We start from the raw sequence: 72,089 nt of genomic DNA, 5'->3' as shown, positions 1-72,089 counted from the left end.
GTGATTTGGACTTAAGCGTTAAAAGCTGCTGATCTGCTTGTTCCATAACTTGGGTATCTTGGATGTTCATCATTAAAGGTTTCTCAAAAGATTTGATCATGTAGCTATATGATTTGGTTTAGGTTAGGTTTCTTGGGTGCTTATATGTTATGATGAGTTTAGATGGTTTGGTGTCTCTTAGATATTGCTATTCTTGACTACCAAAATATGTAATTAGTATGACTATTGATGGTTGTCCTCCATGTAGCTCAAGTGAAGTTGATGAAATCAATCCTTCTTTCAAACTTTTAATATATTATGTGTTTTGAATGCATCTTTAAAGAAAAAAACAAAGTCCAAGTTAAAGTTCTCTTTGCTACACCAATTGGCTTGATTTGGCTTTGAGCATATTTTTGTGTCTCAAGCTATAAGGGATTTCTTGTGATTGTAAGTTAGATTTTAAATGCATTTTTAGTATGAAAGAATATGTGGACTAAGCCAATTTGCTGATATTATTTTACTGATAAAGATGAGGCATTGATTTGGGTCTAATCATTTTAGAAGCTCACTATTGGGAAATAATTCTATGGCTACTTATATGATTTATATGATTGCTATTTTAATGGAAGAATGCTGCTCCTTTTGAATATCATTAAAGCATCAAGCCAAATATTTAAGATCGCATGGCCAAGTCAAAGGAAAAAAAAAAAAGCAATCTTTGCTTTCATGAGTTTTATGTTTAAATGAATGATTCTTGAACATGAATCTCAGTTTTTAGAGTTTGTTGTGTGAGATTTTGAGAATCTTCACAGACATTTAAAATTATCTCATGCCGGATAAATTAATAAAATTTCACAAGTGTGAAAATCAATCTTGTTTATTAAATATGGGTTCCAATGACCCATTATTCAAATTAACAATTTTCTTTTAATCTTTTCCCAAATACAATTTAAATCAATTAAAAAATTTAAATGATATCATGAGAGATTTGAAGAATCTCCGTAGATATTTGGATTAATCACCTCATTGTGTGGGATAATAAGTCCTCTTAGATGTCGTGATTATTAAATAAAAAGATAAATGGATATTGTAAATAAAATATAATAAATGTTTTTTAAAAAATTAATTAAACTAATGTATTTAAATTATAATCATACTTAGATGGTTAGATCCTTTTGTCACGTGAGATTTTTAGAATCTTCACAAACATTTAGAATAATTGTATTACCATGTGAATCAATAAGACTGTGTAGGTATAAGGATTAAGACTCTTTATCATACCCTTTTGCCATGAGCGACAATAGTCTTGTAGGCACATTAAGTCATTTAAAAAAATATTTTAAAATTACTTTTTTATGTTGATAAAGTGAATCTCCAAAATAAGAGTAAATATATTAGTTCACATATATTTTTCAAAAAGAAAAAAAACAAAGAAAGTTTCTAAAATTAGTATTAAACAATGAAGACATTTTTCAAAATTTAAAATGGGAGTAAGAAAATGAAGCTAAATTATCTTTATAAATTAAAACATACCAACCCACATTTCAAAAAATTATGTTGTTTGCAATTGATAAATTATTTTCATTTAATTTTCTCTTTTCATGAAAATCATAAATTAAAAACCATTAACACTCATTTCTATCTTGAACTATGCAAACTTTGATCTCTATTGCAGGGTACGTAAGTCCTAAAGTTAGATTTTGGGTCAAGTTTGCCCTAGTCTACCCTTGTAAATAAATAACTATTTCTTTATTTTTTAAATGTCTTACACATGAATGAGAAAAGGGTAATTAAAATAATTTTAAAACTATATTAATTTAGCACAATTAACTTCAGATAATCGTTCTCACGAACAGGTGTTGTCAGATGCCTAATACCTTCTTCACACTCAATCAACTCTAGAACCCATCTTGTTTTCACAGACTATCCTTTCCATCTTCTTTTAGAGAAGTTTTTCAATTTTTTTTCTTAAAATTTTGGTAGCAGCTCGTTTAAATTAGTTTTCGTTCTGAAGGCCAAAACCTCTACCCTCGCACGCTATCCACATCACATTTTCAGGTGTGACAACATTCTTCTGAAATGAAAGAATGCATAGCCTAAGAGTCGAACAATGCTTCTATTTTACTACCACAGATAGAGATTATACCTTTCATTAGGTTCAAAGATGCTCTAGTCTTTTCTTATGTCACAACAAAGACTCATCCTAGAATGGTTAATCGCTGCTCTATCACATCTACTCTGCCCTCTGGATAATGTTTGGCAATGTCGCCTGGCTTACCATACTTGAAATAAGACTAGCATTTACCCATATGGAATCTACTGCATATATGGCACTAAGGCGATCTACTCATACTTAGAGTAAGAGCTGGTACATTAAAAGCTTGCCTTGAAGTTTGTGAAGGCCCAATTTTGACCCTAATATTCTGCCACACTGAACCCCTCTGAATTGACCGGGTTTAAGAACCTCTAGTAAAACTCCTCTTCCCTAAAGCTCCAGAACTGCTTGAACTATAAATGGGCTTCTTTGAAACGTCGCTCATCAGACCTAGAGAAGACATAAACCTTCCCATACTATCTCTCTTTCTTTTAGTCTCAACTTCCCTACCTCTTCTTGCTGTCATTCTCAACTTGTCACACATTTCTTCATAAGTAGTCACATCTAATAAAGCGATTTGCTACCAATATTCTAGACATATCTTTTCTAACAACCTTTTCACCTTCCACCTAGTATCATTATGATGCCGTAGATATGTAGACTAGGCCGACAGGTTATTGAACCTTCTAATAAACTATTGCTCATCTTGCCTAAACAAGTGAAACTCCTATTTCTCAATATGAAAGTAGATTGGAAAATAATAATCGAAGAACATTTTCTTAAAATCTTCCCATGACAATCTCACACTATCAGTTGGTCTTACAAAATACCACCATCTTTTTGCCACTCTGACCAACTATACTATAGCCAAAGTCACCTTCTATTTGGATGTACAGATCACCACCTTGAATATAGTCTCGAGGCACTTGATCCATTGTTTAGCCTCACCCTTCTTCATGTCCCCTTCAAATGTCGGTAGACTAAATCATATAAAAGTCTTCTAGGCTTAGTCTTCCAAACAAGAAATACTAACCTCTTCTAAATTAACTCCTAAACCAATCTCTTCAAAATCAACCACCCAAACAGCAACTCTAGAAATCATATGCCTTTCCCATTAAAACTATTCAAGCCTTAACATCATAAGGATTAATCCATCTACCTAAACAAACATGGGCGGATATTGCTGAGGAAGAAGATTTAGACTTGATAACCCTTTCATAACTCATTAAAACCTCAAAAATAAATAGGTCACTATTGCCAATCTGAGAAACAAACAGGTGGTCGAGTTACCTCAACTAGTTCAAAAAACTAAAACCAGTTAAATCTCATGGCTTGACAAAGCCATAGATATTGTCCAAATTGAATCTAAATGTTTCCCTAAAAACCCAAACCACGTAGCCTCACAAATCTTTCCTCTAGGGTTTCACTTCAAGCTGACAAGCTTGAATAAAACCTAACAATTTTATGAACTTATCTTAGTAGAAACCAAGTCTATAACGTTGAGACACAACCCTGAAGAAAAGGACAAGATAAAAGACTCATCCATTTGGACTCATTCTACACTTCAAATTAAAAAGGTCCTCACTCATGTAGGCTAAGGCCAAAACCTAGTAAACTAAAGAAATTCACTATTACTTTTAACCTAATGGGCTATAACTATTAGGATTATATTAATGCCTGGTACAATACATTTTTGTACCAAAACATAAACTAGCATCACACATGGTTCATTAAATGGTGGGATTACTATGGATTTATTGAAGAAATTTTACCTCCTACTATTAAACAAGGGTTTTCAACCTTCAAATCAAAAATTAACCTTGTAGATGCCCCCTTTCTAGTTCTTCAACCTTTTTATCAAAACTATCTCTATCTTGAATATTTTCCTAGCATTACAAATATACCAATCCACCCAGTGAATACCCTATTCTCCAAAGGATTCCATACATGAGGTGGTATGCAAACTTTGAAGACCAAAGAGCTAATGTCTCTTCTGTCCAATCATGGTTCAAAAGAGAACCCCTAATGGCTCTATCCTTATAAACCTATATGTCTCTCAACTAAAAAAGCTAGATCTATGCATGTTTGGCTTCAACCTCAGACAAACAAACTTTTATTAACTAATAAAAATTACACTCTTTTTACTGGAAAAAGAAGAATGGACCATTGCAACCTCTGCCTCTGCTTCTGCTTTAGAAACTCTAGAGGAAGAAGATTATGGACAAGAAAATGAAGATGAGTACTTTGAAATTAACCTTGCAGAAGATTAGTAAAAAAAATTAAAAAAAGTTTGACCATTGACCGTTGACAATTGATTGTTGACCATTGATCATTACTGACCATCAAATGCTGACTTGATGGCAAGGTACTAACTGTTGGATGAAGATAGATGAAATGTAAATCATTAGATTAAACAAATCTTAAGCGTTGGATATCTTTTCAAGGGCAAGGTTTGATAGAGAGAATGAGAAGTCTTGAGAGAGAGAGAGAGAGAGTCATCTTTATAAGCCTCCTTTTTCATCTTCTTCATTAAATTCTTCCATTAATCCTCCTTTACTTTCTTGTACTTTTACATTTTTTTCGCACTTTAATTTCTATCTTTGTCTAGATCATGTGGACTACCACTGTTTTGGCATTATTTTAAATTTTAGTTCTTTACTTTCTACATCTTTTGTCTAGATCATGCAAGTTATCATTGTTCTATCATTCTTTTAGTTCTTTATTTTCTGCCATTGTTGGTGTTGATGCTGCTTCAATCTAACCTAGCAGTTCATCTGCTTCCTACTTCTCTTCCCTATTCTTCTTTTCCCTCTCCCTGTTTCAAACACTCCTCCTATCAAAATCCGTCACTATTTATCTGTCACTAATTTCAATTTTTCTAGTAGTGTTCAACTACTTGGGGTTATTTTCCTTGGACAACAAAAAAAATTTTCTAATAAATTACCGTGATCAAGTTTATAATTATTCTAATTATAAAGAGGCATGGTATGATGTTTTATACTATAGAAATTATGACCATTCTTGATTTTTTTGGTTTGCTAGGTATTGTCCAAATAATTTTTCAAAATGGTTCCTTAAATGGTTCCAAAATTATTGGAAGAGAGGAGGATAAGTTTTCAGATACGTGTGTGTATCGTGTATGCATATATACACATTGCGTTTTTTGGATTTTGAGATTTGGTGTGACATGTCAGAAGTAAATTGTATTCATATTCCTCCCACATTAGTCAATAACAATGTTTACCTATTTAGCAACTTTTTTATATGGCTATCTAATTAGATCATATTTAAGCATTGTCTAACACAATTAGATTTAATTCTTCTAAAGAGTTATCCAAATTTATATAGACTCGCACATATGTTTTGATGATCTTTTTTGTTTTAATTTTTTTCCAGAAGTTGTATTTACTTCATTGGATGGAACCAAGGTATTAAGAGCTAAACAAGTTATTAAATTCATCAAGGCACTATTTTAAGGTTAATTGATGATCAAAATTATAGTTAAGTCGTGATCAAATTAGTCATAAACAAAGCATTAATTTTATTAAACTAATCAAGCTTTAAAGTTTACAGGTTCAACTTTAATTAACTCAGATTTTCATACTATGGATTGAACAAATATTCATGAATGGTTCTTTACATTGGCTTGTTTGTGGATGTTGCAATGGTCAACAACGTCGTAAATTTATACTATCATTTGACCTAGCTGGAGAGACATTCAGAGAATTAATGATGTTGCCACATTGTTTCAATGTTCTGGCTTCATGTCATAAGCTGTCTCTTTTAATGACAGGAGGCAATAATTCATCACTTCTTTGGTTCATGAAAAGGAAGTAAAGTTGTCCCAAAATATGTTTGATATTTGGGTGATGAAAGAGTATGGTAATGTGGATTCATGGAATCTGACATTCTCTTTCGACTCATCAAAGCTCTATAATGGAGAGATTTCAAGGGTAATAGCTATGAGGAGTAATGGAGAATTGGTGCTGCAAACCGATGGCAATCAGACAATTTTATTAGATCCAACGAAAGATTCAGTGAGGCGTTTGGGACTTGAAGAATATTTTGTTTTTGTTAAATGAAGAACATCGTACTCCTCTTATTGGCAGTGTTATAAGATCAGGATAATGGTGTGGGTGTGGGTTTTTTTTTTTTTTTTTAATTATAGGCACAGGGTAATGGTATATAGCCATTCCAAAATTAAACTTAATTGAATTGGTAAAGTATTATTATTATTTTATGAAAAACAACCCTTAGTTCACACACAACTCACAAGAAAAATTAGCATTCTTTGCAACGTTAATCCTTATTGTCACTGTCAAAATTAAATCTACTTATGTAAACATAATTATCTTAATTTTGTTCCTTAGTTGTATGATGAGTAGGACATTGCATGAGCAAAATCACTACTAACCTTTTGTCTTTTTGCCCTAGCCGCCATATGTTCTTCCTTTTAAAGCTTCGTCCATCAAGTGTGCTTGTTTCTTTTTGTCTTTTACTTTTTTTTTTTAACAAATTATCATAATTTTAACAAAACAGCACGAGAAGTAACAGACTTCCTGTGCTTGTTAAGAACTGTTAAATCTTTATAGTTATATTTAAAAATATAATAACTAACATTGCATATTGATGAAACTTAAAGAACGAGGCAAAATATAGAAAAAATGCACAAGGACTAATATATCAAAACACACTAAAAATATGTGGACCAAAAATTGTATTTTTTTCCCCATTTATGAAATTAAGAATATATTAATTTAAAAATAAAATTACAAATAAGTCCCATGCAAGAAACTTAATTATAACTAAGTCATTGAATTTGTGAAAATACTCTCAAGTCTCATGTATAACATCCTGAATTTTGGGCCTAACAGCTCAAAAATATGCAATAATTTAGTAAGCTACTAAGTCCAAATAATTAAGAGTCCCTAAAGTGCCCTAAAAAGATAAAATGATTCTTAGAGATCAAATCATAATTTTAAAGTTTTTTTGGGCAAAAGCGTAATATTTTTAGAGACTTAAAGAGACTATCTGGAACTAAGAAATGAGCAAGTTAAAGTTCAAAAATGTCCAAGATAAGATAAAAAGGGAATAAATAAGGTCTAAAAGGGTAACGAAGGTATCTAAGATCAATCTTAAGAATAATCAATAAAATTGCTTAATTAAATAGAGGCAAAGTTATTTAACAACTTTATCCTTATGTCCTAAGTCTTCTAGAGAAGATCGCAATTAGATCTTAAGGATCATAGTAGATCCAAAAATAACTTAGTGAGATCACAATTAGATCTTGAGATTGCAATTAGATCTTCTCATGATCGCAATAAACCTAGTAGAAAGTTACTAGGCCATAGAATATACGACAATTCTCTAAAAAGATGATGGTTTAGGATGAGTTTAAAATATAAAGACCTCTTAACTTTGGCCAACTATTACAAAAAAAAAATATCCTTTCCTTTTTCTTAGATATCTTAACTACCATTAAGGCCAAGAAAGGAAAGAGAAGAAAAACAAATAAGAGTAATGGCCTATCTAGAATTAAATAATAATTATTAGTTTTTAGGAGTAATTATATATAATTAAATATAATGAGATTATGAGAAAGTACTTAGAATTAAAAATGAACAACAATAAACATTAATATGGAAATGTCAAGCCCAACTGGGGCCAAAACATAATTTTTCAAAGTTTTAGGTCTCAATGTAATTACAAAAAATTACTTGAAATTTTGGAAAAATTAAAAAAAAAATTAGTGTATGAAGAAGAAATATTCAGAAGAGTAATATCAATTTTATTGGTTAAGAATTTTCCCAAGGAGTTAATTATTAATTATATAGAAATTAAATTCATTTTGGTCTAGAAAATGTCCAAAATTCCTACCCAAGATTAAAAATACAATGAGACGCCATTGAGCCCATTTATGATGGTGAATGGCGTCATTTTGGACCAGGATGGAAGAAAATCTTGGGCAATTTACTTGTTCCAAAATTGATCAAAAGTAATTGCTAAGATAAATGAGAAATTGGATATTTTAGGCTTCAAATATCATTAAACTTGGTTTACACTTTCACTATTCAACTTCACCTTGAAATCATGATTTTAATATACATAATTGAGATTGTGCAATTTAGGCTCTTTTTAGAGGAGAGTTACTGTTTCATTGTTTAAAATATAATAATCCATGTCCTTGCTCAAAACCAAAAGTATAGTAACCTATGTCCAATGCTCATGAGAATTTTTATTATGAGAAAACTAGACACATAAATCTTTCCAACAAGTCCTAAATTAGATCATTTGGATATGTAAATCTTGAGTTATGAATTTTTCAGTTATAGCACAGATCCTATAAGAGAAACAAAGCAACTTTGAAAAAATAAATAAACTGTGATATTTGGAACCAAAAAAGGCTTAAAATCTATTTTTATCATTTAAAGGACTTCAAGATCTTTCAAGAGAATTTTAGATCATCTTCATATGAATTGTTTAGATTTAGTTATGAATTTTTAAAGTTTAGCAAAAATTCTAGACTCATCAAATGAGTAATAACCCAATGATTAATTTGTGAATTTTCATTTATGAGCTTCAATTTTCATTTCACCTAAACCATAATTCTTCTAGTTGTGTAAGGAAAGTGTTAAAAGAGAGGTTTTGACACCAAGGGACTTGTTTGTAATTAATTTACATATAAAATAACACAAAAACCCTTGTGCTCACAACCTTTTGACTAGCATTGACTGATCATTGGGTGATTGTTGATTAGCAATCGAAAGCTGTTAATCTACCAAAAAATAATTTATTTGAAAAACAAATTATATTAAATTATACATACTTTAATATTTACTAAGCAAATATCTAAGACTTACATACATTTCAATATTTACAATTCAAGTTCTAACATTTACAAGTCAACCTCCTAAATATTGATAAGTTAATATTTGCATGTTAACTTCACATATTTACAAATTAAACATCTTAAATTTCTAAGAAAATTAATATTTTAATATTAACAACTCAATATTATAAATTTAAAGCCAATACGGTAGATTTAAATGAGAATTTACATAATTTTTGCAATGGTTCTTCAAATTTTATAAATTAATTCACTTGTAAATTTTTAAATTTATAAGCCAAACATAGAAATTTACACCTTAATAAGTTAAAAGAATACTTAGTCGGTTTGTAAAATTAATAGAATGATTTGAAAATTACGTGAATCAATTTGTAAAATTTGAAGAACCAATGTAAAAAGTATATAAATTCTTTTGTAAATTTGAAGGACTTACTTATGCCTAAAAGTTTTATATCGGACTCATTTATAATTTTCTCATAATTTAATTATTACTGGCCATATAGTTTAACCGGTTGATAATTGAACTTAAAATATTGGTCATGACTTAGGATGATTCCGATATCCATCCTGTTTTTAATTTTTTTTTTATCATAATGTGGAAATTTTGGAATTCTCAAATTTATATTTTTTTTTATAACTCAAATGTATTTTATTTGTATTAGAAATCAACTAAATTATACAAAAAACAAGAAAGAATGATAGTAGGTTTCAAAACATAAATTAATGATAATTACATCTCTGATAAATTTTTTTAAAAAAATAATTTAAAAATATCAACCCAAATAATTATAAATCAATTTTCATTTATAAATAAATATTTAAATATTAAATGTAACTCTTAAATTGTAAAAGTAATTTCTGTTTGTAATTGTTTCAAATTTTAAATTGATATTTACAATTTGTTTTTTAAAAAAGATTAGCAAGGACCTAACTATTATTAATTCAATATATTGGGACATAACTGTTATTAATTTAATTTATTTGGACCTAATTATCATTCTCCATAAAATTAAAACACACATTTAATGATGAAGGCCTCAGATCTTTTTGGTTTCTTTTCGTTGAATGGATAACAAGTTAATTTTGGCCAAGGATTGGATAACAGGTTTAAGGAAAAAAAAATTTTTAGGCCAAAAATGATTTTCCCCCACAAAATTTTACCTTTGTATACAGCGAATCAAAGGTTTTTATAAAAAAAATAATAAAAATAATTAATACTCCCTTCATTTTAAAAATATAAGACATTTTTTTAAGTATTGGATGTTAAAAAATGTAAAGCATTTTTAATCTTTCAAAATATAACCATTGCCTGTTTTTCAAAAGTATTTTTATTGAATAAATTACTTTATATTTATTTTAGGATGAAACGTCTTGTTAAATAAAGGTAAATATAAAAAGATATAGTTAGTTTAAAAACAAATAACTATTTTATTGGAGTGAGATTTAATTAAAAATATATTATATTTTTTAATAGAGAGAGTAGATACAAAGCCAATTACATTACGGGTTACTAATCTCAAGAAAAATTGTGTTCTTAAAACTTTTAAAAAGGACAAATTTCCTTCTCAAACAAATTCTTTAATTTTAAATGAGGTCTCTATAATTTATTTTATTTAAATTAAGTCTTTATATAGTTTGATCAATTAGATGCTAGCAAAAAAAAATTCAATTAGATCTATTAATCCCTGAAATTTAAAACTATTAATGTAAGATTAATTTTCCTTAAACAAAAAAAAAACTTTTGAAGTTCATAAAGGGTTAAAGATCTAATTTACCCATAAACTTTTTCTAGAAATAATAGGCATCCCAATGTGAAGGGTGGAGCAGTATCTTCCTAAATATTTTTTGGAAAGATTAATCTACAATTCTTTCTAGTTTCCTCAATTTTAAATTAGATCTTTGTCATTACAAAAAAAAAATTGTTGCCAAAAGTTTAAAAGTTGCTTCTAAACAATTTTAGTGGTGACCTTTCACCGTTGCAACCAAAAAGTCTCGTCGCTAATTGTTTTTTTCTCAAAGCTTTTTTTGAAAAAAATAAATAAATAAAAAATTCATATCATGCCACATCACCCCGCCACATTGCACCTTCTCATACCATGTCACCTACCACCCAGCCACGTGTGTGCCTTGTAACCCTCTCCTTATATCATCACCATATAAGGAGAGGACTAGCACAATCATCACATACAATACAAATTGTAATTAAATATTTAGTTTGAAAAACTTAAGCCCAAGACTTATTTTGAAAACCATCATAACTCTCAACTAACTCAACCCTAGAGCATAACACAGCGGAAGAATATATACGCATCCATTAGAGTCCATGCATGCTTTCAAAATAGAGAAATAAAGTTAAAATTTGAGCCATGCACCATGGCATGTGGCACGGAGCCATGAACTGGCCTTCTTTGTGACATACGCCGCGGCATAAACACGTCATGTGATGCAGTACATATGACAGTTTCTACAACTGTTATTTGACAGTTCACAGGACGAACTTCTAACGTACGCCATTTCCACATACGATGTTTGATCGGAGTAATTCAAGTACCCACACAAAGTTTATTATATAAGTTTACTAATGAGAAAAGTTTGGACATGACCCAATGGTCCAATCAAAGTTTAGACACCTAAGTGTAAAAAGTTACTTTTTAAAAAAATTTAGCGCACCCAAGCCCTAAAATCAATCACATTGTATCATTAGACCATTTTAGGCCTTAAACCAAGTCCAAAAGCACCTAATACACCTAGTTGACAAAATGTTATATCATATATACACACAGATTAAAATTTGGCTGTTCAACGGCCCATTTTCATAAAACACAAACTTTTCACAAATTAGCTCAAAAACTTTCCTCTAGCCATTTTCACTACAATATGACCACAATTCTTAGGTTTTCACATTCACGGCATATTCATTACAAGTTCATAACTAAATCTTAGCCCCCCAAAGACTCATTTCACCACATATTCACATATATGGGTTAAGATTTACTAAATCACTACAAATTTCTACAATTTCAACAATCACTACTTATATCCATTCAAAACATACATGCAAGTCCTATGGCAATTTATATTTATAATATTTACAACTAGTTTAAGTTCATTACACAAAACTTTGGGACTGTACAGCTTGATCGCCACTAAGCTGGCCCTGAATCTTTCCCCTTGCCTTGATTACTACTTTGTCCTATAAAAAAATGTAACCACGGGGTGAGATAAAAATCTCAGTAACAGAATAACTCTCTACTACTAATTATTACATGCAACCATAAGAAATAATAAAACAAATGGAATGGATGAGCTAGGCAACTTTTTTTTTTCTTTCTTTCTTTTTTTTTCTATCTCTTTTCTTTTTGTTTCTTTTTCTAGCAATTTATTTCTTTTCTTTTTGACTATATTTTTTTTTCAAATCTATCTTTGTTTTTTTTTTGGTTGCCCCTAACTCTTTGAAAACAATGGAAATAATGGATGTAATGGTGTAGCAATAAAGGATAAAGAGTAATGGATATAAAAATAATAGGCATCCACTCATTTGATCTAGGACATGCAATGAATATTAAAAAGACATATAAAAGTGTAACATGCATTCCTTGGGGAAAATAGGGTGAATATATATATATATATATATATATTTTTAAGAATCAAACCAAAGGCTCAAAGTGGCTAACAAAGGATAATAAATGATAATAGGTTGCCTATTTGGCTTTTGGCTATTTTTTATGAATGCCATCTCTCATCTCCTATCAAACAAGTGCGAGATATGTGGTCTTAATTAAGAAGTGAAACAAATTCTAGAGGGTAACATCAGTAAGGAATTAATCACACATGAGTGTTTAGCCTCTTCCATGAAAGGGTAATATGCCACTCTAATCCATTAATTCAAGGTAAAAGAATATTCACTTCACACCTATTCAATCCTAAAAATTACCACATCTCAAGAATCAAAATATCCATTTAAGAGCTAGGTAATTAAGTAACTTCAAACAAAACAAAACAAAGCAAATTTTTTTTAATTTTTTTTTGCAAAACCAAACAAACAAAACAAAATGTTTATTTCTCTCCCCCACACTTAAATCATGCATTGTCCTCAATGTATGTATAGACTAGTGATAAAATAAGGTGAGATCAATAATGAATGCATAACAAAAATGTGTTGCAAATTTTTTTTTTTTCAAACTAAAACACAAGACAAAGAAGTCAAATAAAGCAAATAGACTCTAATTTTCCTACTAGGTTCATCTCCCTCACACTTGAACTATACCTATTATTAAATATATCAATTAAAGGAAAGTAAAAGCTCAAGGTTGGAGAGATACAACCTTATCATGGTGGTTCAAAAACATGTTGAGAGAAGTCCTCCTCCTTTTGAAGTGATTTGGCATCTTTGTAGAGCTTGCATAGGTGACCATTGATTTGCATGGTGGAACCCGTGGCTTTATTCAAGAGTTGCAAAACCCCATAGGGAAACACCTTGGTCACTAGATACGGTCCCTCCCACTTAGACTTCAACTTGGCATGCTTATGAATAAACCTTGTTTGGAACAAGAGGACTTGATCTCCTTCTTGGAACTTTTTCCTCAAGATTAGCTTGTCATGAAGGATCCTTGTTTTCTCCTTATAGATCCTAGAAGACTCATAGGCATCCAACCTAAGCTCCTCAAGTTCTTGCATTTGAAGAAATCTCTCCTTAGCCGAAAGATGGAAATCCAAGTTGAGTTTCTTGATAGCCCAATAGGCCCTATGCTCTATCTCTAGAAGGAGGTGGCAAGCCTTTCCATATACCAATCGAAAAGGAGACATGCCAATGGGAGTCTTATAAGCGGTCCAATAAGCCCACAAAGCATCCTCTAAGTGTAAAAACCAATCCTTCCTATTTGTGTTCACCACCTTGGTTAAGATCTTCTTAACTTCTCTATTTGATACTTCGGCTTGGCCATTAGTTTGGGGATGATACGGTGTAGAGATTTTGTGATGCACCCCATATTTAGCCAAGAGAGCCTTCATTATCTTATTACAAAAGTGGGATCCTTGGTCACTTACCAAGGCCTTAGGAACTCCATACCTACAAAAAATATTAGATTTGAGAAACTTCAAAACAATCTTAGCATCACAAGTTCTAGTAGGAATGGCTTCAATCCACTTTGAAACATAATCAACACCAAGTAATATGTACTCAAAACTAAAGGATGGTGGAAAGGGACCCATGAAGTCAATGCCCCAAACATCAAAAATCTCACAAAATAAAATGGGTTGTTAAGGCATTTCATGTCTCTTACCCCAACTACTAACCTTTTGACATTTCAAGCATGCTTTACAAAATTTATAAGAGTCTTTAAACAAGCTAGGCCAATACAATCCACAATCTAAAACCTTCCTAGCTGTCTTATTTGAGCTAAAATGACCACCACATGCATGAGAGTGACAAAATTCAAGAATAGAAGGCACATCAACATCATCAACACACCTCCTAATCACTTTATCACTACAAATCTTCCACATTAAAGGTGGTTCCCAAATGTAAAATCTAGACTCTCTTTTCAATTTTTCAATGGCAAAACGTGAAGCACAAGGAGGCAAGACTCCACACTCAATATAGTTAGCAAAAGAGGCATACCATGGAGGCTTAGATGAAATGGCACACAATGCCTCATCAGGAAATGAATCATAAGGAATAGTAGGGTTAGAGTTTACCATAGTAGCTTTTAAATGAGGTAGTCTAGACAAATGATCTGCTACTTGATTGGTAAAACCACTCCTATCCCTTATCTCCACATCAAATTCTTGCATCAAGATCACCCATCGAATCAAGCGAGGCTTAGAATCTGTCTTCTTAAACAAGTACCTCACAGCAGCATAGTCAGTGTACACAACAACTTTAGAGTTAAGAAGATATGATCTAAACTTATCAAGTGCAAAAACAATAGCAAACAACTCTTTCTCAGTTGTGGTGTAATTAACCTGAGCTGAATTTAGGGTCCTAGATGCATAAGCAATCACATATGATAACCTGCCCTCTCTTTGACTAAGCATAGCTCCCACAGTAAAATTAGAAGCATCACATGACAACTCAAAAGGCAAAGACCAATTTGGGGCTTTAAGAATAGGAGGGGAAATGAGCATGCTTTTCAAAGTGTCAAAACTCCTTTTGCAAGCATGATCAAAAACAAAATCAACATCTTTTTGTAAGAGTTTAGACATAGGCAAAGCAATTTCACTATACACCTTTATAAATCTCCTATAAAAGCCTGCATGTCCCAAAAATGATCTCAAATCTTTCAAACAAACAGATATGGCAAAGAAGCAATCACATCTACTTTGGCCTTATCCACCTTTATGCCATTGGAAGAAATCAAATGGCCTAAAATAATTCCTTTATCTACCATGAAATGGCATTTTTCAAAGTTAAGCATAAGCTTCTTTTCAATGCACCTACCAAGCACTTTATCTAAAGAATGCAAGCATGAATCAAAGGACTCACCATACACAGTAAAATCATCCATAAAGACTTCCATGCAATGTTCAATAAAATCACAAAATATAGACATCATGCATCTTTGAAAAGTACCAGGTGCATTGCAAAGACCAAAAGGCATCCTCCTATAGGCAAATGTACCAAAGGGGCATGTAAAGGTAGTCTTATCTTGGTCACTAGGAGCTATAGAAATCTGAAAATACCCACTAAACCCATCTAGGAAGCAATAATGGGACTTGGAAGCCAATCTCTCAAGCATTTGATCAATAAAAGGCAAAGGAAAATGGTCCTTCCTAGTCACATTATTGAGCTTCCTATAGTCTATGCACACTCTCCAAGCATTTTGAACTCTAGTTGGAACAAGCTCTCCTTTCTCATTTTTTACCACAGTAATCCCCCCTTTCTTAGGTACAACTTGGGTTGGAGACACCCACTCACTGTCAGCTATAGGATAGATGATCCCAGCACTAAGTAGCTTGACAACATCTTTCTTTACCATATCTAAGATCAATGGGTTAAGTCTCCTTTGTGGTTGCCTAATGGGCTTAGCATTGTCCTCAAGAAAAATTTTATGTGTGCACACAATAGGGTCAATACCAGGAATGTCAGCCAAAGTCCAACCAATAGCATGTATGTTCTTTCTCAACACATCAAGCAATGCATTTTCTTCCTCGAGAGATAAAGAGTTAGAAATTATTACCGGAAGCTTCTCATTCTCAATGAGATATGCATACTTGAGATTGGATGGTAAAGGCTTCAACTCCAAGGTAGGTGTCTCTACACAAGAGGGAATGAGCTTCTTTAAGTCTAATTTGGTGGAATATTCCATGGTACTCTCTTGTCTTTTAGGCTTCTCACTTGTTTTTGATTTCTCCTCTTCTTTCTTTATAGCCTCCCCCTTTTCTTGCAACTTGTCCTCAAGTGCTTGGACTTGATCCACGGCCTCGATATATGAAAGTGTAGAATTTTCCTCCAATAGCTTGGGAATCCTAAGAACATTAAGCTCGAGTGGAGAAAAACTCATAGATTCAGCCTTAATGGCTTTAGTACCTACAACACAAGAAGGTATACCCTTCTCAAGCATTTCAAGATCAAGCATAGGAGATATTTTAAACAAATCATGAGAAGAAGTAGTTGCATCGTTCAAGCATGCATCAATCTCTAAACAAATAGGACAACTACATCCATCAATGCATGTAGTAGTAACAAGAGACAAATCATCATCAACATGTGAGAAAGAATCAAGCATGTGAGACTCACAAGCATCATGAAGCAATAACTCAATGGAACTTACACCTAACAAAGAATAATCCTCAAAAGGATGTTTCATTACTTCATATATATTAAAAATAACATGATCCTCTCCACATTTCAAAATCAAACTACCTTTTTCCATGTTAATCAATGTACGGGCAGTCCTCATAAATGGCCTTCCTAAAATCAAAATATCATCCCCACCCCATTCTTTTGACATATCAAGCACATAGAAATCCACAGGAAATAATAGACCTTTAACACAAACCAACAAGTCTTCTACTACTCCATGTGGTCTTCTAACACTTCTATCCGCTAATTGGCATATCATAGGTGTCTTATGCATGCAATCAAGACTCAAGGCATGATAAATTGAAAGAGGCATAACATTAATGGCTGCACCTAAGTCTATCAATGCATGAGAAAAATGTGTGTTGCCAATCTTGCATGGAATTGTGAAGAAACCAGGGTCCTCACATTTTATAGGGAGTTGAGGCTTTATGATAGCACTCACAGATGAGGGTAATTGTACCCTTGCATTAGGCCTAAATTTTCTTTTATTTGTACAACAATCTTTCAAAAATTTGGCATACTTAGGAAAGTTCTTAACTACATCCATCAAGGGTACATTAACATGAATCTTATGGAAGAAATCATATACCTCTTGATCAAATTGTCCCTTTACTTGCTTAGGGACCACTTGTGCTTGTGGAAAAGGAAGCTTCTTTATAATCTCTTGACTTTGCTTTCCTTCTTCCTTCCTTGAACTCTCCTTTCTTGTTTCACTTTGCTTGGCTTCTCCCTCTTTTTCCTTGCTAAACAACTCGACCATAGTCCCCTTTTCCACCTTAGATGGTGGTTGCTCACATATGATCTCCTCAATGTTTTCATCCTCATCATCTCTACAAAAAGATGCATCATTAGGAGCAAAAGAAGAACTAGAAACATTAACATCAATTGAAGAATTTAAAGAGGGCTTCTCGGCCTTCCCTTGTCTTTTGTCTTCTTGCACTCTTTCTCCCAACTCCTTGCCACTCCTCAATGTGATAGCATTAAGATTAGCTTTAGGATTAGCAACGGTGTTGGATGGTAATGTAGAGGCTTGAGCATTGGCTGCACTTAATTGGTTAGCAAGCATATTCATTTGAGAAGTAAGGGCATTAATTTTAGAGTTCATGTTCTCACACCTGTTACCCATACTCTCTACCTTGTTCCCTAAGCCATCATACATGTTTTTATACAAGGAGTTCATTTCAATCAACTGCTTACGTAACACATTCACATCATTAGAAGAGTTCGAATTAGAAGAACTCTCAATTGGAACAAGCCTCCTATCACTATAAGAATTAGAAGAAGGTGCAAGAGAATTACCACTTGGATTGTAGCTTTGAGAAGAGCTACCTTGAGATAAATGAGGTGGAGGGTCACGGCCAAAGGTGTTTTGATAGGATCCTCTTTGTTGATTGTCTTGTAAAGCCACATTTGGATTTGAATAGGAGAAATTAGGATGGTCTCTCCATGAAGGGTTGTAAGTATTAGAATAAGCTCCTTGCCCTTGCCTCCCACCATAGGATTGTTTTCCATTGTAGATAGCATTTACTTGTTCAAACTTAATAGGACAATTGCTTTCTACATGCATAGGTGAGTCACAAAAAGTACAAGAATAAGGGACAAGTGCTTGAGAAGTATTTACATTGCTCACTTGAGATATTTGTGGAGCCAACATTCTCCCAATCTTGGCAGCTAGCAAGTCCACATATGAATCATTAAGAATTGAAGAACCTACTATATTCGCATTTCTCTTTTCCCTTGTAGAGTATTAAGCACCACTTGAAGCCATCTTGTCAATTAGTTCCCAAGCCTTTAAGGAAGTGAGGTCAATCAAGCATCCACCACTAGCGGCATCAATGTTAACTTTGTCTCTTGGAATTAAGCCCTCATAAAAATATTGGACTAAATTCTCACTAGAATTGATGGTATGGGCATTTAGCCAAAAGGCCTTGGAATCTAGTCCAATACTCATAGAGACTCTCATCCTCTCCTTGTTGGACCCCATAGATTTGCTTCCTCAAATTGGTGACCTTGGAATTTGGAAAGAATTTATCTAAGAAGAGTCTTCTTAGCTCGGCCCATGTGCTCACTTTCACATAAAAAGGGTAGTTGAAATACCACTCCTTTACTAAACCTTTAAGAGAAAATACAAAAGCCTTAGCTTGAACATCATCAACATTTACATGCATAGGCTTCATAGTATCACAAACCAATAGGAGAGTATGTAAAAACCTATAGCAATCCTCTCCCGGTAACCCATGAAATTTAGACAATGCATTAATTAGAGAGGATTTAATTTCAAATTGAACATTAGTAGGAGGAACATATAAGCCATAAGGATTATCATGCCAATTAGGTTGAGTTAATTGCCTAATGCTCCTCTCCTCTCTAGGGTTATGCAAGCCTTCAAATTCATTATTAACATGGCCATCATCATGCAAATTCTCATTCCCATTCCCATGGCCCTCATTATGCACATGCTCATGTCCTAAAACACCTTCCATTGTTGAATTACAAACCAAATGAGAATCAAGAATAGGTTGTGATCTTCTCAATCTAGAAATAGTCCTTTCAATTTCTGGATCTAATTCAATAAAAGAGGTATGTTTTCTTCGGGTCATGCACTAATCAAGCTCAAGAAAATTAAGAACAAAGAACAAGCTGAACTAAAATGTAAATCAACACGAAACAATTCAAAACACACAAAAGCAAGAGAAATAATTTTTTTCTTTTTTTAATATACTCAATAGCAACAAAATGAAAAAAAAAACACCAAACAAGTAGAAAGAGAGTTAGAAATGCTCAATCAAGAAGCTTTGGCAATTCTAGAATTCGCATAGTAGGCTCTCTGGAGACAGTGAACTTGTGAATTTTCTATCAGCAAATCCACATAATAAATTCCCCTGAAACTTTTATGAGAAACACAAGAGATATACAGGAAAATTATAGAAAACTTTCAGATTAAAAATCCTTCCCAATCGTTCCCAGAATTTTTCACAAGTTGGTCCTCAGGTCTGGAGAAACAGGATTTCGTCCAGAAGACCTTCAGAGCTTCTAACAAACTTTCAAATAGGAAAATGGAAAAATTGAAGAAAATCCTAAACACAAGAAACAAAGATAAGACAGTGATAAGAAAAATGAAACTCGAATCAATCAATTTGAACGCACAAAGAGGAAGATATACTAACTCAAAGTTGAAACAAGGTTTTGGTAATCCTCTGTAATGACTCCCTGGACCTTGTTAGATTGTAAAATTTCCACAGGACACTTCTCACGTCCAAAATTGACCAAACGAATTTTAAAGTGAAGCTAAGATATAGAGATTTCAATGAAATAAATTTCAAGTTCAAATTCCCTCAGACTCATTCCTAGTTAATTTTTCAATTTCAGACAGAGACACTAGAAACAGAGTATTTTCAGCTCTACACCAAACCAACGAAAATTGCACTAATTTTTTTTTTTTTCAAAACAGAATAAAAACACTCAAAACACACAAAAAACACTAAACAAAACACAAAACACAAATTTTTATAATTTTTTCAAAAAAAATTTCCAGGAACACTAAAAATGTAAATTAAGTACTAAACAACCTTAGAATTAAACTTAAACCATTCCCCGGCAACGGCGCCAAAATTTTGATAGGAAATTAGTCGCTTATCCTCAAAATTACACTAAAGCTAACCCTAATGCAATATAGGGCCAACCCTAGGTCATCTCCCAAGGAATGGTTTTAAGTCTAATTGAAAGTTATCTAGTGAAATAAATCAATCAAAGTTTGTAGGAATTTAGTTACCTAGCTAATTACCTAATGTGCAAGTAATTAAAATGCTAGTGAAAGTGAGTGAAATGAACTTCCCTTTTCACAATAATGAAACCCTAGAGATTAGTTATTTTGGACTCATTATCTTCTCATGATTTGGCTAAGTTTAGCTTCCCTTTCCTCTTGACTAAAGCTGTCATGACTTAAGAAAATTATCCTAAGCCAATTAACCTAATTAGCTAACCTCCCTAGGTCTTAGATTAAAGTCCCTAGTTTAATTAACCAATTGGTGAAGACATTAGCCAAGTGATTCACTCAAAATCCTCTCTCAACAGCCATGGTCAAACACATAAATTGAGCAACCACAAGATTATGTCAAGCTACTCAACAACACAAGCATTAACACCACAAGATTATGCAATATTAACACAAGATATTCACTAATTGAAAAACACAAGATTATGTGCCAAACAAAGAGTGGCAAAATTCAGTCATGGCTGTCCAAGGAAGAAATTAAATGAAACAATCCTCTCTCTTTACATCAACATCAAATTCAAATTAGAATTTATAAGCTAAGATGATTAAACCCTAGATTAAGGAATCTAACCATCTAGTAAAAAGAGAAGATGATAGGAAACAAAAGAACTTAGCCAATTTGAAGCTCAAGACTCATCCTCCATCTTCATCTCTCTAGGATTCCACAAAGAAACTTAGCCAATCTTCATCTTCAAGAACCCTAGTGATTGCTTGTGAAGGCCAAACTCCATAGCTCTTGAATGATGGAAATGAGCTTCAATCCTTGTGAAAATGGAAGGGATGGAACGAAAATGAAGAGAGGAGAAGAATGGTATGAGTTTTGTGGAGGTTTGGTGGCTGAAAATGGAGGTTAGGGTGCTGGAAAATGAAGAACAAAAGAGAGAAAATGAAGAACACTATGAACAAGAGAGAGAGAATGTGGAAGATGAATGAGATATGTGTTGGATCCCATTTGGGGCTTAAAATGGCGTGCTCCTTGGTGTCTCCCATCAGCTGAAGCTTAATTAAAATAAGGAAAAAGAAATTAAAATGTAAATGGGAGCCTTGTCACACTTGTAAGGTGGCAACTTCCTATTGGTTTGTAGATGATTCTAATGTGTGCCTAATTTCCCATGTGTCATCCACATCATTTTAGCTGATTTAACCCCTCAAAATAATCATAATTCACGTGCAAACCATCAGCCATTGACCTCAAGGAGTGTTGACCTCAATTGCCTAATTGATGCACAAGTCACATGCCACCTATGTCACATAAATCACATAATTCAATTAAATAGCATATGATATAATAAAATCTAATTCATGTCCAGAATTAAATTCATAATTAGAAGGGAGAATTTATTAAATTAACCAAGTTTTAGGCTGCACAAAATTATATAAAAATTTTCACACAAAGGCAAACCAAAAACTAGGACAAACTAAGACACTTAAGAAAGTGTTGACTTTTTTATTTAATTACTCCCAAACTAAAATAAATTTTAAAAATATAATTTCACCATTCATCAACTGGACATAAAATTCACTTTTTTAATTTTTCTTGTACATTTTCTCAAAAGTTCATTTTTTAGACCAAAATGCCCCTAGTGCATTGAACCTAGAAACTTAGGCAAAGTTCCAAATATAATGCAATGTGTGCACTTGAAGGTGATAAATTATTAATAAAATGGTCCTAATTGATAAATAAAAGTGGGTAACAAATGTGTTCTATCACAGTATTGAAATAGGAGAGACCTACCTCAGTAATGGAGATAAGAAGTTTCTTGGGGTTAGCTGGTTATTATTAAAGGTTCATTCAGGGGTTTTCAGAAATAGCCTCTGTTTTGACTAAGTTAACTAAGAAGGATCAATCGTTTGTATGGACTAAGAAGTATGAAGTAGCATTTCAAATGCTAAAAGATAAGTTGACTACAGCACCAGTGTTAACAATTCTAGATCCAAATTGGTCATACATAGTGTACACCAATGCTTCACTCAAGGGTTTAGGATGTGTACTAATACAAGACGATAAGGTTGTAGCCTATGCGTTTAGACAATTGAGGCTACATAAGGAAAATTACCCTACTCATGACCTTGAGTAAGCTGCTATTTTGCTCTAAAGATTTGGAGACATTATCTTTATGGCTCACAATTTGAAGTGTTTAATGACCATAAGAGTCTCAAATATCTGATTGATCAGAAAGAGTTGAATATGAAACAGCAGAGATGGATGGAATTTTGAAAGGTTATAATTTTTAGCTAAAATACCATCCAAGTAAGGCCAATATAGTCACCGATGCATTAAGTATGAAGACAGCACACATGGCTTGTATAATGAGACATGAACAGAAATTACTAGAGGATTTCTCTGGTATACATCAGAATGTGCCTATTTTTGCTTGCTGTGTTTAATTTGAATACCATGATCATTACTCATGAGTTGTGAAAGGAATTGTGAGAAGCACAATTGATAGACCCTTATCTGCTAGATATCCAGAAGAATATTGAAGAGAAAGGGACTTCAGAGTTCAGTTTCAATGATGATGGTTTCGTGGTGTATTATGATCAGGTTTGTGTTCCTGACATTAAGGAGATCAAAGACACCGTACTATCCGAAGCTCATCGGAGTAAGTTTACCATTCACCCTGGTGCTACCAAGATGTACCAAGATTATGTGTCGAAGTGCTTAACTTGTCAAAAAGTCAAAATTGAACATCAAAAACTACCTGGTATGTTACAACCGTTAGAAATTCCAGAGTGGAAGTAAGATAGCATTTTAATGGATTTCATCATGGGTTTACCCCGTACTCTAGCGGGCTATGATGCTATCTGAGTCATTGCGGATAGACTGACCAAGTCAACCCACTTTCTGGCTATTAGAGTGGATTATCTTATAAATAAGTTTATCAAGGTGTACTTACAGGAAATAGTGAGATTTCACGGAGTCCCAAAGGATATAGTATTAGATTGTGATCCAAGGTTCACGTCGAACTTTTGGAAAGCTTTAAATCAAGCTATAGGGACAAAATTGAAATTTAGTACTGCTTACCATCCCTAGATAGACGGTCAAACTGAGAGAACAAATCAAACACTAGAAGATATGCCCAGAGCTTGTGCTATTGAGTGGATTGGTAGTTAGATAAACACCTACCATTAGCAGAGTTTGCTTATAAGAATAGTTTTCACTCAAGCATCCAAATGGCTCCTTATGAAGCTTTATATGGGAGAAAGTGTCAATCACCACTTTGTTGAACTGAGTTGAGTGAGAGGAGGATTTTGGGTCCAGATTTGGCAGATCAGACTACTCAAAAAATAGAAGTGAATTGCCAAAATCTTTTGATGGCTCAGAGCCAACAAAAAAGTTATGCTGACAAATGGAGAAAAACGTTAGAATTTGAGGTGGGTGACCATGTTTTCTTGAAGGTTACACTAATGATAGGCATTGGGAGATCAATTCAAGCTAAGAAGTTGACTCCACATTTTATTGGTTCCTTTGAAATCCTAGAGCAGATTGGGATACTTGCTTACCGGATTGCCTTGCCATCTCATCTCGTGGGCATGCACGACGTGTTTCATGTCTCCCAATTAAAAAGGTATCAGCTCGACCGATCTCACATAATTGAACCTGAAGATGTTGAGTTACAGGAGAACGTGACTTATCAAACTAAGCCTGAGAGAATAAATGATATAAAAGAGAAGCAATTGAGGAATAAGATCATTCGTCTAGTTAAAGTGATATGGAAAGGAATGACTCCTGGAGATGCTACATAGGAGACTGAGGAGAGAATGAGACAACTATACCCTCATTTGTTCCCTTGAGGTATGTTTGAGCTATTGTATGAATTTTGGGGATAAAATTCTTAAAAGGAGGGGAGAATTATAACATCTTTAATTTTAAATCCAAATTACTTAAGCTTAAATAGATTAGTAAAGTAAATCTTTAAGGTGTGTGGCTAGAGAGGCCTAACAGGCGTGTTTGATCTCAATTTCAGTATCAAACGCGGTCCGAAAGAGAATTGGGTCACTTAGGGATAAAAGAGGAAAAATTTCTAAAGGGAATGGTTCTGTGCCACGCGCTGCAACGTGAGGTTGGTCTACCATGGTGTATGTGTGCCAACATGCTTGGAAAAAGCTCTCTGTGCCATACGCTACAATGCATTATGCGTCTGTCGTGACTCATAATCAGATTTTTGCAGTAATAAGTCATGAATATAATGTGAAACAGAAGAGAAAAACAAAAGAGAACGAGAGAGTGGTGAAAAGCTGAGCTAGGGCTTGAGGAAACTGATTGTTGGGAGTAATTTGGAGCTCATAAACACCAAAGGTAAGCTTTCTAGCTTAAATTTTCCTCTCTTCTTCCATTTTCTTAATGATAGAGGTTAGGGTTTAATTTTTAATGGTGATTTTTAGTCCATAGAGGTTATGGGTCTGAACCCATTGACTTAAATAGAGTTAATAGGGGTAGATTAAGCTAAGTAAACTTGATAATTATGATTTTATGATGATTGGTGGTTGGAAGACATTAAATGTCTGAAATTCCCATAAATTTAGTGGTTGGGAATATTATGGCTTTATTAATGCCCATTTAAGAACCTCATGTTATAAATAAGAGTCAAAGGAAGCTAAAAAACCTTATGGGTACTTCTATATGAGTTTGAAGTAAATCTTGAGTATTAAGAAATGATGAAAATGCTAGTGAAAAATAGCTCAAAATAGACATTGATGTTTTGCATGGTAAATGCTAGTAGTGTAATTACCTTTGGCACCATTCAAACTTCTTGGAAACTTCGAGAGTGAATAGTTGAGGGGTGAAATCTTTGACCTTTCAAAGGTTTGAGGTAACTAAGAAAATTCTATTCTATGCTTGTGTGTGTCTATTAGTTTATTGATTTATGAATTATCATTGAAATGTATAAACTAGAAAAGAATGCAAGTATGGCTTAAATTGTGAAGAAATTCACTAGATCAAATTTGTGAATTGTATGCTTTATGATGTAAAACTTTTTCTTGAGAACAATAGTGGTGGATTTCCATATTAATGTTTATTAGGAGTGCAACGATTTTTACAAATTGAGAAGCAAGGTGAATCCTTGTTTTAGGAGGAGTATAATGATGTTTGAAAATCGAAAAGTTTAATGATTTTAAAAGTGTCAGGTACAATGATTGTGATTTGGGAGTTTAATGACTTGTTTGGCTTTGAAGTTTCATGAAATGTGTTTGAGAAGTTCAATAATTGTGTAATGATGAAGTTTAATTATTTTAAAAGTATGAGGTACAATGATTGTGATTTGGGAGTTTAATAACTTTTTTGGTTTTGAAGGTCCATGAAATGTGTTTGAGAAATCTAATGAAAATTGTTAATGTGAAGTTCTAGGATTGGTATATGTGTGAATTATGGCATAAATGTGCATTGCATGATCTTGAGAGGTGGGAGTTCACCTAGAAAGCGGAGTAGATGTTGAGTCCACATAGTAAGGCCCCATCTGTGTGATAGATTACCTAGATTAATTCTATCCATACTGTCCTACTTGTTCAATGAGAGACTGTCCCACTGGTTCAACGAGAGACTTAAACTTAGCTATCCACTGGTTTAATGAGGAAGCTAGTCTAGGGTGTATGACACCCCATAGTGTGAGAAATGAGAAAAACTGTGGTCCATAAGTGAGTTGGGTACACCTTAGCTAGGTAATCGCCTCACAAGTGTTTGTGCTAAAGAAGTCAAAGAATATAGACTATCCCATTAAGTTATAGCCCGCGGTTTCATGTCAAAGGAATAAGGAGGTGATAAGGGAGGTGCGATCATGCATATAGTGAGAAAAGGCACTTGTTGTCTATATTGGGTCCATAATGATGGCACTTTGAGTTGAGTATTAATTTCTGCTATTATGCTTGTTAGTAATTTGCTTGATCAACTCTATCTCTATGAAAAGTGCTAAAGCGATATTTTCCAAGTATTTGCTATTATGTGAGTTGAACTATGGATGTTAAGTTTTCAAATGTCTCACATGGGTTTTGAGTATTAATATTAATTGCCACTTGCATTTAAACTAGATGTCATGCATTAGTATGGGCTAGTCGGACCTTGGTTGCTGAGTAATTGTACTCACCCTGTTATTTTCAATATTACAGGAAATAGCTCAAGAAGTGGAGACAGAGGAAAACAACTTGAGGCTTAAGACTGAGTGTCTTCTGTAATAGGCCTCCTTATTTTTTTTGAGTAATTTACGTGTATGACAATTTTGATTGCCAACTAGGTTTTTCCTTTTTGTTATTACTTGCATTAAGTGAAAGTAAATTGTAATGGTATTTGGGCCCTAAGGAGAGAGTTGATTGTTATGTGTTATGTTGATAGGGCCAAAATACTAATGCAAGTAAGGGTAGTGCATATTATGTGATGATTTAGGAAATCTTGATAAAAATTATAGTAAACTCCCCCTTCCTATGATTTTGAGTTAAGGGATTGAGTAGTGGAAATTTAACCTGGACATATTTCTTGTGTTTTGGTGCTTTGCACGAGTTAATTTTGTTGAGTTGAATGTGGTCATTTGGTGTCAGTGGCCATTGGTCCTTAATTTTAGGATAGAACACTTGAAATTTGTGAAAGTTAAGGTAAACGAGTTTTAAAAAGGGTGTCCAATTCTTGTTTAAAAATAATTTGAGCTTGAGACCAATGCCATTAGTTAGAGCCCGGAAAGAGCTTTCTGTAGACTCCTAGTTCACATCATTCGGACGGTGGACGGAGATTTGGGGCGCATAGGAAGTTGGCCCTAAAGCTGTCAAATTACAAACAGAATTCACTATCAAAATTCGTGCATTTGCTCCGCGATGCATGGTGTCACGAGTCATGGCACATGTCATAGAGGCGAACACGCCGCATCGCATGTCCAATGAGCCACGACGCACGCTGAAAATTTTTTAGAATTTTTCTTGTTTTAAATTCTTATACAAATGCACTCACTTATGAAATGATCACTTGCTTCCGCATAATTGCGAACTTTGATTTGCCTCTTTACAAGATTTGAATTGATTTTGGTTTTATAAACTTGGGAATCGAGTCTAATTATGGGACTAATGAAGAAGGATATTACATTCCACCCCATTCCTTTCTTGATTTAGAGCCAAATAGGGCCTATGGCTTTAAAGCTGTATTATTCAACTCTAAATCAATCATAAAGCTTTAATTTAAATCACAAGAACTTTTTTATTACTATAAGGTACAAAACTAACTCCTTAAATTTTTCTTATTCAATTTCTCTATAACTCACAATAAGAGAAATTATAGTAGAATTAGAAGCAAGGACTATATGAAACTTACCCGATAAGTTATTGGTCAGAGATGCCTTCCTCAACTTCAGAAACCCATGCCCTAGCAACCAAAGTCTTTTTCTCCTCTCCCTCTCATGCTTTTCTCTCTTCCCTTCTCAAACTCACAAGCTGGAATGCATAAATCAGGTCATTTTTTGTGCCATGCACCATAGCACAAGCAGCTTGTGCTACGATGCATGGCACAGTGAGGAGAATCCTCACCGCGCATGCTTTACTTCGGGACGCAGTTCTTCCACTCATATATGCTCATTCAACACCCTAAAAACTCAAATTATCAAATAGCCATCCAAATTTTTAATTATTTACTAATTGCTAATTCACCTCTGATTAATAGCTAATCATAGGATTAGAAAAATCAGGACATTACACGCCTCCTCTTATCACGTCATACACCATATCATCACCATGCACCACATCACATATTCATTGTAAAATATGTCAAAGCCAAGATTTAAGCCATTAATTTCTAACTTCCAAGCTTTTATTTCTTTACTAATTGAACTAACATACGCCTATAGTTATTATATGTGAAATTAAATATCTTATTTAACTATATTATATGTTATTTAACTAAAATAAATAAATGCATGTTATTTAAAAACGTATATATATATTAAATAATATATTACTAAAATAATATACATATATTTTATTTTATTTTCAATTATTAATATGATAAAATAATTTTTATATATATATATACATATTTTATTTTGTAATAAAATATTGTTTTGCAGAAAATATTATTTTAGTAGGAAAATGAACTTAAAATGAAAAAAATATTATAAATATTTTATCCAATTTTAAAATTTCATTTTTATTTTAAAAATGAAAATAATTAAGTATATAATTTATTTATAAATATGTATTATGTTAGTTTATGTTAATAAATAAATGATTAAATTTTTTTCTTCTTCAAAGTTTAATGTTTACCCTTCTTTTATTAAAAATAAATTTTATCTAAATTTTTCAATTATCGTAAACAATATTTCAATAAAAAAATAGTTTTAACCATATAAATTTTGTTAATAGTCATTTTAAACAATTTAAAATTTTTAATGAATACTAATAACTTTTTCTTACAAGGATATCATATGTGATTGGTCTAATTACATCTAATTATTTTTTATCTCACAACAAGAAGGTAGATTTGAATAATTTTTTATATTCTTCTTAGTAATAATCTATTATAAAAAATTTATTACTAACTTCTTTTTTCAGAACAATGAAAACCTAAATGCTAGATAAAATAACAAGGCATCCATGTCAAAAAGCTATTAGAACTCAGCACATGAAGTAGACACCATCTATATACCAAGCTAAACATCAAGTGCATAATGTATCAAATAATTTATAATGCCATTTGCATCTTGCAACATTTGCACAATTTTACTTCCCAATGCTATTTATATATTTGTATGTAAATAAATATTTATGTATAACTTAGTTTAATTATAATTGAAAGTAATCATATTATAGGTAATAAACCAGTGCATTAAGGTCAATCCCACGAGGAATCAAGCAAAATAGTGATTAGACAATGAAGTTTCCATTTTAGTTTACCGTAAACAAAACTAATCGAAATTGATTAATTAACCAAAATTAAAATTAAATTTAATAAAGACTCAACAAAATGCTTATATCCAACAACTATTTGAGTAAAAAGCAACTTAGAGTCACTAATCCCCTATTAATATATTAGACTTCATTTTAACCCTATTAATTAATTTCAAAGCTAATTTTGTTAATGGAGAGTTTTTCAATCCACTAACAACCCTCTCTTGAATTAAATATGTTATTTTTAATACAATTATTCAAGAGGCAACTCAACCCAAAAACACTTTACAATGATTATATGGGGCAATTAAGTATGTATCTATCCTAATTATAAATTAGATAAAATCTAATTCTATATTACTCAATTCAATGGTCTAGAAGAGATTTTCCTTTATCAAGGAAAAGTCCCAACACTCAATATCACATTTAATGTTGGCCAAGTATCAAATAGATATTAAAGTGATCCATTCAAATAGACACACATTATAACATCATTAATGAAAGTTTAGCAAAAGCGATCCATTCATTTCAACAAGGTATTATCAATTCTCCCTCCTCATATTCAAAAGATCTTTTCTTTCATTTTCTCACATAATAGTCTCATTTTCTCTCAAAGTTATTTATATAACTCTAAGTTGAACTTAAAATTTTTTAAGAACACATGAAAATATTTGGATTCATCACTTAACAAATAATTATTAAAAAAGTTAAGCTATATATGTCTTAAAAAAAGATTATGTATAATATAAATTTAAAAATAATTTAATAATTGAACTTAACACATCTTCATTATTATTTCATTTATTTCTCGATCATATATATCAATTTTCTCAATCTATATATAAAATAAAAAATTTAATTTCTAAAATATCTTTTGAATTATTTTATTTAATTTTAAATTTTTAAAATAATCCATGAAATTTTTTTTCTAATAATCATTTTATATCTTGCTTCATATAATTTAGAATTATATTTAATCTTTTAAAAAATAATTTTAGTAATGAAAAATGTTGCTACCAAAAGTAATTTTACAAATTTATTTTTTTTAATTTTTAAATTATTTTTCATAAAAAGTACTTTTAGTAGCGCTATTTTGTCACTGCTAAAAATTATTTTTAGTAACAACTATTAGAAGATGCCATCAAAAATATACATTTGGAAGCAACAATTAAAAATCATTGCCAAAAGTAGCTTTTGGAGATAGCATTAAAAAGTCATTACTAAAAATTTAATTTTACTGGCAACATAATATTACTATTAAAAGTTACCACCAAAAGTGGATATTTGGCGGAAACTTTTATTGTCATTGCCAAAAGTTTTTTTTATAGCATATAATTTATTTTATTTTAATCAAACTTTATTAATTTAATTTATTATATATACTACTCCCCAAAAGTTAAAATTATTAGTGAACGATTGACTTTTTCAAAATAAAAAATTTTTTCAAATTTATAGAAATTTGGTTTGATACCTTTATCCAAAAAATGTTGATTTAAAACAATATTTACATTTATATTATTTTTTATAAAAATTCTATATATATAAGCTATTTAGAAAACATAACCTAATTATATATAAATCTTGAATTATAAAAATTGTGAAATTAATTCTAACATATCTGATTGATCTAACTATAAGGGCTTGATTAAAATAAAATAAAATACATAGACTTCATTTAAATTCATGTAAAACTATAAGGACTTGTAGATTGACTTTTCCATAAATTTCTAAAGATAATTATTGACTCTGTGTTAAATACCCATCAATATGACTATTATTTAACCCAAAAAATTACAAAGAATAACTTAGAAAATTAGAGAAAATAATCCAAAAAATTACAACAAATACCTTTATAAGAAAATTAATATTTATTAGGTTCCTAAAATTACCAAAAAAAAATTCTAATAGACTAATGTTATTTCTTACCAATATAAAAGATTAAAATATCATTTTAACCATTTATTTTGACCGGCTAATAGGTGATTATCATATCAAATTGCTAGCAATCAAACGGATAAATAATAAAAAATATTATTTTTAAATAACATCATATTAAACTATTAATACTTTTTATTTGATAATTTAAATATTATTATTTACAAATCTTCAAAAAAATTTACAAATCAATTTTTAAGATATGCAAATTTCTTAAGGTGGGCTTGATAATTTTTGAAGAAGACTTATAATTTATCATAATGTTTTAATTTTCAAATCACTAATAAATCTAAAAAAAACTAGTTGAACTATTAATATTTAAAAAACTAATTATAAATTTTTATTAATATTTATTAGAAATAATATTTAAATTTTTAGATATTTTAATACTTTAATAAGATTTTATTAAAAAAAAAATAATTTTTTTAATTACTTACTGGTATTTCCAGTATTGGTGGTTCGATAACCACCTAATCAGTCAAAGTAGTTGGTTAAAATGGTATTTTCATATTTTATATGGGCAAAACATAATATTAGTCTATTGAAATTTATTTATAATTTCAGTGACTTAATTAGTATTAATTTCTTATAAGGTCTTTTTATGTAACTTTTGGGTCTCTTTTTATAATTTTTTAAGTCCTTTTTTATAATTTTTGTCAACTAATGATCAAATCAATAGATATTTAATGAAGAGGCAATATTATTCCTTAAGAAAATTGTTTAGAGGTGTTATTGTCCCATCCTTCACTACAAGTTGTCAAGAGCTCTTTAAAAAATTTTAGGAGTAAATTACTTCTTTAACTCTTTATTAAAAATTTGATTTAATATTTTTGGTCAAAAAATTGATTTAATACAATGTTTAAAATTTTATTCTATTTTTTTATGAAAATTATATATGTATAACAAATATTTTGTCTACTCCCAATGAAATTAGAAAAGAATGATATTTATTTATTTTTTTAGTTTTGCAATTTTAGTATTTTATGTAATTTTTTAAAAGGATATCACTGAAAATTTTAAAAATAAAAATATATTTTTAAATGTATTTGTTTTTGTGTAAATTAATTTTGTGTTTTTAAAAATTATACGTAATGAATTTTAAATTTATGTAATTATTTAATAAGAATGACTAAAATTAGAAAAGTCCAATCAATACTTTGATGAATTTTAAAATAATGATTAATTTAAAACAAAAGATAGCAAAAATCTTCCAACGTGACCACTAAAAGCCCATTATTTTTTAAAAAGAAAACCAATACGTTTGAATTTCACATTACAAAATCTGAGGAGCAAAATGAAAATAAATTTAGATGAAAAAGGACAAAAGCCTTTTCTCTAAAGTTAGAAATAAGGTCAAGCCTGTTAGGCCTTCCATTTTAATAAGAGTTTAGGCTTAAAAGTTTAGTACTTTTTAGGATAATTGGGCTTCAAAGCCCAGCCCTTTTAAGCCCTGAAAAAAATGAGCTCGGTCTTGGCCCCAGGTGACCTGTCAAACCCGTTTAACTTTTTTTAAAACTAGGTTTACTTTATTTTATTTTAATCAAGTTCTTATAATTTAACCTATTATATATGTTAATCCCTAAAAATTAAAATTAATAATGAATTATTAAATTTCACAAAACAAAATACTCTTGGAATTATTAAATTTTCATTAAAAGATCAATAAAAATGTAAATAATGTATTAAATCAATTTTTTTATTTTCACTAAAAGTATTAAATTAACTTTTTCTGTAAATTCCAAGAGTATTTTTATTTTGTGAAATTTAATAATTCATTATTAATTTTAATTTTTAGGGATTAACATATATAATAAATTAAATTATAAGAACTTGATCGGAATAAAATAAAATACCCATTCAACCTTATTTAACTTTTTTTTAAAATGCAAGAACCTAATTTTTTTTAAAAGATCTTGATTAAGATTAATAATAACTTTTGTCTTTATCTTATTTAAACTTTTAAATCTTGTGTTTATTTTTTAGATTATGTGAGACTTTAGTTTGATGTATTTTAAATTTTACAATATTCTAAATAAATTAAAATGTTAGGTATATTTTATTTTTCTGTAATAAGGCTTATGAGCCCGACCCTAAGCCTTTTGAATAAGGGTCGGGCTTCAACTTTTGAGTAAAATTAGGATAATCGAGCTTTTCGACTTAGGCCCATAAGAGCCGGGTCTATATCGGCCAAACTCGCCCGTTTTTCGACCCTACTTCTCTCTCTGCCTCTCTCTGAAAAAGGTTCACCCCCCACATTTGCCCATGGGTGCTAGAGCCCACCTCCGACATCTACGTAGTCATTGTTGGCCATCAAACTACCCCAAGGAGCACAACTAATGACCAATTAAATTCTCAAGGTGGCCGGCCAAGGATGTTTGAACCCATAATCGCTTCACTCATCTAAAAAAAAAATAACAAAAAATAAAAAGGTGATGACCATCAAGCCATCAAAGCACTTCAATTCTAAAATGCCAAGAATAATATATATAATAAACTTAGTCTCCAAGCTAATTGGTTTTTTATAATATAAAATAGACACGTTAAATCCTTAACTCAACTTATCATTTTATTAATTTTACTTGTTAAGTTGTCACAATCAATAGTAATTTGGAAGTTTAAAAATTAAAGAATTTGATAAGTGCCCATTTGTAAATTAATTATTAAATGTTATAGAATAACATGTTGGTAAGTCTATATGAATTATTGCAATCGCACATGATGATTATATCAAAAACACTCATTAACATAACATCACTATTTGGGAGAATTTACGCATTTATTAGGTTCCCAATTCACAGGGTGGAGCTGAATGTCCTGTTACTGCCACATGAGTCTTAAATCTTTGGCAACCAATTCTATTGCTGTTATCTCTTTATTGCAATAACACCATACTATAAAAAACAGAGAATTATACATGAGGTGGGTATGGGTGTTTCATCACTCTCTTGTAGTTGTATTCTGTTTTTTTTTTTCTTAATGCAATAATAATATTAAATATTGGTCTAATTTATAAAATTTGGACAATGACTCATAAGGTTGTGGTTCAAATCAATCTAAATAACAAAAGTATTCCAGGCAAGCCACTACATACACATGGCTCTGGACAGTAAACTCTATTCATTAGCTCTACGAACAGTAAACGGCTTTAGCTATAGTGTTGGCTTCAAGCCATCAACACACGGCTCAAGGGGAGGTTTAATTAATGAAAATTGTAGACCCAGATTTCCAGATGTCTTCTGCAAGCTAACACCATTGTATATTGGGTAATGACTTAACACTTCCTTTCAAGACAACTGGAGGTGTACTGCTCTTCGAACCTCGGTCCCTCAATCTCTCATTCTCTTAGCTGCTCTATCTATGGCTTTGATTTCTTTGCCTTATTAGAGATTCCCTGCTCATGGAGAAGTATTGACCCATCATTTTAATTGTATGTTATGTTTCTTCATCTTTATCTCTAGTCCTCTCTATGTGCTCGGTGATGCAGAAGGAATAATTGAGCTCAACAACAACGGCGACATAGAACAAATGAAGATGAGAGTGGTGGTGCTTGTTATTTTTAAAGCATCGACTCCCTACAGACCCACAAGCATAGTGGTGATGAAGAAGAAGAATAACTATTGAACTAACACCACATAGAGCAAGAACACGTTCTAAGGCTTCTTTTATTTTCTTTTTATTTCTCTATTAACTTTTTTTAGGCTTAATCATTAGTTATTTACCCTGTTGTTTCTTCTTGAATCTTCTTTTTGTTTGTATGGTAGCTGCTATAAGAGGGGAAGGAGCTAGAACATGGATTTCAAATGTTGAAGAGTTGAAGATCCTTTTTCAAATGCTCAGTATTCCTATATACTACCTTGGATGGTTCCCAAGCTGCTGAATGGCAGTAGCAATAAAGTCTCAGAAAAGGTAAAATACTAAGTTATATCTCATATAATTCAACCATTTATGGCTTTGCCTCTAGATGTTATAATTTTGTCTATCTCTCAAATCTATACTATTTCAAATTCATTCTTAACCTTTATTTGTTATTACCAGCAAGTTGCCCATACATTACTATCATTATTTTCCAATTATACCATATGTCTTCTTATTGTAGCAGTGTCAATAAGGCAGACTAATATTTGAAATATTTTAATTTAATTGCAATCAATCCATTTCAAAGAATTCAGTATAATTTTCTTATAGCTTTTGTCTCATGTTTTGATTCATTTCTTATTGCAACAGTAACGATATGGCAGACTTATACATGAAATATTTTAATTTAATTGCAATTAATCCATTTCAAAGACTATAGTATAATTTTTCCTAAGCCAATCATTTTGTTATAAACATTGTAATTTATAATGAATTTCTCCCTTATTATCATATTATTTGCATATTCACTATGATAATTGTATCCTAGAATAAATCATAATGATTGGCCTAAATGTTTTTGGTCAATCAACTTTGTGGAAATAAAGATGAAGACTAGTGTAATTTTAATTGATGTATGGAGATATGAATCAAAATCATAGGCATTTGTAAGAGTACAAGTCATGAGAAAGGTGCGTGGATAAAGTTATAAACTTATCTCATATATAATCGTGTGACCAAGCACTTTGACCTGCACTTTGACCTGAGATTATTATGGATTCCTACATGAAAATCACTAAATTTTGACTTGGTCAAAAGTTATTTTTGACTAGGTAATCATAAAGGCTATAGTTAAGTTTTGTGGATTCCATGTGGGGGAATGTGAATGGTTGAAATGGAATTTGTCCCACATATTGGTAGAGAGATGTTACTAGGCCCCTTAATGAATAAGACTAAGAAATGTATGGCTATGCTATGATGGAAAATGGTTTCTATTTCTATAGACAGTTTACTCAGGGACTGAACAAGTAATAGTCACTTAAAGGAGGATGACGTTTCCATACCTCATACTTGACTAAAATATCGTGCGACAAAATGGATGTGATATAGTTGTATTACAGGTTGTATCAAATCACCAATCCCTATATGATTTGAGTAGCTGCAATATCATGTTAGAGGTCGCTTACAACTTGTAGAATAATGATGTTATTGATCCACTGTCAATTTTATATGGGCTTACAGGGTCGCACACAAGAATGACTAAATTCAAGCTATAATGTCTAGATTCATTGAATATAATTTGTGTTTACAATCAATGAATACAACATTTTAATTTTGGGTGAATAGATTTTATATTTGTGTGTGTGTGTGTAAGATAAATATTTATATGTATATATAATATAAAATTTAAATTTAATATTATATAATAGATATGTGTGTGTGTGTGTGTGTGTTATAATGTTATATTATATTATATTAACATTAAATTTAAATTATTTAGTCTAATTTTGAAATTAATAAGGATTAATGAAGAAATCAAATCTTCAAAATTAATCCTTACTAAATTCAACTATTGCTTGAAAAATTAGATAACCAACCTCAATATAAGATAGAGGCTAGGGTTTTTCTAAAATACTGATAAAATCTAGAGAGAGCCACCCTCATCCTAATATTCCATTTGGTTGAAAAGGAAACATGAGAAGAAATAAAATATGGAAAGAAAACATGAGGGAAAAGAATTTTTCCTTCATTTGGATAGGAGAGAAAAAGTGAAAGGAGAGAAAAAAAAGCTCTCCCAACTTTCTCTCCCAAAGTGGGTTGATTTTGGAAGTAAAATTTGATTCCACCATCTACCCTCCCTCTCCCTCTTATTAGTTTTGGCGCTCAACACTGATCTATTTTCATTTTGGCGCATAGCAGTGCTCAGGAGGCGCCTCCCATCTTTGATATACTTAGGCAGCATCATTGTTTTCTTCAATGGCTTCGTCTTCTCCAACCTATTCCTCACTGCAATTCCTCAATTCGTGGCTTTGTTGTCTTCATCTTTGAACATAGTAAAAGTGTCCACTTTTGATTTTTAAAATGCAAAAATAACATATTTTTACTAAATTATTTGATTTTAAAATATAATATGAAAATGCATTTTTAACTACTAATTTGATTTTAAATTAATTTTAATATAATTTCTGCTTTAATTTATTTGTACACCTATAATTACATGAAACATGATATATTTTGATATAAGAAAATTATAATCATCATGATATTTGTTCATTTTTTTTTCTTTTTATTTTCTCCTATCCATCTAAACAGAAGAAGTGATAACATTTTTTTTTTAAGTTTTATCTTCTTTTCATTTTCTTTTCTCTTAACTTTTCTTCCCATTCAAATGGAGGATAAGAGAAAAGAGATAGATGTCGTGGAAGGAAATTGTGACTTCTTCAAGTTTGGCAACTGACAAATGTCTTTTGAAGTACTAGCATGCGGTTTGAATAGGAAAGCTGTTCATTTGGATACTGATAGAGGAAGCTGGTCATGGAGATCTAGTTTCTTTAATTCAAATGAAAAGATCCTTAAAGTTGCAAGTGTAAAGATAAAGTTCTATTTATTTTAACTTAAACAACATCGTCATATTTGTGATAGGAATTGGAAATTTTATAATTTTAATTTTTCTGATGTGCCTCCAATTCCAACCATACTTTAGAACTAAAGTTGCACCAAGAATTAACTCTAGAAGCATGAGAACGTGACTGCAACCCAGAAATTCAAAGTTTGAACACAAATTTATAACCTAACACGAACCCAGATGACAAAAATTTAAAACAAACCTGGAGCCAAGTATCTTGAAGGGTGAAGCACGAACCCAAACAACTTGAGGAATGAATCTGGAAGCTCCAACCACACATTGAAGTCATGCGAACCGAGAACACACTAGCACCAAGACCCAACGTGCCAGAACCATGTATTGAAGCAACAAATTCGAGCTTCAGACATGATGAATAGCACAAGAATGTAGAAAAATCCCATGGGAGAAGATGATTAATCTAGAAAAGTAACCATTGATGGAATAGACAGGGCCTTCGAATGCAATGAAGTGTGGAGAATGAATGCGGAAAGGGTTTTTGGAATTTCATAAAAAAACTTTATAGATCAGTTGTTTAAAATAATCGCTCTAAAAGTAATTATTTTTTTTTTATACCTTCCCGACTGGTTATCAAGACAACGGGCGTAGAAAGTAATTTAAGAAATTAATTTTAAAAAAACTAAAATATTTTCTAAACCAAGTGATAGCATACTCGCTCTGAAATATAATTTTAAAAATTAATTTTCAAGAAAAATAAAAGCCTTTCTAAACTGTTTGTCAACAAAACCAGTTCAGTAAGAAGAAAATAAATCTAGAAAAAATTAAAAAAACTTTTCAAACTGGTTGTGCATATGTCTAGTTTAGAAAGTCTAATGAACACGATTTAAATCATTGGTGCAGCCGTATGGGAATTGTTTTCTCTTGTCGTACCATAATAAAAGTCATTTTTTAGAAGTTTTATTTAATATAAAATATAAGGTATTAGGTAACTTTTATAATTATTTTTCAATTATATCCTACTTTATTTATTACTCTTTTTGAAAAATGATACATTAAAATTGTTAGACATAATGGCTTATGATATTATATTTAACTTAAATTTTGACGATGACAAATATAGATGCATTAACTATATGCATAATACCATAATCTTCATATCAATAATTATGTACATATTGATACTTAAACTAATCCTTTTATTCATGATATATCATTTAAGGTTGTTCAAAATAAAAATGAGAGCAAGCATAAAGATGAAGAAATCAAAGACATCATTAGCATGCATGCCACACTCAAGATGAGAGAATATAAAGAAAATAATGATCCAAGAAGAGCTTAAAAAGATTGAAGACATTCATACAAGCTTGGATGCACCTTAAAAGCCTTAAACTTGATAGGTAAGATATTATTAGGTTAAAAGTCTTTATGTTAAACTCATTAATTTAGATATAAAATATTAACTCAATATTTTAAATGAAAATATGCATTTTAGCCATTAAGAGAAAGTGTGAGATATAATTTTCTATAATCATGTTTTTCATCTTTGATCACATATATCTCACAAAGTTTGAAATTTTTTGATTAATAAATCTATAAAATTTTTAAAGTTGTTCTATTTACTCAAAATGGAGTTAAATTGTAAAAGTCATGAATACTTGAAATTTAAGCTTTGAAATGAAAATTGTGCAGAAAATTATATTTGACCTTTAGTCATGTTTTTTTATCATATCTCTCACTACGTAGATTATTTTAATATGAAACATATCTCATTCAAAAATAGACTTCAACATCTTTTCAATGATAGTTCATTTATTCAAAATGGAGTTCTATTAAAAAATATATGAATTTTAGAAGTTGAGTGTTGAGATATTGTTTCTGCACTATATTTAGAGTTGACTTTCATTCACTCTTTTAATCATATATCAAAAGTTATGTTGAATTTAAGTATAAAACTTTTTTATTAAAAACTAAACTTCAAGAGCTTTATAAAAATATATAATTTGTTAATTTGAAGTTGTATTGAATGACTTAGAGCCTTATGAAATTATGTGCAGTGGCACTCTTCAAAACACGCGTGATTCAAAGTGGCACTCTTCAAAACACGCGTGATTCAAACCTGCAAACATGTGGAAACATCCTTAAAAAGTTTCAATATCCAAATTACGCATGAATCACTTCCCATACATGTGTGAAATGTCACCCAAAAGCCTTATTTTGACCCAATAGCTTTTGTGGTCTAAATCAAGCTTGAATCGCTTCTTATCTATGTGTGATTTGTCACCTATGCAATGCCACATAACATTTTAAGCGTGATTTGTCACGTTTCAAGTGAGATTTGTTACCTGCACATGTGAAAATTGTCATTTCATGCATGAATGAGTTTTGTTCAAAATGAAAACATCACCAACAGCTATAATCATTGTGTAACGACTATATAAACATTCATATTATGTCTTTAACACTTATTTCACTTCATGAGTTATAAATATAACACTCCAAGCTTATCTTAAGAGGAGATTAAGCTTAAAAATCATCAAGTTATGAAATTCATGTTCATATTACTTTTATTATATGAAAATCATTGTTCTTAAGCCAATATAATTTATATCTTATTAGAGCTTCATTGTGTTTATTATTGCTCTTAGAGAGAGTTTTAATTGAGTGATTTATATAATCAAAATCATTGTAAAAGTGAGGGGTAGATTTCCCTTGATTACAAGAGAAGTTGTTCTCTTGGGAAAAAAAAGCTTACTAATAAAAGTGAGTTGCTATAAAAGCTCATAAGTGCTCAAACTAAACTTGTAGTTATACTAAGGTGGCAAGCACCCATTTAAACTTGTGTTATAGTGAAAAAATTTTAAGTAATTACTTAGGGACTGGACGTAGGCTCAAGTAGTGAAGTTGAATTAGGATAAATCATAGTTTGCACTTTCTCTTCCCTTAACTCTTTATATTTTTAGTAACCTTAGTTTATGTTATGTTTTAGTGTACAAAATTAAATTTGATATATTTACATGTTCTTACTCAAACTTTCACTTAGAAATTATTTTTATACATATTGATCTCATAAAAATAACTTTAACATTCTTGCAATAAGAGTTTAATACTTGAATTTGCTTAAACTTTTCTTTTCACACAGTTTTACTGAAAAAGTTTTAAGAAAATAAAAAATTTCTTGAACACTCAATTCACTCTCTCTTGAATGTGTTGCCATATTTAACAAAAATTTTAATTATCATTATCAAAATATTTATATAGAGTATTTAATGAGTGTAAAATTAAAAAGATAAATTTTTTTTAAGAAATTAAGGTTTTAGATTGAAAACCATAAATTAATTACTAATGCTCTATATTTTGTTACAGAGAGAAACGGAGTATAATATAAAAGCTAGTTTAGAAGACTGTTTTCGTACATGTAAAAATTGCTGAGAAAAATAATTAATAATTTTATAAAAAACATGAAGTGTCAATTATTTTAGATCAAAATCAAATCAATTATGTTGGAATAAATGGACATGGACTATTATCTTTTTGAGTATTAGGGACAATCTAAAACGAGCTTAAAAAAAAGAAAAGAAAAGAAAACTAGCATCATCGAACCATTTGAAGAGTGTACTCCCTCAGTTTTTTTTGTTTGTTGTTCAAACTTCAAAGTGTCTGGACATAGATAAAAAAATACTCCTTCCGCTTAAAAAATATAAAGTATTTTTTGAAAAATTGAATGTTTAAAAATATAAAATATTTTTAATCTTTTAACGTATAATCATTATCTTTTTTTTCAAAAGTATCCTTATTGATAATGATTTTATATTTATTTTAGGGTGTTTAAAAGAGATAAATATGGAAAGATAGGATTAGTTAAAAATTAGGCAACTACTTTATTGGAGGGTGAGATTTGGTTAAAAATACCTTATATTTTTTAACGGAAGGAGTATAATTGAATCTTTCATTTATAAAAATATTCATATTTAATATTTGATCATATTTGGATTTGTCTTCAATTCAGTAATATTTATATATGTACAAACAAAAAAAATTGAAATTCATTCTATAATTTTCTACTATTATTAGTTTACTTTGTTTTTCAAGTGTAGAATTATGACCAATTAAAAATAAACTTATAAATAACAAATAATGTTGCGTGAGTACTAATGTACGAGTATGAATAATAAATAACAAAAAAAGGTTACTGATTCCATATTATATAGAGTCATTTTTAACTATCTCATTAAAATTAAGAAGATGTAGTTAAATTATTAATATTATTTGAAAAAGGAATTTTTTTATTTATACTTATGAAATGTATTATTTTTGAAAGCATGTTATCTTTTAAATATGAAAAAAAATTGAAAAAAAGTAATCAATCATCTATCTTTTTGTGTAACTTATAAAAATGATTATTTATGTCTTCTAAAAAAGTAACTTATTTATTATATATTTTTTAGTTTTATTTATAATTCATTTCTAGCATTTTTAATTAAAATTAAGGAAAATTTTAAAACTTACTACCTCCATTTTTATATATATAAGAGAAAAAATATATCACACATTTTAAGAAAGTTTGTTGACTATAATAATTATATTTGAAAATAAAAAAATAGATTAAAATGTCTTATATTAATCAACATAACCATACATTAATTGTTTCTTGTTAATGTAAATTATGAGGGGTGATTTAAGTAATGTATAATAAATGCTTATTAGAATGAGTGATTTTGTTTATAAGAAAATATAAGTCAAAAGTGATAATTTTTCTAATAATAAAAAATGGAGGGAGTATTCTTGTGATTCTATTTATAAATTATATTCCAAATAATTAATATCGAATCCTAAATGTGAGCACTTTTTTTAAGAGAAATTTGAAATTTGATTCATTATATTGTGAGAGATTAATCCTTTATATTATATCGAGTTCATTGGTATGGAGATAGTATTCCCTCCGTCTCAAATTATTTCATAAAATTACACATATCAATAAAGTTCAATAATAATACTTTTTAAATTTACATTTTCAAAACAAAAATATAAATTTTTAAAAATATCCTTACATATTTAATTATTATATTACAATCATTTTAATTATTTTTTTCACTTCAAGGATAATATTTAAAAATATTAATAAATTTTTTAATATCAAATTATTTTATATTTTAAAATAATAATATTTTTTTTAAATTATCTTGTAATTTGGGGATGAGGAAGCATTTGGAAAAAATAAATAATTATTTATTCTATTTCCTTTTGAGCCAGCAGTCAGGGCAAGGGCAGTGAATTCCGCCCCACATGCTGGTGACACGTGACACTGTCCCCCTCCCCACCTCCACTTCAGATGCCCTGGTGCCTGTAATTCTTCAATCCATGACGTGGCTCGTACGGACACCCCCTAATTAACTAATTTGCTCCATTCGATGCCTTGCCAGTTTCTCTTCCGCGCATTTCATTGGTCTCAACTGGTCCCCAAGTGACTGGCAACCGACAACTTTGCTCTCTATTCCCCGCTTCCTCTCGCCCCCTGCCCCTGTGACGATCACTGGAATCACAGGTTGTCGGTCAATGCGCCCACGTGTCACGAGCTAACGTGATGGCACTCACTTGTGCCTCCCCTGTGGGGAAAAAGAAATGCCTCGTTTATGGATTCACGTGGCGGGGAGAGGCATTTATTCTGTGGTTTTCTTAATTTGGGAAGGGCAGATATTTTTTTGTGCGTTTACCCAAAAAAGAAAAGAGATTAGGTTCTCATCTGGTCTCTCAGTGGTCTTTGCCTTTTTCCCTCTTTAAATCTCAAGATTTCTCGTTCAATTCCTCTCACTGATCGATGAGGCTTAACAGGAAAGTGAAGGTGAGGGGTTTGCAACGCTCAATCGATCATTCAGTTGTATATATGCATATATAAATTCCTTTCTCTCGTTTTACCCCTTTCTCCTGGGGAAAATTTTTCCTAGGGTTTCTGATATTGACAGACTCATCACTCTATTCCCTCTCTATTCTCGGATACCAACTTGTGTGTTTGAATCCTGGATTAGATAGATCTCACTCCGTGTCAATTTCGAGTTCAGGTTTCGCTGAAGAATCGAGATCGTTGATTCGTGTTGGGGGGATCAAAGGCGAAGATGGTGAGGGGAAAAACTCAGATGAAGCGAATCGAGAATGACACGAGCAGGCAAGTGACGTTCTCTAAGAGAAGGAATGGGCTGTTGAAGAAGGCGTTCGAGCTGTCTGTACTGTGTGATGCTGAAGTTGCACTCATAATTTTCTCGCCCAGAGGAAAGCTGTATGAATTCTCCAGTTCTAGGTAAGTCATGATATATACTTTTATTTATATCCCCCACACACCATAATAATACTGTTTTTTCCCCCCTTATCTGTCTGTACTTGCAATATCATGTTTTTGGTTCAATTTTAATTTGACGTGAAACAATTCAATTTTTCCCGATTGATGTGCTGAGACTGAGGTTTTTATTACTGTTGTGCCTAGCTATAAGTAGCTATTTAGATATATAATATATTGAAGAATTTTCTGGTCATAAGCTTGTTAAGGCTAATTGGCCTGTTGCTGATATATAGTACTACGAAATTAGCTTTATGCAAAAGCTAGTTGGCTAGCTGTACTGTCTATCATCTTCCATGGAAATAATAGCGCCTCTCCATTTTCCATTGAGATGGTACTTACCTAATTTGACTTTTGTATATTTTCCTGTGCAATCACATATTTTAAAATAAACTATAATAAATATCAATATTCAAAATAAAAATATATTATAAATTATGAATAATGCAACTACCTTAAAGTCCCACCAGACCCACTGATTCATTTGCCTCTTTCATTCTGCTCTAGTCAAAATTTTTAGAATAGAGTAGAATATGTAAATATGGTTTGTCAATTAAAGTCAACCTCATAGTCAGGTCAAACATGGCTCTCTTCATATTTTTCTTTCATAAAATAAAACTTAGGAGGGATTTTTTTTAATATATAGAGTAAAAAATGAAATTAAGAAAGAAATAAAGATATTGTTCATTTGTTTGGTGTGGATGTACGTAAAATGACCAAACTATGTGTTTTAATGTTTTTAATAAAAAATAAAACTTTATTTGGAATGACGGCAAGAATACGATGGACATTATATTTCGCTTTGTGTACAGGGAAAATAGAGTTCATTTCTATTACTTTCACCTAAGGTCGTTATATTTGTTTGTCTTTAATTTATTTAGTTTTATGATATAGTTAATTTTGACGTAATATACATTTTCTGTTACTTTAATGTAAACTTACATAATTATTTACATATATAGTTATATTAAGAATAAAATAACAATTTTATGTAAGAGTTTAGATTAATCTAATTTTTTTTTTTCATATTAAGGACTAAACTATAGCGTCATCTTATGTAAAAGGTTAGCTGCTTTGATGAAAATAAATGGAATAAGAGATTCTTGTTCTACCTATGTGTGTGTGTATAAAATTGTTAGGGGACTGGGTGTGGTTTTATGAACAAAAATAATCGTACTATTTATGAATTTTAATAAATGCCCATAATAGTTTATCTTGTATAATCTATATAAATTTTCTTCCTGTTCTTTCTGTCTCTTTCTCGTCGAGAAGGAACAATAAAATATTTTTGCTACAGACGAATCATACTACTTACTGCTCGATACATTAACATGTACAGAAAGAAATATGAATAACTTTGGTAGAATAGTTTATAAGTGTACCCATGGTGAATGTAATGTATGTGTTACCTGACTAGTACGAGAAGGGAATAAAATGCTAGTCCATGGAGTGAAATTCTAATTTGGTACATTTATTAATAGGGAAAACACTACTCTTGGTTTTTGCACTTTGTTTGAATTTTGATTTAGGTCCCTGTATTTTTTTTGGGGGTTCTAGGTTTTGACACTTTTCTCCATCTGCAGCGTTGGTTATTACATTTTTAGAAGGACGTTAATGTGGTACAAACGGTGTTAACGGTGTTAATGATGCTGATATATCAATTAGCACTGTTAATTTTGTGTTGCTGAGCGGATTTTTAAATTAGGAAAGAGGAAGGAAAAAAGCCTACACCAAATGAAATGAAAAGGGTTGATCTGGACTCTTAAATGAGCAATAGAAGGTTTTTGAAAAAAAAATCTTGTTTATTTCATCTAATGTAGTTTTTTTTTTTTTTTGCTTATTGAAAAATCCATATCATCATTAGTTTGATATGTAAGTAAAAAAAATTAACAATGTTAATTGACATGTTAGCATTATCAACATTGTTTGTGTCACGTTCATGTCTCTCTAAAAATGTGGGGACCCATGTTGCAGATAGAAAAAAGTATAGGGACATAAAACATAGAAAAAATGCAAGGATTCATATCAAAACCCTAGAAAAATAGAGGGACTAAAAGTGGTGTGTTACCTTATTAATATTTAATGTAAATTTAATTTTTCTTTTTTATTTTTTCCATTCACTTTTAAGTCAAACATGTTTAAAATTTCAATGTATATACTCTTTGTAGTACTTCGATCTCATATATCCTTGTTAATTCAAAATTGAAATATACCAAAGAGAGAGAAGATATTGTTACTCCAATTGGTCCTTATTATAAGGCATTTATAACTACCTCATTGGAATCAAGGAAAGGAGATCAAGTTATTAACTTTGTCTGAAAATAAAATAAACTTTCAATTTTACTCTTATTTAAATATTTTTTTTTAATTTTCATTACTTTTTCTCTGATTGTTGATGAGTTTAAATAGGGATAATATTAAAAAAATATAATTAATACCCCATTAAGTGTCTCATACTAAAGATCAAAGAATCCCTCTAAAAGGCATTTTATGATAGGAACCGGAGGAAGTAAAACTGAAGTGGAGTATATAGAAAACTAGAAATGGTAGAATAGATCAAGTTGATGGCTATATTTAACTTGATTTAAAAGGTAGGTAGCCAGCATGAAAAGAACTGAAATTTACTGCTAAGTTTCAAATTCATGTTTTTTGAACTTTTTTTTTTATTTTTGGGTGGGGAGACTTTCAAAATGGATTATTATTTAAGTAATACGTTGTCCCTGATAAAAGTTTTTTCGTATAGCTAGGTTGTCTGTCCACGCTTTGCATGGAGTATGACTCTATGAGGTATAAGTTACATGATTAATGATTTATAGATAATAAAGGTTTTCTATAGATTTGATATTATATATAATATATAGGTAGATAGGTTGCAGGAGCATTTGGTCGCTTTATTTCTAATCAAGTGAAAGTATTCTTCATTAATCGCCACGCTTGAAAGTGTGTTTTTTCTCATAAATCTTCACAAAACTGCAATTATTAACCTTCAAAAAGTCTTTGAAATCACCAAAACATATCGTAGCTTTCTGTCGATGTATATTTTGTTTAGATGATGAGCTGCTGTTCGATCACAAGACATGTTTTGAACTGATCGCGTACTTGGAATCTTGTCGGCACTGTTTAACATGGACATCAAAGTAAGAGCTTGTCCATGCTTAACAGTAACATACATACATACATGCATACATATATATATATATTTATACACGCTCGTTCCTCTAGAAAATGTTTCTGTTAAGCACCAATAAGTTATTCTTTGGCGGGGTGGTAAAGGCAGGTTTTTTAAAATATATTAATGCTATTAGGTTTTGAATAGAAGTACACGAAACTGAAAGCTCTTTTATTACGGCTTAAACGCCATATATACTCTTTGAATTAATCTTGTAAATTTGGTTTAGATGCTTTGGTTAGTGGCTACAGTCTAATTAAATACTGTAGCTTAATGAAGATACTACCAACTTCATAGGAATTATTTAAGTATTCAATGCCAATGGGACCTTCCTTTTGCATGCTGTGTCTGTCAAATATTATATCATTTGCTTTGGCGTCATTTGTGTGGTTGCAGAAATCCAAGGTAGTTTCATGGATTCCCAAATCCTGTGTGTGTGGTCACCTTCATCACTTCATGAATATTCTTTCTTGACAACAGTTTACTTGTCTTTTCGAGAACATTTAAAGTCACCAATAATGAAGAAAGAAATAAAGAATTGCTTTTTAATTTATCGAAGATCTTGCTTTGCCAAGATTCTTAATTTAGCCGATTCTGTTCGTCAAAGTACTGAGATAACAAGGTTGGCTATATGGTTCTTTCCTTAGCATGCCTGGGTGTGATTGCATGGTCTTGGTTTATTATTTATTAAAGTTGTTAAAATGTTGGCAATTAGATGAAGACATATTTTTGACCAATAATCATATTAAGACACAATAAAGTCAAGTTGATAAAACTAAACCTTTTACGTCATTTTCTTATATATAGAGTATGTCATAATGAAACACATGGGAGGGATATCTGTATATGGGATTTCATGCATGTTGAATGAAGACATTTCATTCTAATATCAATACTTTTTTATGATACATAACTACATATGATTTTGTTATCATATAGAATAACGATATGTCGAAGTAGTTTGAATTCCCCAGATAAAATGATTCTCTTTTGTCCCATTGATATTTTGTCATCATAATTTATAGATGAATGAACACACACACACACACAATACCTCGAATTTAATTTTAAGCAAACAACTAACAACTTTTTTATCATGACTTGTGTAAATAATGCTGCTTGTTACTAATTATATTGTTTGCTATACTTTGATATTTGATTAATAATTTAGGTTTTAAATGATCACCTTTTAATTATGTTCGATCTTCTAAAGATTAAACGTTATAATCTTTCATTTTAATTCATACATGATTACTTTGTTATCAATTTAATTGGTTTCGAAAGATAAAGTAGTTCAATTTATTCCTTTATGTATGCTTTCTCTTGATCTCATCCATTAAAAAATGGTTTTAGGATTAACTAAAGCAACCTTTCGTGCGTCTCTCTTAGAAAGATTTGTAGACCCTAATATTTTTGTTTTCCATCAATATAACGTTTCATTAAATAACAAATAAGAACTAAATACGTAGTTGAAAGTGATTTTGGCATGCATGTTCCACAACTTATTTCCAAAGATAGCTATCTAAAAGCCAAATACTCGAATGTATATGATACAGGAGCATCTCACTAAATATCATAGAACAAAAATGAAACCCCACATGGTAACAAAACAAATACATTTTTTTTGGTAAAGTAAAGTTTAGGTGACTTGGGCTCTGGAGTTTATCAGGGTTAAGACATGCCTCCAAGCTTAAAGTATACTTACAGAGTTATTGACAGATCACCTGTAAGGTTGCCCTTTCTAAGCCAACACTTAACCTAACCCATTTTGGTAATCATGAGACTAACCCGAATGTACTACCATTAGTTAAAAATCATTAAGGTCAAAAGTAATCAAAGTAAGATCTCAAGTGTTATAACTTTAAAACACATTAAGTATAACTTTAATAAGTTTAAATTATAGTAAAAACAAGTACGAAAGTATAAGATACCATTTTAAGGTCAAAACCCTTGAAAGTTAGTTGAAAAACATCAAGTAGTAAAAATCATAGGGATGTGTCACGGCTTGTGCACATGCGTCAAGGCTCTTATTCTTTGTGTCATACGCTGTGACGCATTGCATTGCTCAAGACAACACAGATGCTGTCAAATGACAGCACCTGGGGCCACCTTCCAGCGTGCCTCAATTTTTTATCTGACGTTCGATTGAGGTGATTTAGGTGTCTACAAAAAGATCTTTTAAGGCTCTAGCCAACGGCATTATTTTCATTTCAAAATTATATTCCAATCAGAAGTTGGATGCCCAATTGCAATCTCGCACATTTTCATACTTTAAACATAACTTGGGTGCCTAAATTCTTGACCAAGTGCCAAGAGCTCACAACCAATCCTAGGCTACTCAATGGACTCAACATCATTTGTGTAGTACCACAGCTCACAAATACATATATAACACATTTTCAACCCTCATCCCCTTGATCTAAGAGACAAAAGGGGAGGTCAAATGGATGTCATAAATCACTATCATCATTTATAGACATGTATAAAGTCAGAATCTTACTTGCACTATTATTTTGATTGTATTAGGATAACTCCATTACATAACTGGGATAACTCCATTACATAACGAGGAATTTAGGGTCTAAAATACAACAATCAACATAATCAAGCAGTAGTGCAAGTAAACCACAATATGAAATTCCTAGCTAGCAATTTCACTATAAATATGCACAAACAAAATAGGAGGTCTGCGGTTAGGAATCATGAATTCCTAAGCCTCCAGTGCTTTTTCCCTGTCTCACCTCAAGTTAGTACCTGTAAAATATTGAAGAAATAGGGGTGAGTATAATCATTCAGTGACCAAGATCAAGCTAGCTCATACAAATGGAAGTTAATCAAGTATATAAATGCAAGTGGCATATGTCACACACCAATTTATCCCCATGTATATAAATATCAATTATAAAACACTAACAATCATGTGACTTAGAAAGAAATAGAATGCATAATGTCACAATAATACCAACCTTGTGACATATGCCATAATATGCAAGATTACAATAATAACAATCATATGACCATAAGAATGATATGCAAGATCATCTCCATCCTTATATTCTCCAAATACCTCCAATTAAAACCGTGGGATATTTGCTCAAAGGGGTTTGTCTATGTGAATATTCTCCCTCAAGCCCTCCAATTGTAAGAAGCTATTTGGCTAAGGTTACTACACTCATTCTTGGAATCTTAGTCTCCCAACTCGCACACTATGAGATGTCGTGTCCTAAACTAGCCTCCGTATGGAACAAGTGGCAGTTAGATAGGTTTGAGTCCGTTGATAGCCTATAGGATAGTTTCTTGCAGAATAAGTGGGACAATAATTAAAAGGGCAAGCCATCAAGCTCTGAATGTCAGCTGTACCACTTGTGTTTACAATATCAACTCATCTCCCTAAGCAGACTACTGCCTCATATGATCATGCAATGCAACATATGCTTAACTTATAGCATGTACATTGAATCATCGTATTCTTTGCATGTAAATTCTCAAGCATTGAATTCATCGCATGCAACCCTCAAACATCATATCCCCTCACATCCTCAATCTGCTTAGTTCACATAACCACATATTTCCCATACTCACATTATAAGAATTATACTTATCACATCATATTACCTCATCGACGCACATCATCATCATCATCATGTTCACAATACACACATTTAGCCTTTCTCAATGTTAATGAATTCATTACTCACATATCACATAAAATCGTTATCAAATTGCCACTCATTGAAATCAAGTTCGCAAGCACAACATGTTCCAAACAAATTTATAAACATCTATTTACAATTAGACAAGCAAATTCACAAACTAAATTTTCCCTAATTATCAAAAGGTCAAAGGTTTACCTTTCAATACCAAAATACTTCTAAAGCTTTCCAAGTTTGAATGGTGCCAAAAGGGTGATTAATCTACAATTAATCATGCCACAATCATTAATAGCATCATTTACACTATCTCCACCTTTCTATTTCAACTCTTTGAACATCCACAATCCCAATCTATCACATTTAAGTATACCTATTGAGTTTATTAACTCTCCTTAACTCAAACTAACTTCCTTAAACACTTTATTCATTATTAATAGCCCCAACAACCTTCAACTCCCACATTTGATGCCCATTTTCGAACATAAATGAGGCCAACAATCTAAAAACTTTTTAAGCCATAAACCCTAGGCTTAAATAACTCAAACAACTCCCATGATCTCTATTTAAGTCAATGAGTTTGGATCTATAGTCCCAAGAGTCTGAAAATCACTTCTCCACGCAAACCATTACTTCAAAAACTTGAGAAAAAGAAGGAGGAGGAAGGGGGAAGCGGAGAAGACTTACCCTTGGTTCTTGATAAATTCAAAATACTCCCAATCTTTCAAAAATTTCAACCCTAGCAGAGCTATTGAGCTTCTTTGTCTCCTTCTACTTTAAATCTCTTTTTTTTTTCCAATTTTTCAAACCACATAATGCTTTTATTTTTGTGAAATTTTGATTATGCACCACAGTGCATGTTGCATGTGCCATTGTGGATGGTACAGAGATGGGTTTTCCCTTTTCTGAGTGATGCATGAGCTATGGCGCATGGTACAACAAGGGGCCTCTTGAGTTTTTCTTCCTCTTTAAGAGCCTGGATCGCCTAACTTCGTTCTAGACCTGATCCTCAAGCTGCAACCACAGACCACTAGGCCTATTAGCCCTTTCTAACCATCCTCTAATACAATTTCATTTCTAAATTACTCATTTACTGTTAGTTAACTTGTTTAAATTTTTTTGGATGTTACATTACTTACCAACAAGGTCTTCATATCAATAACAAGATTTAATCTCACAACTTTTTAGGCTGTGAGTCAAAGCTTTACCAACTAAACCAATCTTTGTTGGTAACAAACCAAATACATTGATGGGGGCAAAAGGGCTTAAGAATGTGAATGATAAAATAGAAAAAGATATTAGCCGATTTCATCCCTATTTCTGTCCAACACATTTGATGGGACTTTATTTACTTCATTAGGTGATGTTTTTGTCTAGTGGGGGGACTGAAATGGGGACTTTATTTTTAAAACCAAATTAAAAGGGGCGTAATCTTTTGAAGATTTAATTGAGCTAGAGAAGTTTTTTTTAGAAGACTAAATTGAGTAGAGCGTGATAATTGAGAGACTAAATCATTAAACTGTTTATAGCCTAGCTGCCAAGATACATGCAACGGATCATGAAGTTAATGAGAAAACTGAGAATATGAATAACATTTTCCTTCTGAGCTTCATTTCAAAAGCACATTTCCTTGTGAAAATTTGTTTCGTTATTTCTCTACCTACTTGTATGGTTATATGTCTATGTTCTCAAATAACCAGAACACATTTTATTATTTATCATTTATAAACGATATCATGTGAGAAGATGTGAAGTTTCAGTCTTGTACTCAGGCAAGTTTTCATCTCAACCTTTTTTTCCTCTTTCATTGGAGATGCTACAGTATAAACAAAACGGTTGAACGTTATCAGAAGAAAGTCAAGGACCTAAGTCTCTGCTCCAGAGGAATCCAAGATAACACACAGGTAATTTTCCCAATCATGAATATATTTTTTATGTATAGAAGTTCGGGCGTGTGTGTGTGTGTGGGCGAGTTATTATATTTTAAACGGGGCAGAGCTGATAATGATTGAGGTCCTGAAAACGATTATATATGTTGTGCATTGATGCATATCAGTGGCTTCACATGACCTCAAGAGTAAGTTGATTTCCATTTTTCTGTTACATTTTATACAGAGAAAGTTTGAATTTTTTTAATCTTAAAATTCGAATGTAACAAATACTTGAAAACAAAAACAATTTCTCATGTGGAATTGTTGGTTTCTATTTGTTTATTTCTTGTTCATTGGCAATGACAGAAACTCTGTTTGAGAGATTGCTTTCTCCACAAGTATGGCCATTTTGTAACGAGATAAGGACAATTTTAGGATGAGATAAATTCTGGGGAGGCCATAGTGAATATATGTTATACTATACGCTTAAAATGTGACCGCCTTTATTAGATGGTTGGACACAATCAAGATATGGAATAATACTAATAATGGAATTAATGAATGTATCTTAGCTAACAGAAAGTTGTGACTTAATTGCATGCAGCATGATAAGCATGGAACCGTCGGCATACAAAAGAAGCTTGAGCATCTTGAAATTTCTAAAAGGTTTCTTCTTAAAACCCCTTCCTCTCTCTCTCTCTCTCTCTCTCGTGAATACATGGCCAGAGAAAAATTATCTAATCATATCAAAATACATGATATTTCTGCACCTAGTAGGCGGTTCATCAAAACTTGTCTCTTTTCGATTAGTCCTATATTTACAAAGACATGCACATGCTTGGCTCAAGTCTCATGGAACCTCAGATTTTATATATATATATATATATTATATGCATGTATTCATGTATGCAGGAAGCTTTTGGGAGATTGTTTGGATGCATCTTCCGTTGAGGAGCTAAATCAGATAGAGAAACAGCTGGATCGAAGCTTAACCAAAATTAGGGCAAGAAAGGTATCGGAATCAGAACAGCTTTCAATAAACCCTTGCGTTGTGTCTGTGTGCAGAACAACGTCATTACAAATAGAGTTGTTGATTCATAATTAAGGAAGGTAATTAACATTGCAAAACTTGGTGGTGTTACTGTCTGTACTCAGAATCAATTGTTCAGGGAGCAGATTGAGCAGCTGAGGGAAGAGGTAATTTAATATTGCTTCTTGTACGTACATGCGTGAATTAATAACTGCCTATGATTTTGGTTTTATTAATTAGTTCATAATTAATGGAAGAATTCCATGATTTGTTTCACTCCAGGAAAAATGTCTTCTGAAAGAAAATGAAAGGTTACGAGAGCAGGTAATGTTCCTCCTCCTTCTTATGCTTTAGATTGACAGTTGAAACCTTGTCCGTTATTTCTGGGAAGAAACAAGCGTGGTTATATCAAGGGTAAAAGAGCAAATTAACCTATAAATCATCGATTCAAGAGTGTCTGAAACTTTAAACTCATTTTCTGCATAATATTTTCTTTCAACTTTTAAAAACGGTACAATTTAACTTCTGTTGTTAACAAAAGTGAATTTTGATTGTTAGTTGATGAAAAAATGACACAAAAAAACCTCAAATTTCAGAAAAGGTCTAGTGAAATTTTCTTGATTATTTTTCTGTAAATTTTTTGATTCTTGTCTATAATTTTTGGGTCATTTATTGTAAATTTTTTATCATTTTCTGTAATTGTTGAGGTCATTTTCTGGTCAATTAACGATTAAAGTTAACTTTTGTTAAGGCACTAGATTACATTGTTTTAATTTCAAAAGTTGAAGGGGAATATTGTATAAAAAATAAGTTTAGGTTTTAGATGTTCCTGAACTTATAGTTTAGAGTCTAATTTGCTTTTTAACCCTTGAATTAACTTTGGAGCCAATATACAGAGGCTAGGTCATCTGATTAGATCTTGTCTCCTATATGTTAACTCCTTATTGTTTTGACATGTAAACTGCAAAATGAATGTTGCACAGTGTGGGATTGAAGAGCGAGGATCAACGAGGAAAGATGATGAGAACGAGGTGGAGACGGAGTTGTTCATAGGGCCACCAGAGAGACGAATCCCTTGATAAAATCTGCAACACGTGATCATCTTCTATATATATATATATATATATTTACATTAACTGTATCATATGTATCAGATATGGGTGTCCGCAAGCCGACACAGTATTTATCCATACGTAGTTAATAATATCTCCACGAAATTTAAACCACGTTTTGTTAAGTTATGGTGTTTTTGTTGTGCCTGGACAAGCTGTGGCTAGCAATGCCATGCATGCTGGTATTAATTACTCCAATAAGCATCCCTGCTTTTATGTTGTGTTCGTTGTAATTCTTTTTCTGATTATTGCTTATATGTTTTCACTGCCTCTTTGCTATGAGAAGTTATGCCCAGCTTTGGGAATATCAGGATTTGACTTTTTATTTTGGGGTCAACGACACTGCTTAGTTTATCATCAATACATACCTCCTTTTAAGTTTATAGATCGGTTTTGGTGCTATAATGCTCTTGCAATGAGGGAAACTTCTGTGGGCATATAATATATTGGATAGTTTTTGGGCCTGATGTTGTTGGCATTGGCACTATTTAAAATGACGTATCTCATTTAAGTTTTTAGATTGGCTTTGGTGCAATAATAGTCATTAAATACCAATAGGAATTGAGTTTAATAAAAGAGATTGATTCCTTACAACATGACGAATCAAAATGTGAATTTTTATTGAAAGAAATGTTCATATTTAATACTTGGTAGGTCTCAAACAGAATTGTTTTAAGAAGAAGAATATATATAGAGTCGTCAATTAAGGTCGAGCCTTAGGTCGAGCAAGTAGGCCCGGCTTTTTTAAGGTCGAGAAAATTAAGGGTCAGGCCATTACTTTAGTCTTTAAAAAGGTAAATCAGACTTAAGAAGGTTGGTCTTTTTAAGCCTGAAAATAAAAGGGTTGACCCTTTTAAGCCTTTATATATATATATATATATATTTTAGAAAGGGTAAAGTAGTAAATTTGATCACTAATTATTTTTCAAGGAGCATCTAGTAGTCTAAACTATTAGATGGTACAAAATAAATCACAAACTTTAAAAAATGGAGCGCCTATAGCCTACCGTTAACTTCAGCTAATAGACGTTATGTGAATCCTATAATGACACGTGACACGATATGTAAGCATGATAAAGGTGCAAATTTAACCACGAACTATTTTTCAAGGAGCACTGGATAGCTATATTATAAAAAAGGGACCATCCAACACCTTTTAATTTTGACCAAACACCATTTATTTTCATATTTATGAGGCACATAAAGCATTAATCTCTCCAACTTCGTTCTCAATCTCAGCTCTAGAGAAAGGGGTTCAAAGAATTTTGATCTGAAGACATTCACAAAGATGACATTAACAAAGTAGAAGAAATAATTTGTGACTAAATTAAGTTAAAATCAAGCTTTTCCCATACATAATAAAATTAAGCTTTTACTTCATTGGCATCGTCTTTGTTAGAGGTGAGAACATAGGACAACATGGCCCATATGGGTTGAAAGAAATATGGGTTGGGTTGGGTTCAACCTATTTTTATATGGGTTAGAAAAATTCCAACCCAACCTAACCCTTAAGGGTCGCCAACCTATTTATTTATTTATTTTAATTTATTTTTTATGATTTTTTAAAATACACCTAAATAATTAGTTTTAATTTGATATTCTTGCATGATTCATTCCAAATATATTAAAACATTAATTTATAATGTTATAAAATTTTTTTCCTTTCTTTAAAAAAATAATATGGGTTAAACGGATCAACCCTAACTCATTAGCGTTAACCCTATATGATTTACGAGTTATATGATCTAGGCCAGAAAAAATCCATTTTTATGCGGGTTAATTTTTTTCCAAACCCGACCTGACCTATATAACTAATCATTTGGGCTAACCCATATTCTCGACTTTAGTCCTTATAAATTTTAACAAACTCACATGGTTTAAGAAATTTAGTTAAACATAATAATTATGTATGAAATTAAAAATTTAGACTAAATTGCTCTTGTGATTAATGAAATAAGTTTATCTTGTAAAAATAAACTTTGGTTTTACAAGGGAAAATTCAAAAAAATTATAATAAACAGGGAGAATATCCCTTAGGGCCCTAAAAGCACAGAAATTTGCATTTAGAGCTTAATACAATCTAAAAATTCTTTGCAGGCCCAAAGGCCTTAAGTGAAAATATGTTTCAATGGGAAAAGATGTATTTGCCCTCCTTTGCTCCATGAATGCACAATACAATGGCTATAAATTCTCAACACAATATCTAGTAATGTGCAATTAATCTAGTGAAAATGGTTTAATTTGAAATGTACAAGTTGTGTAGGACGAAAAAACTGCATATGTCCATGAATGTACAATATGATGTTTATAAAATCTCAACATAATGTCTTGTAATGTATAATTGATCTAGTAGAAATGATTTAACTTGGAAAATACAAGTTGCATAGGAAGAAAGAACAATAGAATGTTCATGAATATACAATACAATATTCATAAATTTTCAGCATAATGTCCTATAATTGACAACAAAATGTTCAAGGGCAAATGGATCTTTTTTTTGACACATATTTTCATTTAAGGCCTTTGGGCCTATAGAGAGTTCTCAAATTATATTGAGTCTTAAATGCAAAATTTTGTGCTGAGGCCCTAAGTGAGATTCTCCCTAATAAATACTTCTTGAATTGTATAGTTTTGCTCACAAGAAACAATGAAACACATGATAGTTTTTTTTTATAGGGTAAAGGGCAAAAATACCCATAAAGTAGTTAGCGACGGGCACCCAGTATCCTAAAGTGATAAAAAGGGCAAAAATACCCAATGTTATATGAATGAGTGCAAAAATAACCAGATTATTAACTTTGACTTAACACCGTTAACTTTAACCGTTAAATGTTGACTGTACATACCACATGTCAGTCTTTGCTAACGTGGACTAAAAAGGGGCAAAAATACCCATGAAGTCATCGGCCAGAAGCAAAAATATCCATAACGTTATCAGAATTGGTGCAAAAGTGACCAATACATTCAATCCTTTAAATGTTGACTATTTAGTTGACACATAAGCAGAAGTTAACTATTTTTTTTTTGCTGATATAGACAAAAAATATTCCAAAATAAATTTTTACGGATGTTGATCGATCATTATATGAATACCTATAATATTACTTTAATAGGTGCAATAATGATCAATATGTTAAAATCAATACCATATGGTTCCTTTTCATCACTACGTATCTCACCCCCTTCCTTTCTCCCTATCTACTCATTTTTTTTGTCTGTAAAACTTGAGATTTAATATAATAAGATAGGTTGTTTAAAATCAAAGATCAAGATTGAGCACATCTAACTTAAGAACATTGTCACAATCTTAAGCAATTACATTCACGATAGATTCAAAATTTTCAAATGATTTTTACCACTATTGCAAAAAAAACAAATAATTTAATTTGATATTCAGTCAAAATGATATTTTCTCACATGATATTCATACATTAACTGATTAACTTCCAGAGAATTTCATCTAGAAATATTTTTTTTTCTACATTAGTGAAAAAAAGTCAACTTTTGCTTAGGTGTCAGCTAAACAGTCAACATTTAAAGGATTGGATGTATTGGTCACTTTTGCACTAATTCTGGTAATGTTATGGGTATTTTTGCTCATGGGTGATAACTTTGTGAGTATTTTTGCCCCTTTTTTAGTCCATGTCAGCAATGACTAACACGTGACATGCATAGTTAGCATTTAATGGTCAAAGTTAATAGTGTTAAGTTAAAGTTAACGGTTTAGTTACTTTTGCATCCATTCATATAACGTTATGGATATTTTTGCCCTTTTCATCACTTTAGAATTTTGGGTGCCCGTCGTGGACTACTTTGTGGGTATTTTTTTCCCTTTATCCTTTTTTATAATATGAAACAAAGGGAGCATTTGTTTTCAAAAAGTTTCTAGATAGTGGGACTAACTTAAACATCAGAGTATGTTTAGTCTCTTTTGTAGGCTCTCTATTCTCATTTAAGTGTTTTGTAAAAAAAGATTCCAATATTATCAAGACATTAGGGTTTGTTCATGCACATATCAATAGAACTAGTGCATATTGGTCTGAACAACTAGGGAGAAAGGAGGAGGCTTACCAGTATCTAAGAATCATTGGGGTATGAATCAATGATACCAATATCAAAACAACATATCGTTATGATAGAGGCTGATAAAGATTGAGAAGGCATTGGTATGATGAAAAACTTTAGGGTATGAAATATACATACTAGTATATCAGAGACATACTAGTATGACAGGTATGTTTTCTTTGTCTTGATTTTTTAATCTTATCTACTCATTTCAACTATTGGGCCTAGCTTTAGATGGTTTAAAGGCAAAGATCAATGACTTTCATTTGATAAGACCAATAATTATAAGATTTGGTGCCAGCATGGAAATTCACAAACAAGCCAATGATCGAGACTACTTCCATGCCTCCTACTCATAGGGTGTTGCATCATATTCTTACTCAAACTATGCTTTGCAACAAGGTTTCAATGCCTTTATCAACGAGGAATATATATACTTAATTGCCATATTGAATGGTCACACAATCAATCTGGCAGACATTATCATGAAGAAAATGGAAGAATTGGTGAATTTGAAACTCAAGAGGCCTCCATAATTTCTCATTAATGCATCCTTGATTTTCAAAATCTTAGATGATAAAAAGATCAAGTATGTTGAAGGGAAAACAAACATATGTTATGTCATGGGTATCACTACTCTAAGGAAGATGCAGCTACCCATAATTGATGATAAAAAAGAAGATCAGAGTCATAATGCAGCTTCTAACACTAGTGCACCCTCTATATCAACTGCACTAAGAGTATCCAAAAGAAGAGTTAAGGAAGAAAGTATAGCTTTGAGCTCTTCAATCCTTGTAAATGAATATGATATGCAAATAGATCCTACTACTAGAAGATGGCTTCATTACACATTCAAGATTCATGAAGATGTGTTCACTTTATGTCTTCAAAAGCATGAATTCTCATTTAAGAATGAGATTGAGATAGTTAAGGAAGAAATAAGAAGAGAAATGGTTTCCATAAAGAATCCAATAATTGTAGAAATAAGAAGTTTGTTTGGTAGGCCAAAAACACCTGAGCTTGAGCATGTTTCAGTGCATATTACTTAGACTTCCTCATCACCTAAGAAGAATAGAAAGACTGAGATTCTTAAGACTTCTACTATAATGTTTAGGCTGAATTGTAAAGAAGCATATAAAGAAAAAGAGGATCAGTCTAAGGATAAGGGGATAGGTTCTGTGCATTCAAAATTAAGGGCAAGAATAATGGTTTGACTCAGATACTATGATTAATATTACCAACTCCTATGTTGAGTCTCTCATGCTTCTAGAGTTCTTAGCTATCCTTGAAGTTCTTGGTGCCTCTACAACATCTATGGCAATTCCTAGGATCATTCTTACACAGGTTATATTTCATCAATTCAAGAAAAACCCAACTTCAGTGGATGATCCTAAGCCCTCACCACAATGCTCTCCTCAAGTCACATTGTTCAAATGACTCCTTAGTCAATCCTTTACCTACTTGAAGTAAACTTAAGGCAAATGTAGGGTTGTAGGTCCTCTTAAGCCTCCTCCTTCAAATTCACATATATTTATTTATGTAAATCTTACTCCTAAGGCCCTCAATGATGATGATAAAAGGGGGAGAAGAGTTAAGCTGAAAAGAAGTTTGAAAAAAGGGAGAAAAGACAAGTAGAACCGATAGAAACAAGACAAGAGGCAAAGAAAAAGAAAGATTAAGGGGCAAAGAAATCTAATATAGAGATTGGTTAGAAGCGAAACAATGTGAAATCTATATGCAAGGGATCAAGAAGTGCTAGAACTATGAGGAAGAAGTACAAGTCAAAGGTGGAATCAAAGAAAACTAAGCATTTTATCAAAACCACAACCTCACAAGATCATGCCCCTATAGCCTTTTAAACATACCTTGATATTTGTGCTAATAATTTTGTGGAGAGGATAAAATCCATCAAAATCAACAAGGGCTCCCTTTCTCACCAAAAAGACTTGAGCCAAGCCTCTCTAAATTAATTTTGTTTATGTTGTTTATTTCCTTCTTTTTTTATGCCTTTTATCTCTTTAAGTCTTTTTTTCTTGTTATACAAGTGCATCTTCAATATGTGTTTTGTGTTTGTTTTGTCTATATTATCTCCTTATGTTTATTATCTATTTAAGGGAGAGATAAAATCTCTCTTAAGTCTAACAAGTTGCATCTAGTTTTGTTATCATCAAAATGAGGGAGAAATGTTGAATCTTGATTTTGATGATTATAAAATAGAGGAGATTTTGTTTTATAAATATTGAGTTTATTTAGAAATTTATGATAGTTGGAACTATATGCTTAATCTCCAATATCTCCTAAAATTCCAAGGTCCCTTCATTCATTCATTTTTATGATCCTTTTATTGAGATAATTATTTGAATTATTGTAATATCCTTCTCCTACTAATCTCATAATTAAAACCAAGTCCAAGTATTAGGGAATGGGATTATAGTAATTAAAAAAATACCAAATTTTTAATGGTTAGCAAAATGGGGATCTTAAGTTTACAAAGCCAAAATCATTTTTAAGTCTTGCAATTAGATAAATTAGAGTTCACAAATACGCAAAAGCATGAGACCATTACTTGTGTGAGTGCATTTGTTTAAGAATTTGAAACAAGAGAATTTTTGAAAAATTTTGAGGCGTGTGCCACGGCTCCTTGAACATATGTCACAGCGTGTTCGCGTCGCAGAGCAATTGCACTAATTTTGATAGTAAATTCTACAGTCAATTTGATAGCTTTGGGGCCAACTTCTGATGCGCACTAAATCTCTGTCCGACATCCGAATGATGCGAACTAGGTGTTTATAGAAAGCTCTTTATGAACTCTAACTAATGGCATTAGTCTCAGACTCAAATTCTTTCTAAAATAAAAATTGGACACACTTTTCAAAACTTACACTTTTATAACAATTTTTACAAAATCAAGTGTTCAAACCAAATGCCAAAGGCTAATAGCGACCAACACCAATTTGACTACATACAAATCATTTAGAATAACTTGTGCAATGTATCATATCACATGAAATACTCCCAAATTAAATTTTCACTACTCAACCCCTTAAACTCAAAAACATAAAAAGGGGGAGTTGACCACAATTTTCATCAAGTTTTCCAAATCATCTCATAATATGCTCTATTCTTACTTGCATTAGTATTTTGGCCCTGTCACAATAACACATATTCATCAACTCACTCCCTCAGGCCCAAAATATACTTACAATTTATAATTCACATAATGCAAGTAAGGAATAAATGAGAATCCCTAATTGACAATTGAAATTGTCATACACATATAATTAATCAAAATAAAGAGGCCAACTATAAAAGGATCACGGTCCTAAGCCTTTGAGTGTTTTTCTCTATCCACACCTCTTGAGCTAGTCCCTGTAATATTAAAAGTAGTGGAGTGAGTACAACCACTTAGAAACTAAGGTCTGACTAACCTATACTGATGCATGTCAATCAGTGTAAAATGCAAGCGGCAAATAATATCAATGCTTTAAACCATGTAACACATTTGAGAATCTATGTTCACACTTCCAAGCATAATAGTACATACTTGGGAATAAAATTTTTCAACAATCTTCACATCCAAAAAAGTTTGTCACACAATACAATCACACATAATCAGGAGTAATTATCACTTAATTCATGAATATTCTCATTAAGGTCACAATACAGACAGTCATGTGTCCTTATTCACTATATGCATGATCACACTTCCCTTATATCCTCCTTATTCTTCTAACATAAAACTGTAGGCTATAACACAACGGGATAGTCTATATTCCATGACTTCCCTAGCCTAAATATTTGTGAGGGGATTACCCAACTAAGGCACAACTAACTCACTTATAGGACACAGTTTCCCTCATTTTTCACATTATGGGGTGTCATAGAGCCTCGATTAGCCTCCTCATTGAACCAATGGATAAGTAGTTAGGTTTGAGTCCCTCATTGAACCTATAGGACAGTTCCTCAATGAACAAGTGGGACAATATGGATATAATCAATCCAGGCAAACCATCACACGGATGAGGCCTTACCATGTGGATTTTATCATCTACTCCCTTTCCTGAGCAAACTCCTACCTCTCAAGATCATGCAATGCATATTCATTCCATAATTCACACTTTATACAGTTCATAAAACTTCACATTATCAATTTCATTGAACTTCATCATTACACAAATCATTGGACTTCTTAAACACACTTTCATGGAACTTCAAATCAAATAAGTCATTGAACTCCAATTTCACAATCATTGTACTTCATACTTTCAAAATCATTGAACTCCACTTTTTAAATATCATTGAACTTCTCATAAACAAAATTTAGGTTCCTTCTCAATCACAAAGTCATTAAACTCCCATTTTATAAAACAAGAATCCACCGATATTGCTCTCAAGAAATTTCACATCACAAGGCATAAAGCTCACAAAAAATCAATCTCGTAAATTTTCTAACAAATCAAGCCACACTTGCATTTCTTTTTAATTTACACATTTTAAAGATCAATCATAAATCTATAAACTAATAAATACACAAAAGTATAAGATAGAATTCCTCCGGTTACCTCAAACCTTTGAGAGGTCAAAGGTTTTACCCCTCAATTACTCACTCCCAAAGCTTCCAAGAAGATTGAATGGTGCCAATGGTAGTACTCTACAAGCATTTACCATGCAAAACATCAATATTCATATTTGAGCTATTTTTCACCAACACTTCATCATTTCTTAACACTCAAGATTTATTATTGACTCATATAGAAGTACCCATAAAGCTTCTTAGCTTCCTTTAACTCTCATTAATAACATTAAGCTTTTATATAGACCTTAATGAAACCACATTGTTCCCAACCACCATATTTATTAGAATTTTCGGACATTTAATGTCCTCCTACTATTAATCATCATAAAACCATAAATACCAAGTTTACTTAGCTCAATCTACTTCCATTAATTCTATTTAAGTCAATGGGTTCGAACCTGTAGTTTCTATAGACCAAAAATCAGGAGTAATTATCACTTAATTCATGAATATTCTCATTAAGGTCACAATACAGACAGTCATGTGTCCTTATTCACTATATGCATGATCACACTTCCCTTATATCCTCCTTATTCTTCTAACATAAAACTGTAGGCTATAACACAACGGGATAGTCTATATTCCATGACTTCCCTAGCCTAAATATTTGTGAGGGGATTACCCAACTAAGGCACAACTAACTCACTTATAGGACACAGTTTCCCTCATTTTTCACATTATGGGGTGTCATAGAGCCTCGATTAGCCTCCTCATTGAACCAATGGATAAGTAGTTAGGTTTGAGTCCCTCGTTGAACCTATAGGACAGTTCCTCAATGAACAAGTGGGACAATATGGATATAATCAATCCAGGCAAACCATCACACGGATGAGGCCTTACCATGTGGATTTTATCATCTACTCCCTTTCCTGAGCAAACTCCTACCTCTCAAGATCATGCAATGCATATTCATTCCATAATTCACACTTTATACAGTTCATAAAACTTCACATTATCAATTTCATTGAACTTCATCATTACACAAATCATTGGACTTCTTAAACACACTTTCATGGAACTTCAAATCAAATAAGTCATTGAACTCCAATTTCACAATCATTGTACTTCATACTTTCAAAATCATTGAACTCCACTTTTTAAATATCATTGAACTTCTCATAAACAAAATTTAGGTTCCTTCTCAATCACAAAGTCATTAAACTCCCATTTTATAAAACAAGAATCCACCGATATTGCTCTCAAGAAATTTCACATCACAAGGCATAAAGCTCACAAAAAATCAATCTCGTAAATTTTCTAACAAATCAAGCCACACTTGCATTTCTTTTTAATTTACACATTTTAAAGATCAATCATAAATCTATAAACTAATAAATACACAAAAGTATAAGATAGAATTCCTCCGGTTACCTCAAACCTTTGAGAGGTCAAAGGTTTTACCCCTCAATTACTCACTCCCAAAGCTTCCAAGAAGATTGAATGGTGCCAATGGTAGTACTCTACAAGCATTTACCATGCAAAACATCAATATTCATATTTGAGCTATTTTTCACCAACACTTCATCATTTCTTAACACTCAAGATTTATTATTGACTCATATAGAAGTACCCATAAAGCTTCTTAGCTTCCTTTAACTCTCATTAATAACATTAAGCTTTTATATAGACCTTAATGAAACCACATTGTTCCCAACCACCATATTTATTAGAATTTTCGGACATTTAATGTCCTCCTACTATTAATCATCATAAAACCATAAATACCAAGTTTACTTAGCTCAATCTACTTCCATTAATTCTATTTAAGTCAATGGGTTCGAACCTGTAGTTTCTATAGACCAAAAATCAGGAGTAATTATCACTTAATTCATGAATATTCTCATTAAGGTCACAATACAGACAGTCATGTGTCCTTATTCACTATATGCATGATCACACTTCCCTTATATCCTCCTTATTCTTCTAACATAAAACTGTAGGCTATAACACAACGGGATAGTCTATATTCCATGACTTCCCTAGCCTAAATATTTGTGAGGGGATTACCCAACTAAGGCACAACTAACTCACTTATAGGACACAGTTTCCCTCATTTTTCACATTATGGGGTGTCATAGAGCCTCGATTAGCCTCCTCATTGAACCAATGGATAAGTAGTTAGGTTTGAGTCCCTCGTTGAACCTATAGGACAGTTCCTCAATGAACAAGTGGGACAATATGGATATAATCAATCCAGGCAAACCATCACACGGATGAGGCCTTACCATGTGGATTTTATCATCTACTCCCTTTCCTGAGCAAACTCCTACCTCTCAAGATCATGCAATGCATATTCATTCCATAATTCACACTTTATACAGTTCATAAAACTTCACATTATCAATTTCATTGAACTTCATCATTACACAAATCATTGGACTTCTTAAACACACTTTCATGGAACTTCAAATCAAATAAGTCATTGAACTCCAATTTCACAATCATTGTACTTCATACTTTCAAAATCATTGAACTCCACTTTTTAAATATCATTGAACTTCTCATAAACAAAATTTAGGTTCCTTCTCAATCACAAAGTCATTAAACTCCCATTTTATAAAACAAGAATCCACCGATATTGCTCTCAAGAAATTTCACATCACAAGGCATAAAGCTCACAAAAAATCAATCTCGTAAATTTTCTAACAAATCAAGCCACACTTGCATTTCTTTTTAATTTACACATTTTAAAGATCAATCATAAATCTATAAACTAATAAATACACAAAAGTATAAGATAGAATTCCTCCGGTTACCTCAAACCTTTGAGAGGTCAAAGGTTTTACCCCTCAATTACTCACTCCCAAAGCTTCCAAGAAGATTGAATGGTGCCAATGGTAGTACTCTACAAGCATTTACCATGCAAAACATCAATATTCATATTTGAGCTATTTTTCACCAACACTTCATCATTTCTTAACACTCAAGATTTATTATTGACTCATATAGAAGTACCCATAAAGCTTCTTAGCTTCCTTTAACTCTCATTAATAACATTAAGCTTTTATATAGACCTTAATGAAACCACATTGTTCCCAACCACCATATTTATTAGAATTTTCGGACATTTAATGTCCTCCTACTATTAATCATCATAAAACCATAAATACCAAGTTTACTTAGCTCAATCTACTTCCATTAATTCTATTTAAGTCAATGGGTTCGAACCTGTAGTTTCTATAGACCAAAAATCAGGAGTAATTATCACTTAATTCATGAATATTCTCATTAAGGTCACAATACAGACAGTCATGTGTCCTTATTCACTATATGCATGATCACACTTCCCTTATATCCTCCTTATTCTTCTAACATAAAACTGTAGGCTATAACACAACGGGATAGTCTATATTCCATGACTTCCCTAGCCTAAATATTTGTGAGGGGATTACCCAACTAAGGCACAACTAACTCACTTATAGGACACAGTTTCCCTCATTTTTCACATTATGGGGTGTCATAGAGCCTCGATTAGCCTCCTCATTGAACCAATGGATAAGTAGTTAGGTTTGAGTCCCTCGTTGAACCTATAGGACAGTTCCTCAATGAACAAGTGGGACAATATGGATATAATCAATCCAGGCAAACCATCACACGGATGAGGCCTTACCATGTGGATTTTATCATCTACTCCCTTTCCTGAGCAAACTCCTACCTCTCAAGATCATGCAATGCATATTCATTCCATAATTCACACTTTATACAGTTCATAAAACTTCACATTATCAATTTCATTGAACTTCATCATTACACAAATCATTGGACTTCTTAAACACACTTTCATGGAACTTCAAATCAAATAAGTCATTGAACTCCAATTTCACAATCATTGTACTTCATACTTTCAAAATCATTGAACTCCACTTTTTAAATATCATTGAACTTCTCATAAACAAATTTAGGTTCCTTCTCAATCACAAAGTCATTAAACTCCCATTTTATAAAACAAGAATCCACCGATATTGCTCTCAAGAAATTTCACATCACAAGGCATAAAGCTCACAAAAAATCAATCTCGTAAATTTTCTAACAAATCAAGCCACACTTGCATTTCTTTTTAATTTACACATTTTAAAGATCAATCATAAATCTATAAACTAATAAATACACAAAAGTATAAGATAGAATTCCTCCGGTTACCTCAAACCTTTGAGAGGTCAAAGGTTTTACCCCTCAATTACTCACTCCCAAAGCTTCCAAGAAGATTGAATGGTGCCAATGGTAGTACTCTACAAGCATTTACCATGCAAAACATCAATATTCATATTTGAGCTATTTTTCACCAACACTTCATCATTTCTTAACACTCAAGATTTATTATTGACTCATATAGAAGTACCCATAAAGCTTCTTAGCTTCCTTTAACTCTCATTAATAACATTAAGCTTTTATATAGACCTTAATGAAACCACATTGTTCCCAACCACCATATTTATTAGAATTTTCGGACATTTAATGTCCTCCTACTATTAATCATCATAAAACCATAAATACCAAGTTTACTTAGCTCAATCTACTTCCATTAATTCTATTTAAGTCAATGGGTTCGAACCTGTAGTTTCTATAGACCAAAAATCAGGAGTAATTATCACTTAATTCATGAATATTCTCATTAAGGTCACAATACAGACAGTCATGTGTCCTTATTCACTATATGCATGATCACACTTCCCTTATATCCTCCTTATTCTTCTAACATAAAACTGTAGGCTATAACACAACGGGATAGTCTATATTCCATGACTTCCCTAGCCTAAATATTTGTGAGGGGATTACCCAACTAAGGCACAACTAACTCACTTATAGGACACAGTTTCCCTCATTTTTCACATTATGGGGTGTCATAGAGCCTCGATTAGCCTCCTCATTGAACCAATGGATAAGTAGTTAGGTTTGAGTCCCTCGTTGAACCTATAGGACAGTTCCTCAATGAACAAGTGGGACAATATGGATATAATCAATCCAGGCAAACCATCACACGGATGAGGCCTTACCATGTGGATTTTATCATCTACTCCCTTTCCTGAGCAAACTCCTACCTCTCAAGATCATGCAATGCATATTCATTCCATAATTCACACTTTATACAGTTCATAAAACTTCACATTATCAATTTCATTGAACTTCATCATTACACAAATCATTGGACTTCTTAAACACACTTTCATGGAACTTCAAATCAAATAAGTCATTGAACTCCAATTTCACAATCATTGTACTTCATACTTTCAAAATCATTGAACTCCACTTTTTAAATATCATTGAACTTCTCATAAACAAAATTTAGGTTCCTTCTCAATCACAAAGTCATTAAACTCCCATTTTATAAAACAAGAATCCACCGATATTGCTCTCAAGAAATTTCACATCACAAGGCATAAAGCTCACAAAAAATCAATCTCGTATATTTTCTAACAAATCAAGCCACACTTGCATTTCTTTTTAATTTACACATTTTAAAGATCAATCATAAATCTATAAACTAATAAATACACAAAAGTATAAGATAGAATTCCTCCGGTTACCTCAAACCTTTGAGAGGTCAAAGGTTTTACCCCTCAATTACTCACTCCCAAAGCTTCCAAGAAGATTGAATGGTGCCAATGGTAGTACTCTACAAGCATTTACCATGCAAAACATCAATATTCATATTTGAGCTATTTTTCACCAACACTTCATCATTTCTTAACACTCAAGATTTATTATTGACTCATATAGAAGTACCCATAAAGCTTCTTAGCTTCCTTTAACTCTCATTAATAACATTAAGCTTTTATATAGACCTTAATGAAACCACATTGTTCCCAACCACCATATTTATTAGAATTTTCGGACATTTAATGTCCTCCTACTATTAATCATCATAAAACCATAAATACCAAGTTTACTTAGCTCAATCTACTTCCATTAATTCTATTTAAGTCAATGGGTTCGAACCTGTAGTTTCTATAGACCAAAAATCAGGAGTAATTATCACTTAATTCATGAATATTCTCATTAAGGTCACAATACAGACAGTCATGTGTCCTTATTCACTATATGCATGATCACACTTCCCTTATATCCTCCTTATTCTTCTAACATAAAACTGTAGGCTATAACACAACGGGATAGTCTATATTCCATGACTTCCCTAGCCTAAATATTTGTGAGGGGATTACCCAACTAAGGCACAACTAACTCACTTATAGGACACAGTTTCCCTCATTTTTCACATTATGGGGTGTCATAGAGCCTCGATTAGCCTCCTCATTGAACCAATGGATAAGTAGTTAGGTTTGAGTCCCTCGTTGAACCTATAGGACAGTTCCTCAATGAACAAGTGGGACAATATGGATATAATCAATCCAGGCAAACCATCACACGGATGAGGCCTTACCATGTGGATTTTATCATCTACTCCCTTTCCTGAGCAAACTCCTACCTCTCAAGATCATGCAATGCATATTCATTCCATAATTCACACTTTATACAGTTCATAAAACTTCACATTATCAATTTCATTGAACTTCATCATTACACAAATCATTGGACTTCTTAAACACACTTTCATGGAACTTCAAATCAAATAAGTCATTGAACTCCAATTTCACAATCATTGTACTTCATACTTTCAAAATCATTGAACTCCACTTTTTAAATATCATTGAACTTCTCATAAACAAAATTTAGGTTCCTTCTCAATCACAAAGTCATTAAACTCCCATTTTATAAAACAAGAATCCACCGATATTGCTCTCAAGAAATTTCACATCACAAGGCATAAAGCTCACAAAAAATCAATCTCGTAAATTTTCTAACAAATCAAGCCACACTTGCATTTCTTTTTAATTTACACATTTTAAAGATCAATCATAAATCTATAAACTAATAAATACACAAAAGTATAAGATAGAATTCCTCCGGTTACCTCAAACCTTTGAGAGGTCAAAGGTTTTACCCCTCAATTACTCACTCCCAAAGCTTCCAAGAAGATTGAATGGTGCCAATGGTAGTACTCTACAAGCATTTACCATGCAAAACATCAATATTCATATTTGAGCTATTTTTCACCAACACTTCATCATTTCTTAACACTCAAGATTTATTATTGACTCATATAGAAGTACCCATAAAGCTTCTTAGCTTCCTTTAACTCTCATTAATAACATTAAGCTTTTATATAGACCTTAATGAAACCACATTGTTCCCAACCACCATATTTATTAGAATTTTCGGACATTTAATGTCCTCCTACTATTAATCATCATAAAACCATAAATACCAAGTTTACTTAGCTCAATCTACTTCCATTAATTCTATTTAAGTCAATGGGTTCGAACCTGTAGTTTCTATAGACCAAAAATCAGGAGTAATTATCACTTAATTCATGAATATTCTCATTAAGGTCACAATACAGACAGTCATGTGTCCTTATTCACTATATGCATGATCACACTTCCCTTATATCCTCCTTATTCTTCTAACATAAAACTGTAGGCTATAACACAACGGGATAGTCTATATTCCATGACTTCCCTAGCCTAAATATTTGTGAGGGGATTACCCAACTAAGGCACAACTAACTCACTTATAGGACACAGTTTCCCTCATTTTTCACATTATGGGGTGTCATAGAGCCTCGATTAGCCTCCTCATTGAACCAATGGATAAGTAGTTAGGTTTGAGTCCCTCGTTGAACCTATAGGACAGTTCCTCAATGAACAAGTGGGACAATATGGATATAATCAATCCAGGCAAACCATCACACGGATGAGGCCTTACCATGTGGATTTTATCATCTACTCCCTTTCCTGAGCAAACTCCTACCTCTCAAGATCATGCAATGCATATTCATTCCATAATTCACACTTTATACAGTTCATAAAACTTCACATTATCAATTTCATTGAACTTCATCATTACACAAATCATTGGACTTCTTAAACACACTTTCATGGAACTTCAAATCAAATAAGTCATTGAACTCCAATTTCACAATCATTGTACTTCATACTTTCAAAATCATTGAACTCCACTTTTTAAATATCATTGAACTTCTCATAAACAAAATTTAGGTTCCTTCTCAATCACAAAGTCATTAAACTCCCATTTTATAAAACAAGAATCCACCGATATTGCTCTCAAGAAATTTCACATCACAAGGCATAAAGCTCACAAAAAATCAATCTCGTAAATTTTCTAACAAATCAAGCCACACTTGCATTTCTTTTTAATTTACACATTTTAAGATCAATCATAAATCTATAAACTAATAAATACACAAAAGTATAAGATAGAATTCCTCCGGTTACCTCAAACCTTTGAGAGGTCAAAGGTTTTACCCCTCAATTACTCACTCCCAAAGCTTCCAAGAAGATTGAATGGTGCCAATGGTAGTACTCTACAAGCATTTACCATGCAAAACATCAATATTCATATTTGAGCTATTTTTCACCAACACTTCATCATTTCTTAACACTCAAGATTTATTATTGACTCATATAGAAGTACCCATAAAGCTTCTTAGCTTCCTTTAACTCTCATTAATAACATTAAGCTTTTATATAGACCTTAAT

General features: G+C 31.7%; 1 protein-coding gene across 2 annotated transcripts; it reads left to right on the top strand.

Annotated features, from left to right (window-relative positions):
• The first annotated feature begins 43,388 nt into the window (after positions 1–43,388).
• Positions 43,389–55,111, top strand: LOC129310943 (agamous-like MADS-box protein AGL14). Of its 2 annotated transcripts, none has more exons than XM_054952843.1 (8): positions 43,389–43,569; positions 43,787–44,022; positions 52,691–52,781; positions 53,353–53,414; positions 53,661–53,760; positions 53,904–53,945; positions 54,061–54,102; positions 54,762–55,111. In XM_054952843.1, the coding sequence occupies exons 2-8, from the start codon at positions 43,841–43,843 to the stop codon at positions 54,855–54,857; spliced, it is 615 nt and encodes a 204-aa protein (XP_054808818.1). In that variant the 5' UTR covers positions 43,389–43,569; positions 43,787–43,840; the 3' UTR covers positions 54,858–55,111. The 2 variants fall into 2 exon arrangements, with proteins under 2 accessions (XP_054808818.1, XP_054808819.1); XM_054952844.1 differs by having other exon boundaries at positions 43,393–43,569; positions 52,700–52,781.
• Positions 55,112–72,089: the final 16,978 nt, after the last annotated feature.

This window comes from Prosopis cineraria, unplaced genomic scaffold (genome assembly GCF_029017545.1).
Source record: "Prosopis cineraria cultivar Desert tree isolate PC_DT_omini unplaced genomic scaffold, ASM2901754v1 PC5, whole genome shotgun sequence".
In the NCBI taxonomy this organism is placed as follows: Eukaryota; Viridiplantae; Streptophyta; class Magnoliopsida; order Fabales; family Fabaceae; genus Prosopis; species Prosopis cineraria.
This window is presented reverse-complemented; position numbering and strand designations above follow the sequence as displayed.

What these genes read in the sequence shown, in the direction of transcription:
- LOC129310943 (XM_054952843.1), top strand. Translation starts at nt 43,841, where the DNA reads ATGGTGAGGGGAAAAACTCAGATGAAGCGAATCGAGAATGACACGAGC. An exon ending in TATGAATTCTCCAGTTCTAG is followed by an intron (nt 44,023 to 52,690) that starts GTAAGTCATGAT and finishes CTTTCATTGGAG; the next exon opens with ATGCTACAGTATAAACAAAA. An exon ending in CATCTTGAAATTTCTAAAAG is followed by an intron (nt 53,415 to 53,660) that starts GTTTCTTCTTAA and finishes TCATGTATGCAG; the next exon opens with GAAGCTTTTGGGAGATTGTT.